General features: G+C 43.3%; 1 pseudogene; it reads right to left on the reverse strand.

The window, feature by feature from the left end:
- Positions 1–1,505: 1,505 nt before the first annotated feature.
- Positions 1,506–32,175, reverse strand: LOC139549632 (ankyrin repeat and protein kinase domain-containing protein 1-like; annotated as a pseudogene).
- Positions 32,176–55,953: the final 23,778 nt, after the last annotated feature.

Genomic DNA, 55,953 nt, shown 5'->3' on the forward strand with positions numbered 1-55,953 from the left:
GACGTCGACAACATACAGTAAGGTCGTCCTTGAGTACTAAAACAATAATTTAACCATTTAAATTAACATAACAAAATAACATTGAGCATTTAGAATAACATTCTTAAAACCTCTCTTGGGTAGGGGCAGTATTTTGAAGTTTGGATGACACACGTGCCCAAAGTAAACTGCCTGTTACTCAGGCCCAGAAGCTAGGATATGCATATGCATGGTAGTATTGGATAGAAAACACTCTGAAATTTCTAAAACTGATGAAATAATGTCTGTGAGTATAACAGAACTGATATGGCAGGCAAAAACCAGAGGAAAATCCATCCAGGAAGTGGGATTTTTTTGATGTGAGTTGTTTTCCATTGAATGCCTATTGACTATGTTATGGGATAGGACCCAGATTGCAGTTACTATGGCTTCCACTAGATGTCAACAGTCTTTAGACATGCTTTCAGGCTTGTATTTTGAAAAACGACGAGTAAAAATACCTTTTGGTCAGAGGACAGGGGACGAATGCAGAGCTGCTATGCGCGCGTGACCGATAGGGCACCGTTCGTTATTTATCCATTCTATTGAAAACGCTATTGTCCGGTTGAAATATTTTTTATTATTTAGACAATAGACAAACTGAGGATTAATTATAAACATTGTTTGACATGTTTCGACGAACTTTACCGGTACTATTAGGATGTATTCGTCTGCATGTTTTGCACCGCCCTGGAGCCAGTGGATTACTAAACAAAACGCGCCAACAAAACTGAGTTTTTGGGACATAAAGAGGAACTTTATCAAACAAAACAAACATTTATTGTGTAACGGGGAGTCTTGTTATTGCAACCATATGAAGATCATCAAAGGTAAATAATTTTATCGCTATATCTGACTTTTGTGACTCCTCTACTTGGCTGGAAAATGTTTGTATGCTTTTGTAAGCGGGGCGCTGTCCCTCAGATAATCGCATGGTATGCTTTCGCCATAAAGCCTTTTTGAAATCTGACACAGCGGCTGGATTAACATTAAGTTAATCTTTAAGCCGAAGTATAACACTTGTATATTTTACGAATGTTTATTATGAGTATTTCTGTGTTTTGAATTTGGCGCTCTGCAATTTCACCGGATGTTGGCCAGGTGGGACGCTACAGTCCCACCTGCCCATAAGCAGCTTAGACATCGTAGGGACATAAATCAGTAGAGAGAATCAATACACTCTTCCCAACAGTGATGTACTCTACTGTCACTACGCCTGACATCAGTGTTACCCTGTCCAGAGTTATATTTCAACATGCCGTTGTTCGCTTTCTAGTACCCTTTCTAGTACACTATCTTGCCAACCCAAACCAAATTGTACTGACTCGGATAGCTTCTTCTCACATTATTATTTTTAGCACAGTTCCAGCAACAATAGTGGATATGTAACCAGGCCAGCTCAGAAGCTCAGTTATGTTTGGCTCGGTTCAGCTCAGTAAAGCTTGGCATTGCTCAGCTCGGTTTGGCTCAGTAGTGTGAAAGGCTCACTAACTGTCCTCCAGTAGCTGCACTACCTCCTCTTTCTGACACTTCCTGGCCAGGTATAGGGCTGTGCAGCCTGTCGAATCCTTACTAATCCTCTCTGCCCCGTTCAATAGCAGGGCTTTGGTAATGAGAACGCTGCCATTCTGGGCAGCCAGGTGTAACGGGGTGGCCTGGCTGTTGTTCTGAGCGTTGACGTTGGCCCGATGCGTGATAAGCTGGAGCACACTGGGGAAAAGCCCACCGTTACACTCCAAGTGGAGTGCCGTCCAACCGCTATCCTCTGCCACGTTGGGATCGGCCTTAGCTGCCAGCAGCTTAGACACCACATTTTCCTGCCCTTGGTGGCAGGCCAAGTGGAGGAGCGTCCAGCCGCCCTTCCCTGGCGTGTCCACTGAGCTCTGGTGGGCTTCCCCTTCAGCGCAGCCAAGTGCATTGGTGTCCAACCCTGGAGGGTCCTGGGGTCGGGGATCGCCCCGTTGCCCAACAGCAACCTGCAGATGCCCGTGTGTCCATTGAGGGCAGCGAAGTGTAAAGGGGTGTAATGCCAGCTGTCCAGGGAGTTGACCGGCACCAGCTGTCACCAGCTGCCTGGCCACCCTGTTGTGGCCCTCCTCGGCTGACAGGTGTAGAGCGGTGGTCAGGGAGTGGTCCGTCCTGTTGTGGTCAACTCCCTTACTGAGCGGGAGCTTGGTGATGGTGAGGTGGCCGTACACACTTCCCACGTGAAGCACCATCCTCCCATGTAGCTCCTCGCGCTCGTCGGCGCTCCCCAGCCGCACCAGGAGGAGACGCACAACGTTCTCATGGCTGTTAGCCATGTGGTTTATTAAAACGTGCATGAATTTGCATACAAGTTGGCTTCATCTAAAGAGAGACAAGGCTTTCCTCCTATGCATTATTCATTTTGCACAGTTGTTGTTTTGTCCCAGGTCTAAGAGCCAGAGCTAAATAAACATTTTGTCACATGATCCAAAGGGACAGCTTTTTGTCAATTTTTCTAACTAGCAAAGCATTTCCCTCTCCAGTTCCAACCTGAAGAGTTGGCGAGTGAGCACGTGAATTTCTTAAAGGAGATATAATGAAAATGAAGCGTTAATAGTAGTCATCATAATAGCAGCACATCAACAAGTGAATGTTGTTATTAATGGAGTAGTTATTTATCACCTTGACATGTCACAGTTAGGTATTGATATTCTGCAGAACATTTTTTGTCCCATATATTGGAGATGCACCAGATGGACATGTGACCGGAGCTAAGGAGAACTGTTTATAAGATGCACACGTTATACAACCATACGGTTGGCATTATCAAGGGCTTCTTTTAAATACACATGGGAGAGCAAACCGAGAGAGAGAGAGAGAGAGAGAGAGAGAGAGAGAGAGAGAGAGAGAGAGAGAGAGAGAGAGAGAGAGAGAGAGAGAGAGAGAGAGAGAGAGAGAGAGAGAGAGAGAGAGAGAGAGAGAGAGAGAGAGAGATTGTTGTTCTGATTAACATTGTTGTTGTAGCTGTTATTAATGGTAATCCCATGTCCACTACTACTATTATTACTACTGTTAGTCCCACCATTTATTTATATATAAATATATATATATTTTGTGTATATATATACATATATATTTTATTTACATTTTTCGATATGTATACTTTGACAATGTAAGTAATAATAACTTGCCATGTCAATAAAGTCAATTGAATTGAATTGAATTGAATTGAATTGAGAGAGAGAGAGCTTTCTATCTGTTATCTCAACATTGATGGCGGATTCTGTATTTGTTATCTCAACACTGATGGAGGATGCAGCACTGAGCGCTCACTCGTCTGCAGCTGGACGACAGCATGGTACAATCAGGTGAGTGTGTCTTTTCCCCTTTGCTTCATCCACCTATTCCCAGGACGTCACTCAGAGCTTCTGTCTTTCGAACAGTACCTGGAAATAAAGAAACAGACAAAGAGGTTTGTATGTTGATGACAGAATCTCAAATTGCTGCATGCATCCGTCATACTCAAAATGTTAACAAGATGTGTACAAGTGTGAATATTGTAAGTTATTCATTTAAAATTCTGTTCAAACATGAGTGTTTTTGATCTTGGGAAAAACAGATGATAAAATCCATGAGGCACTATAGTTTTATGAAAACGTTTCCTAATGTACAACAACTGCTGTAGCCAAGACAATATTCATGGGCCCAAGAAAAATCACACTGAAACAAACGTACACTTTTGTTCATACAGATTTAAGGTGTCCATTTTATGATAGTAGCATGCAAATAACCTATTCTTATGCATAATAATGCTGTAATATGGAAAATATAGGCCTACTGGCTCAATAGAGGAGGGGATGATAATGCAGCTAATCAAATTGTGGTTGTAACAAAGTTTGATGCATAAATCAAATCCCACCGATATGCTTACAGGACCGGAAAATTGTTGCTAATTTCGATGCGGCAGTGTTTGCATACATATGGTGTTCGTTAGTATTCATTAACATGGCATTTTAATCCTCTGCCTTAATTGCTTCCTAACTAGTTGACCTGCAGCTCCTGTAAATTATCCAATCTTATCCGAGTTCATTTTAGAATATTACAATAAGGCATCTCACATCAATAAGCATTACAGTGAGCAGAGCATGTGCTCTCCGAGTCTCTTTGAGTCTCCTCAAAGTCTAGGATCAGAAAGCTTACAGTCTAGAAGCCCCAGACAGGATAATTATGATCTTTAACAGAAACAGAAGCAGAGTTACTGAGTGCTGTGTAATTCAGGTCGGAGTGATGGTAAAAAAAAAAAGTACTTGGTAAATAAACTACAGGTAATTTACCAAATTTACCATCATTTTCTGTAATTAACAGGTAATCTATGGCAATCTATGGTAACTTTAGTCATTTATACTTTAATAATAAAATGTATTCATATACACTACCGGTCAAAAGTTTTAGAACACATACTCATTCAAGAGCTTTTCTTTATTTTTACTATTTTCTACATTGTAGAATAATAGTGAAGACATCAAAATTATGAAATAACACATATGGAATCATGCAGTAACCAAAAAAGTGTTAAACAAATCCAAATACATTTTCTATTTCAGATTCTTCATTTAGCCACCCTTTGCCTTGATGACAGCTTCGCACACTCTTGTCATTCTCTTAACCAACTTCATGGGGTAGTCACCTGGAATGCATTTCAATTAACAAGTGTGCCTTCTTAAAAGTAATTTGTGGAATTTCTTTCCTTGTTAATGCGTTTGAGCTAATCAGTTGTGTTGGGTCAAGGTAGAGGGGTATACAGAAGATAGCCCTATTTCGTAAAAGACCAAGTCCATATTATGGCAAGAACAGCTCAAATGAGCAAAGGAAAGTGACAGTCCATCATTACTTTAAGACATGAAGGTCAGTCAATGCAGAAAATGTCAAAAACTTTGAACGTTTGTTCAAGTGCAGTCGCAAAAACCATCAAGTGCTATGACGAAACTGGCTCTCATGATGACCGTATCCGGAATGGAAGACCCAGAGTTACCTCTGCTGCAGAGAATACTGTAAGTTCATTAGAGCTTCCAGCCTCAGAAATTGCAGCCCAAATAAATGCTTCACAGAGTTCAAGTAACAGACACATCTCAACATCAACTGTTCAGAGGAGACTGTGTGAATCAGGCCTTCATGGTCAAATTGCTGCAAAGAAACCACTACTAAAGGACACCAGTAAGAAGAAGAGACTTGCTTGGGCCAAGAAACACGAGCAATGAACATTAGACCGATGGAAATGTGTCCTTTGGTCTGGAGTCCAAATAGGAGATCCAAACGGTGCAATCTTTGTGAGACACGGTGTGGGTGAAAAGATGATCTCCACATGTGTAGTTCCCACCGTAATGCATGGAGGAGGAGGTGTTATGGTGTGGGGGTGCTTTGCTGGTGCCTTTGATTTATTTTGAATTCAAGGCACACTTAACCAGCATGGCTACCATAGCATTCTGTAGCGATACGGCATCCCATCTGGTTTGTGCTTAGTGGAACTATCATTTGTTTTTCAACAGGACAATGACCCAAAACACACCTCCAGGCCGTGTAAGGGCTATTTTACCAAGAAGGAGAGTGATGGAGTGTTGCATCAGATGACCTAGCCTCCACAATCCCCCAACCTCAACCAAATTGAGATGGTTTGGGATGAGTCGGACCACAGAGTGAAGGAAAAGCAGCCAACAAGTGCTCAGCATATGTGGAAACTCCATCAAGACTGTTGGAAAAGCATTCCAGGTGAAGCTGGTTAAGAGAATGCCAAGAGTGTGCAAAGCTGTCATCAAGGCAAAGAGTGGCTATTTGAAGTATCTCACATATAAAATATATTTTGATTTGTTTAACCCTTTTTTGGTTACTACATGATTCCATATGTGTTATTTCATCGTTTTGATGTCTTCACTATTATTCTACAATGTAGAAAATAGTAGAAAAAGAAAAACCCTTTGAATGAGTATATGTTCTAAAACTTTTGACCGGTAGTGTACATTTTTTTATTTTTTAATATCTGTGTTTGTATTGTCCATGAGTTTCTAATAGGTTAGACCATATAGTTCAAGAGAAAATATCCTAATTAATGAAAAAAACATCTAATCAACAATGGCATAATTTTCAAATATCTCTGCAATTCTTCCAATATTTACTTTTTTTCACAACAAACAGTTCGGCGCCTAAACATTTACAACAAACATATGTGGACATAGTAAAATAAATACAAGTGTGTAAAAAATATGAAGGATTTTTAATACTGAAATACAGAAATGTTTTTCACTAAGTTGATGGGTTATATTTAGGATAATGTTTCACAGCTTTGTCATTCCATTTCTTTATCTTAAAATCATCTTATTTTACTATGTTGTATTTTTTACATTGTGATGAAAATCCATGTAGATACATGGGCAGAATCTACCGCACACACAAAACTGAATAGTGAAGGTGCTGGAAGCAAAATGCATAACTTGAGAAACAGGAAAAAGTATCCGCAAACTTCCAGTCAGATACAAATACATTTTAATTAATAGAGACTAAGCTTTCAGTCAGTTGACCTTCATCAGAGCATATCTCCACAAACAATAGTGGGACAGGTTAAGGCCACGCAGTGGGCCAGAGATAATTACAGACACCAGTGATAATCTGATGTACTTAAAAAAGGCCACTAGATGTCTTGTGATGAAAATTCCATAAAATCCTTGAAATGTACCAAAATTCTGGTAGTTTACTGGTACATTTCTAAATTTACCAGTAATATACCCTCCCTTTGCAACCCGTCTGAGGATCTGGCCTCAGCCAGTGTAAGATCAGCCAATCGTTTACTGAACAAAGACCACACAACATGTTCAGCCATATTGTGTCATTCTCCAACAGATGGGCTTGCCTTGTTTTGAAGAAACAACACGCTGGTACGCTCACATGGGTAATGTGTGGGCTTAAAAGGTTTATTTTTCTTTGAAAAGTTAAGCCTATGGCACTTGGAGACAACAAAGGCCTTTCATAATAATTTATTTTAGACTTTTAGTGATTACAAAGTGGTGGCCATTCTGTTTCTGTACTGTTTCTGATAATAACACGGTGTGGCTATTCTCCCCCTTTCGTTGTCTCCAAGATAGGCTTGTTTTGTTGTTGTTTGCGGTTTGGTATGGCGAGGGATACATAATGTCATCTAGCCTGATCCCAGATCGTTTTGTATGTCTGGCATTGATGACAATGACTATAGGAGTTGGTTGGCCGTAGGTAGCCCAGAAGCCTGGCAATGGAAAAATGTAGACTGAATTGGCCACTGGAGGGCTGCTGGTTTCAGATCATTACTATTGTGCCATTGAGTAAAACCCCAAAATATCTCTTCATCTTGCACTGCACCGTGGCTGACCCTGTGCTTCTCAACATGTGGGTATGTCTGGGGTTGGGAAAAAGGAAGAACACACATTTTCTTTCTAACCAAATTAACAATAACGTGTCTATTCTATTCTAAAGTATTTTACAGCACAAACAGGTCTGCAATCAGGTGAAATGTTACCTGAGAAGTCGGCCTATCTCTGGGATCCTGATCCCAGCACAGTTGCCTTATTGTGATCATCTGCTCACATTCGCGTGGCTTGTCATCAGGGATCTTTTCCACACCTGACCTTTTAGTTATAGTTAAAAGTTATATGGTCATTCAGATGAGAAATAATTTGAAAAAAATTACCTCTCAAAGTAAAATGTGATTACTAGCTCGTATAGTTTAACAACCTGAACTTTGTCAAACACTACTGTGTCTGTGATTCAATAAAAAAAAAAAATCTGATACATGAATCTGTCACGATCGTCGTAATGGGACAGACGGGCAGCTCTGACGGCTCGGGACAGACGGATAGTGCAGGCGGTTCTGGGCAGACGGACAGTGCAGGCGGCACTGGGCAGACGGCAGACTCTGGCCGGCTGAGGCGCACAGTAGGCCTGGTGCGTGGTACCGGAACAGGAGGTACCGGGCTAAGGACACGCACCTTAAGGCTAGTGCGGGGAGGAGGAACAGGGCATACTGGACCCTGAAGACGCACATTAGGCCTAGTGCGTGGTGCCGGAACTGGTGGTACCGGGCTGGGGACACGCACCTTAAGGCTAGTGCGGGGAGGAGGAACAGGACGTACTGGACTCTGGAGACGCACAGGAAGCTTGGTGCGTGGTGTTGGCACTGGTGGTACTGGGCCGAGGACACGCACCTCAAGGCTAGTGCGGGGAGCAGGAACAGGGCGCACAGGGCTCTGGAGACGCACAGGAGGCTTGGTGCGTGGTGCCGGAACTGGAGGACTGGTACGAGGGGCTGCCACAGGAGAGCTAGTACGTGGGGCTGCTACAGGAGGTGCAGGACTAGGGAGGCGTACAGGAGGCCTGGTTCGTGGGACTGTCATTCCCAGACGGTTAGCACGCACCTCAGGACGAGCATGGAGAGCTGACTCAGGTAACATCACTCTGTCGGGTGGATGTTGTGCCTCACGCACCAACACAGCAGCTCCCTCATTTCACTCTCCTCCAAACTCCCCAATAAATCCTTAACAGTCTCTGTATCATTCCCATTGCTCACCTCCAATATCAGCCCGACTGGCTCCGGTTCCTTCTTCGGGTCCTCACGGGTAGCACGGGAAGTTGACGCAGATCTCCTATCTGAACTCGCCACACTCCCCATGTGCCCCTCCCCAATACATTTTTGGCGTTTCCTCGAGGGCTTCCTACCGCGCCGTCATGCTCCTTTCTCCAACTCCATAATCCTGTAACCCTCCTCGCACTGCTCCAGCGAATCCCAGGCAGGCTCCGGCACTTTCTCTGGATCGCACGCCCACCTGTCTATCTCTTCCCAGGTTGTTCTCCACTCATCCTTTTCCCGGGTCCATTCCTCCACAAAGCGCTGTTCCCTCCTTTCACGCTGCTTGGTCCTGGTTTGGTGGGTAATTCTGTCACGATCGTCGTAATGAGGCAGAAGTGGACCAAGGCGCAGCGTGAGAGAAATACATATTTTATTTTCAGAAGACGAAACACGAAAACAAACACTTTTACAAAACAAAACAACAAACGACCGTGAAGCCACAAACGTTAGTGCATACACCAGCTACAAACGTTAAACATAGACAATTACCCACAACAACCCAATGCCTATGGCTGCCTTAAATATGGCTCCCAATCAGAGACAAATGAATGACAGCTGTCTCTGATTGAGAACCATTCAGGCAACCATAGACATACCTAGAAACCTACACTCAACACAAACCCATACACTCTAACAAAACCCCCTAGACACTACAACCACCCAAGATAAGACAAAAACACAAACATCCCCCTGTCACACCCTGACCTAACCAAAATATTACAGAAAATAAAGATAACTAAGGCCAGGGCGTGACAGAATCAGAATACATTACCACTACTCACATTTCCCACCTTGATAAGGTTCTTCTGGGTCAGGATTTCCCACATAACAACAGAGAAGCTAAATTAAAACAAGGAACACGTAATACCGGATAACGTGTATGTGGTCCTTTCCCCATGTGTCTAATTACACTGAAGAAAAATATAAATGCAACATGCAACAATTTCAAAGATTTTACTCAGTTACGGTTCATATAAGGAAATCCGTCAATTGAAATATATTCATTATGCCCTAATCTATTGATTTCACATGACTGGGAATACAGATATGCATCTGTTGGTCACAGATACGTTTTTTTTTAAAGGTAAGGGCGTGGATCTGAAAACCAGTCAGTATCTGGTGTGACCACCATTTGGCTCAAGCAGCACAACACACATCTCCTTTGCATAGAGTTGATCAGGATGTTGATTGTAGCCTGTGGAATGTTGTCCCTCTCCTCTTCGATGGCTGTGCGAAGTTGCTGGATATTGATGAGAACTGGAACACGCTGACGTACACGTCAATCCAGAGCATCCCAAACATGGTCAATGGGTGACATGTCTTGTGAGTATGCAGGCCATGGAAAAACTGGGACATTTTCAGCTTCCAGGAATTGTGTACAGGTCTTTGCGACATGGGTGATGGCGGCGGATGAATAGCATGACAATGGGCCTCAGGATCTAGTCACGGTATCTCTGTGCATTCAAATTGCCATCGATAAAATACAATTGTGTTTGTTGTCCGTAGCTTATGCCTGCCCATACCATAACCTCACCACCACCATGGGGCACTCTGTTCACAACGTTGACATCAGCAAACCACTCGCCCATACAACTCTATACATGCTTTCTGCCATCGGCCTGGTACAGTTGAAACCAGGATTCATCCATGAAGAGCCCACTTCTCCAGCGCACCAGTGGGACATCTGTGGCATTGTGTTGTTGACAAAACTGCACATTTTAGAGTGGCCTTTTATTGTCCCCAGCACAAGGTGCACATGTGTAATAATCATGCTGTTTAATCAGCTTCTTTATATGCCATACCTGTAGGTGGATGGATTATCTTGGCAAAGGAGAAATGCTCAGTAACAGGGATGCAAACAAATTTGAGAGAAATACGATTTTTGTGCGTATGGACATTTTCTGGGATAATTTATTTCAGCACATGAAACATGGGACCAACACTTTACATGTTGTGTTTATATTTTTGTTAAGTGTCTATTAAATCTAAATTACATGATCAAAGATAATACTTTATTAGAAACAATATTGAAAAAAATATATGACATAGTTAGTGTTAATAAATCATAGTTAGTGTTAATTATAGTTCGAGTTTGTTTGTATTACTTCATACACTAGGGAATTTGTCTGCAGAGAGAGAGGAAACTAGCCTATTGACACAGTTCTATAGTGGGCCTATGTGTGAGTTTGTAGGAATTCGCCCTTGGCAACAACCTTACCTGTAAACATCGAACTTGGTTCCTGGATGCTCAGGGCACAGGGTAAAAGTCTCTGGAGATATGTAGCAAATGTTTCCTCTTGCCGTCAAATTCTCAATGAATTCCTTCTTGCTCCCAATCTCCCACTTAATTAAGCCAAAATCTGAAATCTTTGGAGGGAAATTTTCTTCATACTGATAATCATTAGCATGTACCACTGAACTCTTATTGAAATATAACCCTACACTTTTTAATGTTTGCATGCCTAATTAACAAAGAGTCAAGAGATCATTAATGACCCTCGTCTCGCTCATTACACTTTAAAAAAAAGTAATAGCTGCTTTAAACGACATATCGGCGTCTCTAAAGAGCTATCCTCACCTTGGTGTGGAGGTGATCGTCTAGAAGGATGTTTGAAGGCTTGGGGTTCAGGTGGAGAAGTGGAGGGTTCATGCTGTGAAGGAAGTTCATGCCCATGGTGGCCTCGTGAACCATTTGGAACTTCTTGGGCCACATCAACATGTGGCTGGTGAGGAGATGATCCAGGGAGCCATTACTCATGTACTCCATCACCACGGCGGGAGGGTCATTACACACCCCGTAGATGTACTTGAATGTCACTTTCTCCATATTGGATGCCTTGGATGCCATCTTGGATGCCTCCTCTATCATTCTCCTACAAACAGAAAAGAAAGAAAAGACAACTGTAAGGGGGAGTTGACAGATTTGATCACACCTGAGCAGCCTCAGCAAAAATGTTTGTGTTGTCAGTTTCAATCTTTCAAATCGAACACATTTATTTTCCCGGTATTTAGACCACTACTGCAAACGGCTACTTATCCAAACACCCAAATGTGCTCTCTTTTAGTGATTGTTATTCTATTAAAAACGGGCAATTAAATTATGTGATTTATTGGTTGCTCTGTTCTAGAGTATATCCTGTAATAAAGCCACATAACAATACATGTAGAAACTGGTGCCAGTGAGGATGGTATCGAAGCTTTTCAGGGCACACTTATCCCTCCAAAGCTTGAGTTTCACTCTGTAGACCTGGCCAAAGCTTCATCCAGTCAGCCTCAAAGTCATCCTTCTTGAAGATCCTGAACTTCTCGATCCATGGGGCAGAGCTCCTCCTTTGTGTCACAACACCGTCTCTAATCTCACATAAACCCAGATTAATTTCTCCGTGGGGTCTCCTTTGTCCATGAAATGTGTAGACATGTACCGAGGAGGCGATGCAGCAAACAAGTGTGTCTAAGACTCAAATGTGGTTAAATGTGGGAGGAGCCATGTCACTGCTTGTTTGCATAGCAATGTAATGACCGGTTTCCACTGCCTGACAAGAAAATTGCTTAGGCTCCCATCAGACAGCAGGAAGGAAACCTGATAAATCAGGTAGCTCTGATACCTGGAATGCTGTAGTGTATATACTCACTCAAGTGCTATAATGAGCTTTAATGCATGAGTGTTTGACAGTATTTGACATCAGAGTATCAATCAATCACAATAGAGACATCCATAATGATATGTATCCATATATGGATAATCATAGCCATTTTCTTGTCAGTTCTTGGAGGGTATCCAAAGCAATCCATCCAAACAGATAATACTGTGTGATAAATCTATTATACAGTACTGTTGGTTTGGGGTCTGCAATCAGGCCAGATGAATAAAAAAGACAGTCTGAATTAAAACCCTTAAGAGTCTAAGCTCTGTCTAAGCCGGGGAGGTGGGGAATACTGCTGAGCTACAGTGCATTTGGAAAGTATTCAAACCCCTTTACTTTTTATAAATTTTGTTACGTAACAGCCTTACTCTAAAATGTATTAAAACTTCTTCGGGATAGGGGGCAGTATTTTCACGTCCGGATGAAAAGTGTGCCCAAAGTAAACTGCCTGTTACTCAGGCCCAGAAGCTAGGGTATGCATATACGTGGTAGTATTGGATAGAAAACACTCTAAAGTTTCTTAAACTGTTAAAATAATGTCTGTGAGTATAACAGAACTGATTTGGCAGGCGAAACCCCGAGCACAATCCATCCAGGGAATTTTGTTTTCCAATGCTTTTCTATGGGAAACCTGATTTATTATGGCCCAGATTGCAGTTCCTATGGCTTCCACTAGATGTCAACAGTCTTTAGAAATTGTTCGATGTTTTTCTTTTGAAAAATGAAGAAGTAGTGCTATTCATTCCATGTGTCACTCAGAAGGTCTCTAGTATTTTGGTGCGTGTGAACAAGATCGCGCTCCGTGTTGTTTTTCTTCGGTATTGGAAACTGTTTATCCCGTCTGAAATTGTATCGATTATTTACATTTTTCAACCAGAGGTTGGATTAAAAACGTTGTTTGAAATGTTTGGACCAAGTTTACAGGTAACTTATTAGATAATTTGTAGTCATGTTGGGCGAGTTGGAACCGATGTATTTCTGAATCAAACGCGCCAAATAAATGGACATTTTGGGGATATAAAGAAGGAATTTATCGAACAAAATGACCATTCATTGTGTCACTGAGACATTTGGGATTGCAAAAAGATGAAGATTGTCAAAGGTAAGGCATATATTATATCGTTATTTCTGACTTTTGTGTCGCACCTGCCTGGTTGAAAAATTATTTTCATGTTTTTGTATGCGGAGCTCTGTCTCAGATAATCGCATGGTGTGCTTTCGCCGTAAAGCCTTTTTGAAATCTGACACAGCGGCTGGATTAACAAGAAGTTAAGCTTTATTTTGATGTATTACACTTACATTTTCGTGAATGTTGAATATTTATATCTCTGTAGTTTGAATTTGGCGCTCTGCAATTTCCCCGGATGTTGTCAAGTCTATCCAGCTAACGGGATTGGTGCTTTAGGGGATCCCTAAGAGGTTTTAAATCGTTTTTTTCCCTTGTCAATGTACACACAAAACCCAATAATGACAAAGCAAAAACTGTTTTTTGGAATTGTTTGCAAAGATATATAGAAATATATTTATCAATTACATAAGCATTCAGACCCTTTACTCAGTACTTTGTTGAAGCACCTTTAGCAGCGATTACAGCCTCTAGTCTTCTTTGTATGGCGTTACAAGCTTGGAACACCTGTATTTGGGGAGTTTCTCCCATTATGTTCTGCAAATCCTCTCAAGCTCTGTCAGGTTGGATGAGGAGCTTTGTTACACAGCTATTTTAAGTCTCTCCAGAGATGTTCGATGGGGTTCAAGTCCAGACTCTGGCTGGGCCACTCAAAGTCTTTCAGAGACATGTCCCGAAGCCACTCCTGTGTTGTCTTGGCTCTGTGCTTAGGGTTGTTGTCCTGTTGAAAGGTGAACCTTTGACCCAGTCTGAGGTCCTGAGCGTTCTGGAGCAGGTTTTCATCAAGGATCTTTCTGTACTTTGCTCCATTCATTTTTCCCTCGATCCTGACTAGTCTTCCAGTCCCTGCCGCTGGAAAACATCCCAACAGCATGATGCTGTCACCACCATGCTTCACCGTGGGGATGGTGCCAGGTTTCCTCCAGATGTGACGCTTGGCATTTAGGCCAAAGAATTCAATCTTGGTTTCATCAGACAAGAGAATCTTGTTTCTCATGGTCTGAGAGTCCTTTTGGCAAACTCCAAGCGGGCTGTCATGTGCCTTTTACTGAGGACTGGCTTCCGTCTGGCCACTCTACCACAAAGGCCTGATTGTTGGTGTGCTGCAGAGATGGTTGTCCTTCTGGAAGGTTCTCCCACCTCCACAGAGGAACTCTGGAGCTCTGTCAGAGTGATCATTGGGTTCTTGGTCACCTCCCAGACCAAGGCCCCTGACCAAGGCCCTTCTTCCCCGATTAGTTTGGCCGGGCGGCCAGCTCTAGGTAGTTCCAAACTTCTTCCATTTAAGAATGATGGAGGCCACTTTGTTCTTGTGGACCTTCAATGCTTCAGAAATGTGTTGGTACCCCTCCCCAGATCTGTGCCTAGATACAATCCTGTCTCGGAGCTCTACGGACAATTCCTTCGAACTTTTTGCTCTGACATGCACTGTCAACTGTGTGACCTTATAAAGACAGGTGTGTTTCTAAAAAAAATCTAAAAACCTGTTTTACTTTGTCATTATGGGATATTGTGTGTAGATTGATGAGGGAATAACATGATTCAATAAATTTTAGAATAAGGCTGTAACGTAACAGAATGTGGAACAAGGGAAGGGGTCTGAATACTTTCCATATGCACTGTATTTAACCCCTTATTTTTGTCACTAAGCAGTCTCCATATAGACTTCCAATTTTTTGGGACTGGTACCAGGGACCTTCAGACGAGTCTTTAGAGGCCTGTGGGCGTCCTAGAGCCAAACCCACATGTACGAGTCTAACCTTTCCATAGATGTGTCATAATAGTTTGTAGGCCAAACCATTCGGAGTGTTACTACATAGGTGGATGTGGTGTACTGAGACACATCCAGTGCAAAAAACCCAGATACAGTATCTCTATCTTAAATTGACAGATTTTTATGGGGATTCTTTTATTGTGCTAATTCGATTTCGCGGGGGCGCTGACATTGACCATAGGGAGATCATTATGTGAAATTGTGTGCGCAGATGAAAAAATTTACCTCACTTGACACTTGATTGCCAGCAGTACTCTACTTTATGATTATGGAAATGTCTTCATCCTTAATGTTCTTTATTATCATTAAAGGAACATTACACTCCAAAATCACCTGTTTTCACCTGAAAAGTGGTACAATGTTAAGATGAATTCACATCCTACTCCATCGGTCGTGTAGATACAGCTATGGAAAAGATCATCAATCCAAACTAATTTTGGATTGTGTCATATAGCTGGATATACAAAATAGATGGCCTCGGACGTTACAGTATGTCATCAGAAGAAGTCTGAAAACATTTGATCAAACTTAGATTTTTTACTGTAATGTCAAATTAAAACTACTTGCTGAAGAGTCAGCTTCTTTTACCAACTGAAAACGACTTTCAAAAGCCTGTTAAAGAGCACATACAGTCATGGCCAAAAGTTTGAGAATGACACAAATATTAATTTTCACAGTCTGCTGCCTCAGTTTGTATGATGGCAATTTGCATATACTCCAGAATGTTATGAAGAGTGATCAGATGAATTGCAATTAATTGCAAAGTCCCTCTTTGCCATGCAAATGAACTGAATCCCCAAAAAACATTTCCACTGCTTTTCAGCCCTGCCACAAAAGGACCAGCTGACATCATGTCAGTGATTCTCTCGTTAACTTCTCTGCGCTACGGATCCCTTTTACGGGATCATTTTCTTAAACAACCGCTGAATTGCAGGGCGCAAAATATTACTAAAAATATTTACAATCATGCAATCACAAGTGAAATATACCAAAACACAGCTTAGCTTGTTGTTAATCCACCTATCGTGTCAGATTTTGAAAATATGCTTTGCAGCGAAAGAAATCTAAGCTTTTGTGAGTGTATCAATCAATGCTAGAACAGTTAGCCTTATATTTGCTTGGTTAGCTTGGTCACGAAAGTCAGAAAAGCAATAAAATTAATCGCTTACCTTTGATAATCTTCGGATGTTTGCACTCACGAGACTCCCAGTTACACAACAAATGTTCTTTTTGTTCGATAAATATTACTTTTATAACAAAAAAACGCCATTTGGGTTGCGCGTTATGTTCAGAAAACCAAAGCCTCGTTACGTTCGACGGAAATTCCAAAAAGTATCCGTAATGGTCGTAGAAACATGTAAAATGTTTTTTATAATCAATCCTCAGGTTGTTTTTAACAAACATAATCAATAATATTTCAAACGGACCGTAACCTATTCAATAAGAGAGAAAAGGAAAATGGAGAGCTACCCTCTCGCGCGCAGGAACTAATCAGAGGACACCTGACTACTTTTGAAAATTCTCACTCATTTTTCAAAGTAAAAGCCTGAAACTATGTCTAAAGCCTGGTCACAACCTGAGGAAGCCATTGGAAAAGGAATCTGGTTGATACCGCTTTAAATGGAAGAAAGACGGGCCAGGAAACACAGATTTAAAAATACAAATAAATCACTTCTGTGTTAGATTTTCTCAGGTTTTCGCCTGCAGAATCGGTTTTGTTATACTCACAGACAATATTTTGACAGTTTTGGAAACTTTGGAGTGTTTTCTATCCTAATCCGTAAATTATATGCATATTCTACGATCTGGACCTGAGAAATAGTCCGTTTACCTTGGGAACGTTATTGAAAAAATAAAAAAATAATCTGACCCCTAGCGTCAATTAACACAGGTGTGAGTGTTGACGAGACAAGGCTGGAAACCACTGTCATGCTGATTGAGTTCAAATAACAGACTGGAAGCTTCAAAAGGAGGGTGGTGCATGGAATCATTGTTCTTCCTCTGTCAACCATGGTTACCTGCAAGGAAACACGTGCTGTCATCATTGCTTTGCACAAAAAGGGCTTCACAGGCAAGGATATTGCTGCCAGTAAGATTGCACCTAAATCAACCATTTATCGGATCATCAAGAACTTCAAGGAGAGCGGTTCAATTGTTGTGAAGAAGGCTTCAGGGCGCCCAAGAAAGTCCAGCAAGCGCCAGGACGTCTCCTAAAGTTGATTCAGCTGCGGGATCGGGGCACCACCAGTACAGAGCTTGCTCAGGAATGGCAGCAGGCAGGTGTGAGTGCATCTGCACGCACAGTGAGGCGAAGACTTTTGGAGGATGGCCTGGTGTCAAGAAGGGCAGCAAAGAAGCCACTTCTCTCCAGGAAAAACATCAGGGACAGACTGATATTCTGCAAAAGGTACAGGGATTGGACTGCTGAGGACTGGGGTAAAGTCATTTTCTCTGATGAATCCCCTTTCCGATTGTTTGGGGCATCCGGAAAAAAGCTTGTCCGGAGGTGAGCTCTACCATCAGTCCTGTGTCATTCCAACAGTAAAGCATCCTGATACCATTCATGTGTGGGGTTGCTTCTCAGCCAAGGGAGTGGGCTCACTCACAATTTTGCCTAAGAACACAGCCATGAATAAAGAATGGTACCAACACATTATCCGAGAGCAACTTCTCCCAACCATCCAGGAACAGTTTGGTGATGAACAATGCCTTTTCCAGCATGATGGAGCACCTTGCCATAAGGCAAAAGTGATAACTAAGTGGCTCGGGGAACAAAACATCGATATTTTGGGTCCATGGCCAGGAAACTCCCCAGACCTTAATCCCATTGAGAACCTGTGGTCAATCCTCAAGAGGCGGGTGGACAAACAAAAACCCACAAATTCTGACAAACTCCAAGCATTGATTATGCAAGAATGGGCTGCCATCAGTCAGGATGTGGCCCAGAAGTTAATTGACAGCATGCCAGGGGGGATTGCAGAGGTCTTGAAAAAGAAGGGTCAACACTACAAATATTGACTCTTTACATCAACTTCATGTAATTGTCAATAAAAGGCTTTGACACTTATGAAATGCTTGTAATTATTCTTCAGTATTCCATAGTAACATCTGACAAAAATATCTAAAGACACTGAAGCAGAAAATTTTGTGGAAATTAATATTTGTGTCATTCTCAAAACTTTCGGCCACGACTGTATAGTATATGCTCATTAGAATTTTTTTAGACCCTGCAAAGCATTATCTCATATTATCTTCTAAGTTCTCTTCAGACTTAACATGCATAGTCGTCCTTGCATAGTCGAACTGCTCTCAGAGTCAAAAGAAAAGTCCCCAAGCCGTATGCACACGCCTTGTAACTAATTAGACGACATCAGATACAGTGCTGGGCAAATCAATTAGCATTGTGCTTTGCAGAATCACACTCTCGGGTGATGCAGCAGTGGCTGTCGCAGGAGGATTGCATCGGCGCCAGTCTCCTATCATAACAATGCCTCCTTGGCTGATACTTATTCTAAATATCTGTGTGCGTCACAAATGGCACCCTATTCCCTAGATTAGAGCACAACTTTCGACCAGGGGTTAATAGGGGATGCCCATAGGGCTTTGTTTAAAAGTATTGTACTAAATAGGGAATAGAGTGACATTTGGCACGAACATCCTGTCCTCACTTTTCCGCTCCATTAGTGTAGCGGAAGCCTATCATTCAGGAAAGGTGTAAAGTTATGTCATTTATGAGCAGCCCGGGTGCATGTGAAGTCAATTCAGGAAGATTAGAAAATAAAGATATCCTCCTAGAGTTATCCTGTTGTTCTGCTTATGGCTTGCAGATTTATGCCATACTTACACTCTAGTAAACCTTTTACAAGGTATGTTTGTCTGAGACAGAGTGGGCCTTCGTGAACAATTTAGAAACGTAACATTGAATCTTTCATGGACACACCTACTCATTCAAGGGTTTTCCTTTATTTTGACTATTTTCTACATCAAAACTATTAAATAACACATATGGAATCATGTAGTAACCAAAAAAGTGTTAAACAAATGAAAATATATTTTACATTTGAGATTCTTCGAAGTAGCCACCCTTTGCCTTGATGACAGCTTTGCACACTCTTGGCATTCTCTCAACCAGCTTCATGAGGAATGCTTATACAACAGTCTTGAAGGTGTTCCCACATATGCTGGGCACTTGTTGGCTGCTTTTCCTTGACTCTGCAGTCCAACTCATCCCAAAACATCTCAATTGGGTTGAGGTCGGGTGATTGTGGAGGCCAGATCATCTGATGCAGCACTCCATCACTCTCCTTCTTGGTCAAATAGCCCTTATAGAGCCTAATGTTGTTTTTTGGGTCAGTGTCCTGTTGAAAAGGAAGTAATTGTCCCACTTAGCGCGAACCAGATGGGATGGTGTATCACTGCAGAATAATGTGGTAGCCATGCTGGTTAAGTGTGCCTTGAAATTGAAATAAATCCCAGACAGTGTCACCAGCAATGCATCCCCACACCATCACACCTCCTCCTCCATGCTTCACAGTGGGAACCACACATGCAGAAATCATCTGTTCACCTACTCTGCACCTTACAATACACAGCGGTTGGAACCAAAAATCTAAAATTTGGACTCATCAGACCAAAGGACAGATATCAACCGGTCTAATGCCCATTGCTCATGTTTCTTGGCCCAAGCAAGTCTCTTCTTCTTATTGGTGTCATTTAGTAGTGGTTTCTTTGCAGAAATCGACCATGACGGCCTGATTCATGCAGTCTCCTCTGAACAGTTGATGTTGAGATGTGTCTGTTACTTGAACTCTGTGAAGCATTTATTTGGGCTGCAATCTGAGGTGCAGTTAACTCTAATGAAAGTATCCTCTGCAGCAGAGGTAACTCTGGGTCTTCCTTTCTTGTGGCGGTCCTCATGAGAGCCAGTTTCATCATAGCACTTGATAGTTCTGCGACTGCACTTGAAGAAACTTTCAAAGTTCTTGACATTTTCTGGATTGACTGACCTTCATGTCTTAAAATAATGATGGACTGTCATTTCTCTTTGCTTATTTGAGCTGTTCTTGCCATAATATGGACTGGGTCTTTTACCAAATAAGGCTATCTTCTGTGTACTGACTGTCTCAAACACACTAAGAAGGAAAGAAATTCCAAAATATATTTTTATTTCTTAAACTCCTTTTTGGTTACTACATGATTCCATATGTGTTATTTCATAGTTTTGATATCTTCACTATTATTCTACAATGTAGAATAAAGAAAAACCCTGGAATGAGTAGGTGTGTCCAAACGTTTGACTGGTACTGTATGTGGGAGAGGTGTGCTTAGAGGCCTATACTGTATATTGTGGGCCTGTACAGCATGACCCCCTGTGCTTTTTATTCGCACGTTGTTAACAAAACAAAATTATAATTAGTTCAGCTTCAGGATATTTCAGAACTACTGAAAGAGCATTCCAAATCTCTGCCACTCAAATTCTTCTCAGCTTCCCTTACATCTCTTTTTTTGCATCTGTCTCCTTCCCTGCAGTGCAGTTTTGAGGAGATTTCGTATTAACGGCTCATTGATTCATTTGGACTTGGGCCCATGTGTCTCATAATGCCTGGAGGTTGGGATTCTGAGACTATTCTCATTTTATGCTTCCAGCTGCGCACGGTTTGTTCACCCTTTCAACTACAAGGATTTTTTTTATTAAACACAATTTCCCCTTGCCTCCTAAATCTGCTCAGCCTCTTCTCCCTCCGGGCTGTCTGCGCTGATCTCCCTGCGTGTGTGCATGTGTGTGCATGTGCTGTGTGTGTGATCTGTAATTTACATATGGAGTTATCTTAAAGGCGATGTTTGCCTGCTGTCCAGGGAGGGAGTAAACACATCATAGTGATGCTTTACGTAATTCTGTCTCAATACTCTGTCTCAACAATGGGACGATATAGATCATGGCAGACGGGCTGAGCTGTTAATTTGAAAGGGGTGTATGCATGAGAGACCGATACAATGTGATCTATCTTTATTAATAGACAAAACAATGAAGAGTGATAGGCCTATCATTAAACAACTCAATGAGAAAACAAATAGCTTTTCTGTGGGATATGAATTGCTACTTCTGGGCCTTTCTTGTCTATTGGTAGGTAATAAAAGTCCAAACTCAAAACTCATATATGTCTTTTAGTACATTTTGCCAATATGCCACAAACTATCAAGCCTTATATCCATTCCCCAGGTTACTCGAGACACACATGTAGCTCAAATACAATACACGCAATTTCCTTTCATAGGATAGCCGGAGACAAAGTCGTTATTATCCTTTGGGTGATCGGGTGAACCCTCTTGGGTGTACCCTCTTGGGTGTGTGACATCACTCCGAGCCCTTACCAAACAAAGGTGGACAATTTCTCTCCCCTCGGATGTAGAATCAGTAGTAACCACCAAGTTCAATGACAGTTATCTTACATTTAAAATACATATCTAGTATTCCAGCAACCCAATAACGTTGTCGCAGAGGAGGGCTTATTAGCTAGCTAAAGGGTTTGAGTCGTCTCAGCCGTTTTCTTACAAAATAGCTCCGTTAACAACGCTAGCTAGTTATTGTTAGCTACAGTTGAAGTCGGAAGTTTACATACACCTCAGCCAAATACATTTAAACTCAGTTTTTCACAATTCCTGACATTTAATCCAAGTAAAAATTCCCTGTTTTAGGTCAGTTAGGATCACCACTTTATTTTAAGAATGTGAAATGTCAGAATAATAGTAGAGAGAATGCTTTATTTCAGCTTTTATTTCTTTCATCACATTCGCAGTGGGTCAGAAGTTTACACCCAATTAGTATTTGGTAGCATTGCCTTTAAATTGTTTAATTTGGGTCAACATTTTCGGGTAGCCATCCACAAGCTTTGGTTCTCCTCTCTTCCACCTAACGACGAGCGTTACACATATGCAGTTGCAAACCGTAGTCAGGCTTTTTTATGGCGGTTTTGGAGCAGTGGCTTCTTCCTTGCTGAGCAGCCTTTCAGGTTATGTCGATATAGGACTTGTTTTACTGTGGATATTGCTACTTTTGTACCTGTTTCCTCCAGCATCTTCACAAGGTCCTTTGCTGTTGTTCTGGGATTGTTTCGCACTTTTCGCACCAAAGTACGCTCATCTCTAGGAGACAGAATGCGTCTCCTTCCCAAGCGGTATGACTGCTCTGTGGTCCCATGGTGTTTATACTTGCATACTATTGTTTGTACAGATGAATGTGTACCTGCAGGCGTTTGGAAATTGCTCCCAAGGATGAACCAGACTTGTGGAGGTCTACCATTTTTTCTGAGGTCTTGGCTGATATTTTTTGATTTTCCCATGATGTCAAACAAAGAGGCACTGAGTTTGAAGGCAAGCCTTGAAATACAACCACAGGTACACCTCCAATTGACTCAAATGTTGTCAATTAGCCTATCAGAAACTTCTAAAGCCATGACATAATTTTCTTGAATTTTCCAAGCTGTTTAAAGGCACAGTCAACTTAGTGTATGTAAACTTCTGACCCACTGGAATTGTGATACAGTGAATTATAAGTGAAATAATCTGTCTGTAAACAATTGTTTGAAAAATGACTTGTGTCATGCACAAAGTAGATGTCCTAACCAACTTTCCAAAACTATAGTTTGTTAACAAGAAATGTGTGGAGTGGTTGAAAAATGAGTTTTAATGACTCCAACCTAAGTGTATGTAAACGTCCGACTTGAACTGTAGACTACACCTCGACTCCGGAGCTCATGTGCACATACCAATGTCACATAACCTTCAGTACCCAGCTGTTGAGATGTAGTAGTTTGTTTTCACCAAAATATGTCAATTCTCAGGGACAACTCTTAGATTCCCAAACACAATTAAGGAATGAATTATGTACCAAAACGTATATTCTGTTCTGTTGGCAATGCTACAGTAAACACTGTATATGAGCTTTGCGTACAAGGATATTAATTAGCATTCATTAATTCATGTGTATGAAATGACCAGTCATCCTGCATTGTGGAAGTTGTTTAATCTGTTGAGCTTGTGGCAAATCAGGAACAAATTGTTGTAGCATTTTAGGTAAAATGATGCATGATGAAGTAGTGCAGACAGAGATGTTAATGAATCATCGGTGTCATTTGTGTCTTAGTTAGAGTAGCCAGTGATCTGTACAGTTGTTATAAGAAATTGGTCAGAATTAATATGATGATATGGGTCATGCTTGAGATGATGATTGAGAATCATTGAGAGGATAATAAACTTTTTACCAAACAATTATTTCCAGATTTGCTATTATACAAACGTGTACAGTCGCAGGTTTAGAGGACTTAGTCAAAGAGACTAGCAACAATAATAGGATGTTTACAATATGCACAGTATGTTTAAATTCAAATGATCATAAAACGTTCTTTATCATCAAATCATCTTGAATCATTGTGCACAGTGGTTTGGTGAATTAACAATTGTTGCCATGCAACAACAACAAAAAAGATAATCAACCGTCAGGTAATCTATTCTGTGCACGTGTTTCTGTGTCATATTACCACAGTGTAAAGTTAAGACATTCACTGCATCGGTGAAGGGAGTGATAAATCGGACTCCAGAAGCTGTCACGTATAAGAGGAGTGAATTGGATTGATTCTGGTCAGGGTCTGGCCTGCAGGCTGATGTGATTGACCATTGTCTCCTACTTCGTCATGGTAGGATCAGGTCTCCTCTATGCAGCCAGCTGTAGCACGCTCTGGACTCTGGGGAAACCCTCCAATCGGCCCACCGCCGTCTATAGGCCATCCAGAGAAGCAGCAGTGTCCCCGTCTCCAGCGAACACCCCACCACCACCCCCAGTATGACAAGCCTTATCTCCATCTCAGCTGTTGTATCTCAAATTCAAACAGCAACACAATACCTCCCAAATGGCACTCTGTTCCCTATATAGTGCACAACTTCTGCCCATAGGGAATAGGGTGCCATTTGGGATGCATACACAGTCTACATACATCAGGCACTAATTTCCTCTCTGATAAGGATCTTTTGAGCGTATTATCAAAGATTGATCATAATTTGTTATTTAGTCACGCTAATAATTACCCATCTCCCCTGGGAGAGAAGAAATCTCTTCTCCTTTCAACATGGGACCAAAAGATATGCGGTTCCTCAGATTGGTGGAGATAGCCTTTGGACCGCTCTCGGAGTAGAGATCTCTGTGCTGAAGACTCTGCTGCAGTTAGAAAAGAGAAATACGTGGCTTGTGTGTATGGAAAATTATGAGTTGGAGGAGATAACCGGTAATCAGGATGCTTCTGGGTCTCTTTCCAGGTACATAGTGTATTGTAAATCATTCTTCTGTTATTAATATGCCTCCAAATATGTTGCCTCAGTCGTTGTTGTTTGATATCAAAGTCACTGGAGGGAAATCATTTTATACAACACATTTAATCTGTAACTAGTGAGGTTTCAGCTTTAAGGCTACATGTAAGGCTAAATACCCCAAACAACACATAGGCCTATTCTCAAATTGAAGGCATCTGGAAGAGGCTGATGGTGAAGCTGGCACATTTTGAAAGGATGCTGGGTAACAGCCTGATTCCTTGCGGGTCCAGCGGTAACCTGGAAGTTACCACAACAAATCAAATATAATACAATTGTATTTGTCACATGTGCTGACCGTGAAATGCTTACTTACAAGCCCTTAACCAACAAAGCAGTTCAAGAAATAGAGTTAAGAAAATATTGACAAAATAAACTGAAGTAAATTTTTTTATAGAAAGTAAGGGGGGGTGGGGGGGTCAATATAAATAGTCCAGGTGGCCATTTGATTAATTGTTCAGCACTCTTATAGCTTGAAGGTAGAAGCTGTTAAGGATCCTTTTGGACCTAGACTTTGCGCTCCGGTAACACTTGCTGTGCGGTAGCAGAGAGAACAGACTTGGGTGACTGGAGTCTGACAATTTCTGGGGCTTTTCTCTGACACCCTCTAGCAGAGGTGTGGACTTGAGTCACATGACTTGGACTCGAGTCAGATTCGAGTCACAAATATGATGACTTGCAACTCGACTTTGACTTTAACACCAATGACTCGTGACTTGACTTGGACTTGAGCCTTTTGACTCGACCTGACTTGATACCCTCCCCAAGCCCAAATATAAAAATTATGCTATTAAAAAAAGTGTGCAGCGCATCAACTCTTCATTTAACGGATTACAGTTTGAATCGGACAGCAGCCAATCAAATTGTGCCAGCTGAGAAAAAGTTGTGCGTGGCAGTGCAGAGGAATGTCGACAAGTGAATTCAGATGGAGCCCTTGGAAAGATGATACCCCAAATTATTATTTTCGGATATAAAGACGACGCTGTATCAACAACAAATGGATTGCAACTTGCATAACATGCGGGAAGAAAATTACAGATGGAGGCGCAACAAGCATGTAGGCTAACGTAAAGTTAAATCAAAGAGCCTCCTCACAGTCAGTCAGTGCAGGAAGGTGATCATTGCGCCCAAGATTGAGCTACAACTGGCTAGGCAGTTGGTAGCCTAAATCCTGCCTAATGTTACTGCTGTTCCTAAAACCATTGACATACGTTAGCCTACTGTAACCACAGAGAGAGAGAGAGAGAGAGAGAGAGAGAGAGAGAGAGAGAGAGAGAGAGAGAGAGAGAGAGAGAGAGAGAGAGAGAGAGAGAGAGAGAGAGAGAGAGAGAGAGAGAGAGAGGGAGAGAGAGAGAGAGAGAGAGAGAGAGAGAGAGAGAGAGAGAGAGAGAGAGAGAGAGAGAGAGAGAGAGAGAGAGAGAGAGAGAGAGTTAAGGTTGGGCGATTGTGTACAAGCCTACATCGCCCGATTGCGCCCCATAGCAGTCCTTCATATTCGATCACTATTAGGGGAGGCGGGCTGAGGGTGTTCTTTCTCATGGCCACCCATGTATTTCCATGGAAATATAACGTTTATTTGTAAAGTAATAAATATATACAGTGGGGAGAACAAGTATTTGATACACTGCTGATTTTGCAGGTTCTCCTACTTACAAAGCATGTAGATGTCTGTAATTTTTATCATAGGTACACTTCAACTGTGAGAGACGGAATCTAAAACAAAAATCCAGAAAATCACATTGAATGATTTTTAAGTAATTAATTTGCATTTTATTGCATGACATAAGTATTTGATCACCTACCAACCAGTAAGAATTCCGTCTCTCACAGACCTGTTCGTTTTTCTTTAAGAAGCCCTCCTGTTCTCCACTCATTACCTGTATTAACTGCACCTGTTTGAACTCGTTACCTGTATAAAAGACACCTGTCCACACATTCAATCAAACAGACTCCAACCTCTCCACAATAGCCAAGACCAGAGAGCTGTGTAAGGACATCAGGGATACAATTGTAGACCTGCACAAGGCTGGGATGGGCTACAGGACAATAGGCAAGCAGCTTGGTGAGAAGGCAACAACTGTTGGCGCAATTATTAGAAAATGGAAGAAGTTCAAGATGACGGTCAATCACCCTCGGTCTGGGGCTCCATGCAAGATCTCACCTCGTGGGGCATCAATGATCATGAGGAAGGTGAGGGATCAGCCCAGAACTACACGGCAGGACCTGGTCAATGACCTGAAGAGAGCTGGGACCACAGTCTCAAAGAAAACCATTAGTAACACACTACGCCGTCATAGATTAAAATCCTGCAGCGCACGCAAGGTCCCCCTGCTCAAGCCAGCGCATGTCCAGGCCCGTCTGAAGTTTGCCAATGACCATCTGGATGATCCAGAGGAGGAATGGGAGAAGGTCATGTGGTCTGATGAGACAAAAATAGAGCTTTTTGGTCTAAACTCCACTCGCCGTGTTTGGAGGAAGAAGAAGGATGAGTACAACCCCAAGAACACCATCCCAACCGTGAAGCATGGAGGTGGAAACATCATTCTTTGGGGATGCTTTTCTGCAAAGGGGACAGGACGACTGCACCGTATTGAGGGGAGGATGGATGGGGCCATGTATCGCGAGATCTTGGCCAACAACCTCCTTCCCTCAGTAAGAGCATTGAAGATGGGTCGTGGCTGGGTCTTCCAGCATGACAATGACCCGAAACACACAGCCAGGGCAACTAAGGAGTGGCTCCGTAAGAAGCATCTAAAGGTCCTGGAGTGGCCTAGCCAGTCTCCAGACCTGAACCCAATAGAACATCTTTGGAGGGAGCTGAAAGTCCGTATTGCACAGCGACAACCTGAAGGATCTGGAGAAGGTCTGTATGGAGGAGTGGGCCAAAATCCCTGCTGCAGTGTGTGCAAATCTGGTCAAGAACTACAGGAAACGTATGATCTCTGTTAATTGCAAACAAATGTTTCTGTACCAAATATTAAGTTCTGCTTTTCTGATGTATCAAATACTTATGTCATGCCATAAAATGCAAATTAATTAGAGAATACAGGGGGTGCTGTTTTCGCATTAGCATAATTTGCTCTACAGATTAAACTGCCTCTTATTCAATTATTGCTCTTACTATATGCATATAATTAATACCATTGGATAGAAAACAATCTCTAGTTTCTAAAACCGTTTCAATTTTGTCTCTGAGTGAAACAGAAGTCATTTGACAGCACTTTCCCTGACCAAGAAGAAGAATGCAAGATGTGTATGCTCGCTTCAACGCTCTGCCTATATATGGTCACGCCACCTATGACCCGAAACACACTTCATTCGTCTTCCTCTGGGTGTCAAGAGGACGTCAGAGGAGAAATTTTTTGTTTATCTTGTACTGACGTGAAATAAGACCTATTTCTTTGGCGTGACCGACAACTTCCGGTTCTCTCAATCGCGCGATTTGGAGGCGCGATTGTCTACTGTTTTGCTGCCGTTACGGATGAAAACTATCTCCGTCTCGAAGTTTGTTTGATACATGTGACCATATCATCGTAATGTATGTTTTTTCAATATAGTTTAATCAGATTATTTGAATTTTTTCGGGAGTTTTGCCGTGTTCCGTTCTGTGACTTTTTTTACTTTGGACAGATCCGTGCCAGTCGACCAGTACCTATGCTAAATGAAGAGGGAAAGTTGCCATTATGAATGGATTGAACGACTCATCAGGACTAAGGACACCTTGATCAACATTCTGATGAAAGATCAGCAATAGTAAGACCCAATTTACGATGTTATTTCATATATCTGTCGTGCATGTGAACTGGTCGTGGGCGCCCAGCTGGTTCTGGCTGGCGTGGCTATGCTAATTTAGCGCTACATTTTGTTTTCGCTATAAAACATTTAATAAATCTGAAATATTGTTTGGATTCACCAGATGTTGGGCTTTCAATATCTGTACGCTGTGTATTTTTCTGAAATGTTTTAAGATGAGTAATTAGTTATATGACGTTGGTCTCTGTAATTGTTCTGGCTGCGTCGGCACTATTTCAGATTGCAGCTGCCATGTAGAACTGTGATTTATACCTGAAAAATGCACATTTTTCAAAAAAAAAACTATGCTATACCATAAATATGTTATCAGACTGTCATCTTATGAAGTTGTTTCTTGGTTAGTGGCTATATATATTTTTATTTAGTCGAATTAGTGATAGCTACTGACGCAGGAAAAAACTGTTGGAGTAAAAAAATTGTGTCTTTTGCTAACGTGGTTAGCTAATAGATTTACATATTGTGTCTTCCCTGTAAAACATTTTAAAAATCTGAAATGGTGGCTTTATTCACAAGATCTGTATCTTTCATCTGGTGTCTTGGACTTGTGATTTAATGATATTTAGATGCTACAATTTACTTGTGACGCTATGCTAGCTATGCTACTCAGTGGGGGGGGGAGTGGGGGGTGCTCCCGGATCAGGGTTGGTGACTCGTTAAAGGTTAAAAATCATTCAATGTGATTTTCAGGATTTTTGTTTTAGATTCCGTCTCTCACAGTTGAAGTGTACCTATGATAAAAATTACAGACCTCTACATGCTTTGTAAGTAGGAAAACCTGCAAAATTGGCAGTGTATCAAATACTTGTTCTCCCCACTGTATATTAAAAGCATTCATGATTTGCGTAAATGTAATATACTAACCATTACTCTGGTTAAAAATATGAAATGGTATTACATTTGGTGAAGAGCACATTATGACTTGTTTAGGACTTGAGACTTGACTTGATACTTGACGGTCATGACTTGAGACTTGACTCGGACTTGCCTGTCTTGACTTGGGACTTGACTTGGGACTGGAGTGCTAAGACTTGAGACTTACTTGTGACTTGTAAAACAATTACTTGGTCCCACCTCTGCCGCCTAGTATATAGGTCCTGGATGGCAGGAAGCTTGGCCCCAGTGATGTATTGGGCAGTATGCACTACCCTCTATAACGGAGGCCTGTTCGGCTCTGCTTTTCCTGTAGTTCACGATCATCTCCTTTATCTTGCTCACATTGAGGGAGAGGTCAGAGACCACACTGCCAGATCTCTGACCTCCTCCCTATAGGCTGGTGATCAAGCCTACCACTGTTGTGTCATCAGCAAACTTAATGATGATGTTGGAGTCGTACTTGGCCATGCTGTCATCGGTGAACAAGGAGTACAGAAGGGGACTAAGCACACACCCCTGAGGGGCCCCAGTGTTGAGGATCAGTGTGGCAGATGTGTTGTTTCCTACCCATACCACCTGGGGGCGGCCCGTCAGGAAGTCCAGGATCCAGTTGCAGATGGAAGTGTTTAGTCCCAAGGTCCTTAGCTTAGTGATGAGCTTTGTGGACACTATGGTGTTGAATGCTGAGCTGTAGCATTCTCACATAGGTGCTCCTTTTGTCTAGGTGGGAAAGGGCAGTGTTGAGTGCGATTGAGATTGCATCATCTGTGGATCTGTTAGGACGGTTTACGAATTGGAACGGGTCTAAGGTTTCCGGGATGATGCTGTTGATGCTATGACCAGCCTTTCAAAGCACGTCATGGCTACGAACGTGAGTGCTAAGGGCGGTAGTCATTTAGGAAGGTTACCTTCACATTCTTGGGCACAGGGACAATGGTGGTCTGCTCGAAACACGTAGATATTACAGACTCGGTCAGGGAGAAGTTGAAAATGTCAGTGAATACACCTGCCAGTTGGTTCGCTCATGCCCTGGGTATATGCTCTGGTAATTCTTCTGGCACCCGCGGCCTTGTGATTTTTGACTAGTTTAAAGGTCTTACTCACATTGGCTACGGAGTGTGATCACACAGTCGTCCGGAACAGATGGTGCTCCCATGCATGCTATGCGTGGGGCGGCAGGTAGTCTAGTGGTTAGAGCATTGGGCCAGTAACTGAAAGGTTGCTGGATCGAATCCCCGACCTGACAAAGTAAAAATCTGTTATTCTACCCCTGAACAAAGCAGTTCAGTTCACTGTAGGCCGTCATTGTAAATAATAATTTGTTCTTAACTGACTTGCCTCGTTGAAGCTTTAAAAATTCATCATTGCTTGCCTCAAAGCGATCATAAAAGGCACTTAGCTCGCAGCTCTCAGCTGTGGTTCCCTTTGTAGTGTGTAATGGTTTGCAAGCCCTGCCACATCCGACAAACGTCAGAGCCGGTGTAGTACGATTTGATCTTTGTCCTGTATTGATGCTTTGCCTGTTTGATGGTTCGTCTGAGGGCACAGCAGGATCTCTTATAAGCGTCCAGGTTAGTGTCCCGCTCCTTGAAAGAGGCAGCTCTAGCCTTTAGCTCGGTGCAGATGTTGCCTTTAATCCATGGCTTCTGGTTGGGATATGTACGTACGGTCGCTGTGGGGATGACGTTGTCGATGCACTTATTGATGAAGCCAGTGACTGAGCTGGTATACTCCTCAATGTCATTGGATGAATCACGGAACATATTCCAGTCTGTGCTAGCAAAACAGTCCTGTAGCGTAGCATCAGTGTCATCTGACCACTTCCGTATTGAGAAAGTCACTGGTACTTCCTGCTTTAGGAATCAGGAGGGTAGAATTATGGTCAGATTTGCCAAATGGAGGGCGAGGGAGAGCTTTGTATGCGTCTCTGTGTGCGGATTAAAGGTGGTCTAGAGTTTTTTCCCCTCTGATTGCACATGTGACATGCTGGTAGAATTTAGGTAAAACAGATTTAAGTTTGCCTGCATTAAACAACTGTGGGACTGAGAGAGGAGTTGAGTATCGGTTGGCAGCAGCAGCAGCAAAAACATTCACAGGACAAGTGATGGGAACAACACTGAACTTTGTTTTGAACTAATTCAAATAGCAGGGGTCACAAATGTTTCCGACAACAGCAAGTCAACACAAAGTAAAGAAGAGAGGAACAATGGATTTGGTGGTTATCATTGACTTTCTGTTCATATTGATCGTGGAGTCTACAATGAATGCCCCCTCTCCTAAGACTGTTATGAGGATGTGTTTATGCGATATAATCTTAAAGCATTTTCAGCACGAGTTCACTCTTCCTTGTCAACACTTTTCCCTTTAAATAGATATTCCCTGTTCAGATATAGGCAGCAGTGGTAGTCGACAGCTAAAGAGCTTATCCACTGTTGGCAGATACTGTATTAGGGGATGTGCTTTTTTCTTTTTTTTCTATATGCTGTCTAAGTGTTTCATTTGTCATCCGTCCCAGAAACGATGCCTCATTGTGGTAAGACCATCAGCAAGCAAGCCCAGGGAGGTGAAAAAAATATTCCAACTTTCAACACATGCCTGGCAACCTGGATCAAGCGGGATTGATTTGATTCCAGGACAGAGGAAGCACATAACAGTATTTACTTGATTGGCTCATTTGCCAACATTGATGGTTTAGTCCCATTCTGGAGCTGTGGTTAGTAGAGCTGCTGGAGATATTCCATGTATGAAACAAAACCAATTTGAACACCTACCTGGAAAACACACAACAGGTTGTGTTGAATTCATCAAGCTGAACAGTCGGCGAGAGACAGCAGGACTTTAGCTCTAGGTTCACCTGACTGTTGTTGGCTTTCAGGTTGATGACCACATGGAGGATCCCCAGAGCTGGGACAAAGTCTCCGGGCAGAACACCGTGCTCCGGGTTCAAGTTCATCTCGGCTGTGTAGTTGCCAGTGCCACAAATATCATCGAAAATGACCCCTAATCTGAAAAATGATTGAACAAACATGAAACCTATAATTACAAAGCAGCTGTAATGAAACTACATGTTACTAAAACATTGTTACTACAGCTATTACTGTGTAGTTACATAGGTACAGTGGTTCCTCCTTTAAAAGTTGTGTCATACTGCAGCACACCTCGCGGGCTTCTGCAGAATTCTATGGCAGGTTATTTAATTGTCAGCCATTTTTTACGTTAATGAAAGTGCTATGTTCTTATTTTTCAGAGTAAATAACTCACGGACACCAGAGAAGCTTAACCAAGTTTAATTCTTCCCAAAGGGTCGACACAGCTTTATTCAGACAGCAAAACATTTCTCACCATCACAGTTATATACATCCCACTTAAGACACTCCTCCTTCTCTCCAATCCTTACATCTTATGGTTCTACAGGAAGAGGGTAACAAGATACTAAACCCTTATTACTCCCTTAAGGGGATCTGACCTCACCTCCTAACCTCAACCCCTCCTTCTTCTCGTACACAGATGTCCATCTGCCTCCCCTATAGCAATCCTTTGAGCTCCCCCCGTCCACCAAGCACATTCCACAGCCACTCCGTCTTTCTACAGATCTCACTCCTTTATATACTCTGCGTCTGATCTATCATGTCTTTAATATCTCAATGTTCAAAATGTCGAATCCAACACAAGTAGGTGCTAGTTTGACCACCAGGGGGTAGCGTTGAGAAACATTTGATAGTCTCCCATATTGGCATTACTAGAGAATTTAAAACTTTTTTCGTAATAACATTGTACATGGGATTAATTTGATTAATATTATGGTGTTTCTATTCCGAGAAAAACGAAAAACTAAACCCTCAGGGTTTCCGTTAGGATGGAATGGGAAATATTGCGCATTCGGGAGTAGGCTACAGCATAAGAGGATAGGAGGATTCTAAATTAATATCTATGGCATAACATTTCCACACCTTGTATTGTAGTGTAACTAATTTTCATTTCGCCTATGGTAGGCCTCCAGTATATCCCAACAATTTTTTTTCAATGACATGACTCTCCGCCAATAATTATATTTAGAAGATTGGAAGAGACGTCCGCAGTGGGAAGGCTATACAGTATATAACAATATTTTGGAGATTATTATATATTTTTTTTAAACGACAGTGAGCGATTGTAATCTGAACAAAGGCCCAAATAATATTTATAAAGGCCAAAATATAGCTCTGCTAATAGCCATAATGACGCTGTACAACGTGACCATGTGTGATTGAATGAGTATTTTCCAGTAAGCAACAATTTGTTTGCCTTCGTTATGGATTCATGACTAAATCAAAATCTGCATTTCGAAAGAGTATTCTATCATTATTTTATTAACGAAAGCATAAAGATGCTGATGAAGAAATACAGTACTGGATAATAAAACATTTAAATAATGTTGAAGATATAAGGCAATTGCATTTGTTTATTAGGCTACCGTGCAGTCTGACAAGTAAATATAGCCTACAATACATACTGTAGTAAACATGGGAAAGTGCCTGATTCCTTACATAAGGGAGAGCAGGCCATGTCCAGACTCTCTCGGCGACCTCAAGTACCTTCAATAATAGCCGTGCTAAAGAATGTGGGCACGCGGGAGAGCTGGGTTCAATTCCCTGACAGGGAGGAAGGAGTAAAAATAAAGAAAAATCCTGGAATGAGTAGGTGTGTCCAAACTTTTCATTGGTACTTGCTTAATTAATTTTAATAATATTATGGTGTTTCTATTCCAAGAAAAATGAAAAACCCTCTGGGTTTCCATTAGGATAGATCGGAAAATATGGCGCTGTACAACGTGATGGTCGGCAGTACAGTACTGGGCTATTTAGCTAAAGAATCCCCATGTCGTGCGGGCAGGGCACGCGGGAGACCTGGTTCAATTATTAGTTACATTGTTTTAGTTTGAACGTGCAGACTGGCAACTAAGAACAGAACAGTGGGAACATTTCCCCAGTCAGCGCCATTATTAGTGCAATGCCTCTTAAATATTTTGGAGATGACTTCATTTTCAAATGACGTAAAATGAGCGCAAAAAAAATGCCATTCTTGAACATGGGGTGAGACATTGTTACTAATTTGTAAATAAAGCCAGTTTGTTATTTAGAATTATTTATTTCTGTTTTTAGAGGAAGAAAAAACAAAATCCTAGTCATTTCATGGGTCTCCCAGTCCAGGCATTGAACCAGCATCTATAGCAACACTCAACAGCTTGCACTGCTATGCAGTGTTTTAGACCATTGCACCACTCAGGCCCTGCACATCGTGACTGGTCAGGAGAGGCCTACAGTACTACAGTAAGAGCAAAATAATCCTAACAAAATAAAATACTAAATACCTTAGTGTAACAACAGTTTTAGTAAGTAATACTAAGTTGTGCACAATTATCAGTTTCTATTTAGGTTTATGTCGCCCATTCATTGTCAGTTAGAGACACAGTAGCTCCTTGTCACGCCCTGGCCTTAGTATTCTTTGTTTTCTTTATTATTTTAGTTAGGTCAGGGTGTGACATGGGCAATGTTTGTGTTTTGTCTAGTTTGGGTGGTTATATGGTAAAGGGGGTGTTGGGTGTAGTGTATGGGTTTGTGTTGAGTGAATGTGTCTAGGTATGTCTATGGTTGAGTGAATGTGTCTAGGTATGTCTATGGTTGCCTGAGTGGTTCTCAATCAGAGACAGATGTTTTTCATTTGTCTCTGATTGGGAGCCATATTTAAGGCAGCCATAGGCATCATGTATTTGTGGGTAATTGTCTATGTCTAAACGTTAGTAGCTTGTGTGTGCACTTTCGTTTTGTAGCTTCACGGTCGTTTGTTGTTTTGTTAGTTTGTAAAGTGTTTTGTTTCGTTTTTCCTTCTTAAAATAAAAAGAAGATGTCTTATTTTTCACATGCTGCGTTTTGGTCCTCTCTCTCTTCACAAGACGATCGTGACAGAATTACCCACCAAACAGGGATCAAGCAGCGTGATCAGCGGCAACAGGAGCAACGCAAGGAGGAATGGCAATGGGAGCGTAATCTGGACTACACTACGTGGGAGGAGATCGACAGGTGGGCGATCGACCCAGGGCGAATGCCGGAGCCCGCCTGGGATTCTCTGGCGCAGTGCGAGGAGGGATACCGGCGAATGGAGGCAGCAAAACGACGCGGTAGGAAGCCTGTGAGTCAGCCCAAAAAAATTATTGGGGGGAGGCTTAAAGGGAGTGTGGCGAAGTCAGGTAGGAGACCTGCGCATACTCCCTGTACTTACCGTGGAGAGAGAGAGTACGGGCAGACACCGTGTTACGCAGTAGAGCGCATGGTGTCTCCTGTACGTGTTCATAGCCCGGTGCGGGTTATTCCACCTCCCCGCACTGGTAGGGCTAGATTGGGCATTGAGCCAGGTGCCATGAAGCCGGCTCAACGCGTCTGGTCTCCAGTGTGTCTCCTCGGGCCGGCATACATGGCACCAGCCTTACGCATGGTGTCCCCGGTTCGCCTACATAGCCCGGTGCGGGTTATTCCATCTCCCCGCACTGGTCGGGCGACGGGGAGCATTCAACCAGGTAAGGTTGGGCAGGCTCGGTGCTCAAGGGAGCCAGTACGCCTGCACGGTCCGGTATTTCCGGCGCCACCTCCCCGCCCCAGCCCAGTACCACCAGTGCCTACACCACGCACCAGGCTTCCTGTGCGTCTCCAGAGCCCTGTTCCTCTTCCCCGCACTAGCCTTGAGATGCGTGTCCCCAGTCCGGTACCACCAGTTCCGGTACCACGCACCAAGCCTCTTGTGCGTATCCAGAGCCCTGTACGCACTGTTGCTTCTCCCCGCACTCGCCCTGAGGTGCGTGCCCTCAGCCCGGTACCACCTGTGCCGGTACCACGCACCAGGACTATAGTGCGCTTTGAGAGCCCAGTGTGTCCTGTTGCTGCTCCCCGCACTAGCCCTGAGATGCGTGTCCCCAGCCCGGTACCACCAGTTCCGGCACCACGCACCAGGCCTACAGTGCGCCTCAGCCGGCCAGAGCTGCCCGTCAGCCAAGCGCCATCTGAGCCATCCGTCTACCAAGCGCCATCTGAGCCATCCGTCTACCCAGCGCCATCTGAGCCATCCGTCTACCCAGCGCCATCTGAGCCATCTGTCTACCCAGCGCCATCTGAGCCATCCGTCTGCACAGAGCCATTAGAGCCGCCCGTCTGTCCCGAGCCGTCAGAGCCGTTAGTCAGTCAGGAGCCGCTAGAGCCATTCGTCAGTCAGGATCTGCCAGAGCCGCCAACCAGACAGGATCTGCCAGAGCCGCCAACCAGACAGGATCTGCCAGAGCCGCCAACCAGACAGGATCTGCCAGAGCCGCCAACCAGACAGGATCTGCCAGAGCCGCCAACCAGACAGGATCTGCCAGAGCCGCCAACCAGACAGGATCTGCCAGAGCCGTCAGCGAGCCATGAGCAGCCAGAGCCGTCAGCGAGCCATGAGCAGCCAGAGCCGTCAGCGAGCCATGAGCAGCCAGAGCCGCCAGCCAGCCATGAGCAGCCAGAGCCGCCAGCCAGCCATGAGCAGCCAGAGACACCGAAGCGGATATTGACAATGGTGGAGTGGTGGCCACGTCCCGCACCCGAGCCGCCGCCATATTAAGGCCCACCCCGGACCCTCCCTTTCTGTGTCAGGTTTTGCGGCCGGAGTCCGCACCTTTTGGGGGGGGTACTGTCACGCCCTGGCCTTAGTATTCTTTGTTTTCTTTATTATTTTAGTTAGGTCAGGGTGTGACATGGGGAATGTTTGTGTTTTGTCTAGTTTGGGTGGTTATATGGTAAAGGGGGTGTTGGGTGTAGTGTATGGGTTTGTGTTGAGTGAATGTGTCTAGGTATGTCTATGGTTGAGTGAATGTGTCTAGGTATGTCTATGGTTGCCTGAGTGGTTCTCAATCAGAGACAGATGTTTTTCATTTGTCTCTGATTGGGAGCCATATTTAAGGCAGCCATAGGCATCATGTATTTGTGGGTAATTGTCTATGTCTAAACGTTAGTAGCTTGTGTGTGCACTTTCGTTTTGTAGCTTCACGGTCGTTTGTTGTTTTGTTAGTTTGTAAAGTGTTTTGTTTCGTTTTTCCTTCTTAAAATAAAAAGAAGATGTCTTATTTTTCACATGCTGCGTTTTGGTCCTCTCTCTCTTCACAAGACGATCGTGACACTCCTTGGGACCCAAAAGCATAATCAGTGCTCTAACTCCCCCTTGCGCTGGTCTGGAGCAATGAAGTGGTGACACAGGGTACCGTACTAAACCACAAATTACATATATCTTGTAAAGGAGGAACCACTGTATAGGGCATTGTTAGGTGAAGTGTTACCACCTTTCCAATTCAGTTCAAATAACTTGATTAACTAATGTTGAATGTTAATATTAGAATGCACTTTTTAATTTCCCTATGATAACACTAATTTTTTAGTTAATTAGATCAAATATCCTGTGATAATTACCCAGTGAGTAGATCAGGGGACGACCCCATTCCGACCCCATTCCCGACCCCCGGTCTGTTGTAGTATTGCATTTGGCAGGGGGGATTCCCTGGTCCTCCATCCCATGGTCTCATCAGGCCGTGATTGAGTTAAGTTAATTTGGCAGGTGCCCACTGAGCTATCGGCTGCGAATGGCGCCGGCCGTGTGCTAAGCCCAGATTGCTCACTTTCACTTCACACACTATTGGAGCCTCTGAAGGGTTTATTTGCTCGTTATTGGCAGAAGCATGTGAGGCATTTGAATGCCATTCCCCTTTCTGCTCCGAGTCTGTAAACGAGTCCCATTTGCCTCGAGGCAGAGCGTCGAAAGGCATTATCTCAGAAGAAGATTGCCCTTAGCGATGATGTGAAGCCAGGTTGGTGGTAAGTGGCCCTGTGGGCAAGTAATCATCGGTGGGTTGGCTAATCGATGTGTCTATATACCTGCGCTGCTGTAGAAGGGGAATGAGGTGGCTCCCCTTCAATGCCTCAGTGATGTCAGAGGTCATGTGATGTCCTCTCAAAGAGAGGTGGTCATACCCGCTGCACGTTTTCCAACAGTTATGGACTGAGAGAATGAGTTTCATGATGTTGTTGATGCCGAAGTGCTTATGTGATGCTTTTTTATCTGAAACATGTTGAATTAGTGATGTGTGGGAAGTAGATGTCTTTATTGCGAAATGAGGCTGAACAGTTGACTGCCCGACTGTGATTACTGATTTTGCAGTGGTAACTGAATACAGATTTCCAACACTGTTAAGTGTAGAAAATGTCGATTTCAAACTCTCTGCAGAGAATTGAAATGTTACATTCACATTTGTGATTTGATTTGGATGGCCTTGGATTATGCTCTGCGAGGAAGTTGTCATAAATACGTGTTTTTTAAACTTTTGTTGGGTTCTCTTTGCTGATTTCTTTGCTTTTGTATTGTTGATGCATTGGCATATTTTGTATGCATGACCCTATGGGTAGAGAATTGTTGTGGTTTAGACACTATATGTGGTTTCTTGTTAAAATATACAATGCATGATAGTGTCGGGCTTGGAGTTAACAAAGTCTGCACTGGCATTTTAGGACTTAGCGCTTGGCTGGAGAATGACCTACTTTCTTCTTCCAGAGATTCAGAGAGATGTTCAGCCTGACGGAGGTCTGTGTGTTGTTGCTCCCGACTGTTTAATTAGAAGATCAGAGGAAGACAGGTTTGCAGAAGTGCATTTTTCCTCTCTGGCCAGTCTTTCTGTGGTTTTCATTATTCCATGGTGAACAGTACTGCCCTTTTACACTGTCATTATCGTTCACCTCCTCAAGAGAACCGTGAGGCTGAGAGAAGTCAGACTCCTGTCCTTTGTTGTTTTTCAGCTTTAGAATGTTCACATTTTCCGATTCCTTCGAGTCATTCACGTTCTGATTGATGTGAGGTGGAGATGTACAGTACCAGTCAAACGTTTGGACACACCTACTCATTCAAGGGTTTTTCTTTCTTTTTTATTATTTTCTACATTGTATAATTATAGTGAAGACATCAAAACTATGAAATAACACATATGGAATCATGTAGTAACCCAAAAAAGTGTTAAACAAATCGAAATACATTTTACATTTGAGATTCCTCAAAGTAGCCACCCGTTGCCTTGATGGATTTGAGTATCATACCAATTTTGACTGGTTTCTGAGATTCCCAGTATTCCCAGATATCTTTTCTCCTTTATCTCTCAATGATAATAATAAAGTGTGAAAGATCTCTGAAGTTGAAGGATAAGGCATGCTGGTTGTTGATAACAACCTGTTATCAAAAGATTTGCTAATATCACTAAATCTGGAAAATGCCTTATGTTACACCTTTGTAGTGAGAAGCACTGTTCTGGTTGTGTTCGCCATGACTTCAATTGTTCCTGAGTTTGAGAAAGATGTACTAGCAAATGAAAAATTCAACATGATTTTACTGATTCATTTCAGAGTCTAATGAGGAAAGGGGGGGGTGGCATAAAGTCATAATCTAGCCCATCCAAAACAGTTAGAGAAATCGAATATGCTATTTTTTTTATGTTTTGGCACTATCAAATACTACTGCTTTGTCCTCTTGTTTCTTTGTTGTCACTTCAAATGAGCTCGGCATTCAGGCCTTGTGGTGACTGGAGTTCACAGTAAACATATTTCCCTGTCCTTTTCTTCCAAGACTGAGTGAGCTGCCTCGTTCTGTCAGCGTTGTTCGACCATCTATTTTTTCTGTTGATTATGGCCTTTTTTCTTGCAAGCAGGTCAAACACATGTTTGTCATCACGCGATCCGTAGTCGCAGCAACTTCCTTTTTGTCACCCAAGATGGATTCTGACCCAGTCAATGGATACTTTTTTCTTTCCAATTCCAAAATCCCATTTTCATCTGCGTCTTGGCTTTGTTTTTCCTCATTGTCATTTGACTCGGCCCAGGTATATCTTATGTGAGGACAAGGGGCAGTCACCATAGGTACACCCAGCCTCCGACATGTGGACATAAGAGTGATAGAGTCAGCAATTCTTTGATTCCTGTTAACGGGTAGAGAGTGAAGCTGCAAATCTGAGGTGAGGCTTTCTCTTTCTCCACGCCTTCGGACTAATGAGCCACAGGAATCACGGTGACATTCTTCATTGGTTCAAATCCAGCTTCAGTAAAAGAGGAAATGGCCGAGTCATACAGTAATTCGAGATCTATGTGAGATTTGGCTCAGCGGGAGACTTCATGCTGGATGTATTGTCCTCAGCCGGCATGGGTAAATCGGATCCAGCTCTCCAAACAAAGCCTCCAGTTGACGAAGCAGCAATTACACCTTCAGCAGTTGTGGAGTTCGTGAAATTGTGCCTTTCATGTGGCGTATGGAACAAATTTGTCCCTGGGGATGCACTTACAGCCAAATCTGTAGATGGCTATTCTCTGTGGGCATTGTTACTGCTCCACCATGACCTTTGTTGTTTTGCTCTTTAGACACTGACTCTATTGAGACTGGAACTTCTGCTGCTGCTGGCGGTGACGGATAGGGATGACCTTGCAGGTCTCCACTTTCAGCTTGCACTACAACGAGATAAATCGGAGTCAGTCGTCTTTCTTCGCTCACACGACTCGGAAATCATTTACTATGAAAATGGTTCATATCAATTAACATAATATCATGCGTAGCAAAAAATATAGTTTGGGTTCGTTAAGTCGACCCAAACAGATTGATATTGATTACTATGTCGCTTTTTTAAATAAGGAACTAATTTGGGATGCACTCTAATTCAGAATGTATTGTATACTGTAGCTAAAACATAGCAATTTATCAAGCCCTAACAAAGACAATATCATGATTATTTTAGTAATCTCAGAACGGCTGCAGTGAAAACAAAGTGCCAATTACTATTTTGCCATTACCATGAACTATTACCAATACTTTTTTGCGTAAAATCATTGCCTTGCAAGGCAAAACCACAAGCAGCGAGCAGCAAGGGGCCCACCAACATATATACACAGTACTAGTCAAAAGTTTGCACACACCTACTCATTCAAGTTTGTTGTTTTTTTTCTACTATTTTCTACATTGTAGAAAAATGGTGAAGTCATCAATAAGCAGTAAGCTTAAAGCAGTAAGCAAAAAAGTGTTAAACAAATCAAAATATATTTTATATTTTTTAAAGTAGCCACTCTTTGCCTTGATGACAGCTTTGCACACACTTGGCATTCTCTAAACCAGCTAAACCTGGAATGTTTTCTAACAGTCTTGAAGGAGTTCCCACATATGCTGAGCACTTGTTGGCTGCTTTTCCTTCACTCTGCCGTCCAACTCATCCCAAACCATCTCAATTGGGTTGATTTCAGGGTGATTGTGGAGGCCAGGTCATCTGATGCAGCACTCCATCACTCTCCTTCTTGGTCAAATAGCCCTTACACAGCCTGGAGGTGTGTTGGACCATTGTCCTGTTGAAAAACAAATGATAGTCCCACTAGCGCAAACCAGATGTAATGGCGTATCGCTGCAGAATGCTGTGGTAGCCATGCTGGTTAAGTATGTCTTGAACTCTGAATAAATCACTGACAGTGTCACTAGCAAAGTACCTCCACACCATCACACCTCCTCCTCCATGCTTCATAGTGGGAACCACACATGCGGAGATCATCCGTTCACCTACTCTGTGTCTCACAAAGACATGGAGGTTGGAACAAAAAAGCTCAAATTTGGACTCATCTGACCAAAGGACAGATTTCCACCGGTCTAATGTCCATTGCTCGAGTTTCTTGGCCCAAGCAAGTCTCTTCTTCTTATTGATGTCCTTTAGTAGTGGTTTCTTTGCAGCAATTCAAACATGAAGGCCTGATTCACGCAAACTCCTTTGAACAGTTGATGTTGAGATGTGTCTGTTATTTGAATCTGAGGTGCAGTTAATAACTCTAATGAGCAGAGTTAACTCCGGGTCTTCCACTCCTGTGGCAGTCCTCATTAGAGCCAGTTTCATCATTGCACTTGATGGTTTTTCCGACTGCACTTGAAGAAACTTTCAATGTTCTGACTGACCTTCATGTCTTAATAAAGTAATGATGGACTGTCGTTTCTCTATTTGAAGAATGTCAAATATAAAATATGTTTTGGTTACTACATGATTCCATATGTGTTATTTAATTGTTTTGATGTCTTCACTATTTTTCAACAATGTAGAAAATAGTAAAAATAAATAAAAACCCTTGAATGAGTAGGTGTTCTAAAACTTTTGACTGGCAGTGTATATACAGTGGGGAGAACAAGTATTTGATACACTGCCGATTTTGCAGGTTTTCCTACTTACAAAGCATGTAGAGGTCTGTAATTTTTATCATAGGTACACTTCAACTGTGAGAGACGGAATCTAAAACAAAAATCCAGAAAATCACATTGTATGATTTTTAAGTAATTAATTAGCATTTTATTGCATGACATAAGTATTTGATCACCTACCAACCAGTAAGAATTCCGGCTCTCACAGACCTGTTAGTTTTTCTTTAAGAAGCCCTCCTGCTCTCCACTCATTACCTGTATTAACTGCACCTGTTTGAACTCGTTACCTGTATAAAAGACACCTGTCCACACACTCAATCAAACATACTCCAACCTCTCCATGGCCAAGACCAGAGAGCTGTGTAAGGACATCAGGGATAAAATTGTAGACCTGCACAAGGCTGGGATGGGCTACAGGACAATAGGCAAGCAGCTTGGTAAGAAGGCAACAACTGTTGGCGTAATTATTAGAAAATGGAAGAAGTTCAAGATGACGGTCAATCACCCTTGGTCTGGGGCTCCATGCAAGATCTCACCTCGTGGGGCATCAATGATCATGAGGAATGTGAGGGATCAGCCCAGAAGTACACGGCAGGACCTGGTCAATGACCTGAAGAGAGCTGGGACCACAGTCTCAAAGAAAACCATTAGTAACACACCACGCCATCATGGATTAAAATCCTGCAGCGCACGCAAGGTCCCCCTGCTCAAGCCAGCGCATGTCCAGGCCCGTCTGAAGTTTGCCAATGACCATCTGGATGATCCAGAGGAGGAATGGGAGAAGGTCATGTGGTCTGATGAGACAAAAATAGAGCTTTTTGGTCTAAACTCCACTCGCCGTGTTTGGAGGAAGAAGAAGGATGAGTACAACCCCAAGAACACCATCCCAACTGTGAAGCATGGAGGTGGAAACATCATTCTTTGGGGATGCCTTTCTGCAATGGGGACAGGACGACTGCACCGTATTGAGGGGAGGATGGATGGGGCCATGTATTGAGAGATCTTGGCCAACAACCTCCTTCCCTCAGTAAGAGCATTGAAGATGGGTCGTGGCTGGGTCTTCCAGCATGACAACGACCCAAAACACACAGCCAGGGCAACTAAGTAGTGGCTCCGTAAGAAGCATCTCAAGGTCCTGGAGTGGCCTAGCCAGTCTCCAGACCTGAACCCAATAGAAAATCTTTGGAGGGAGCTGAAAGTCCGTATTGCCCAGCGACAGCCCCGAAACCTGAAGGATCTGGAGAAGTTCTCTATGGAGGAGTGGGCCAAAATCCCTGCTGCAGTGTGTGCAAACCTGGTCAAGAACTACAGGAAACGTATGATCTGTGTAATTGCAAACAAAGGTTTCTGTACCAAATATTAAGTTCTGCTTTTCTGATGTATCAAATACTTATGTCATGCAATAAAATGCAAATTAATTACTTAAAAATCATACAATGTGATTTTCTGGATTTTTGTTTTAGATTCCGTCTCTCACAGTTGAAGTGTACCTATGATAAAAATTACAAACCTCTACATGCTTTGTAAGTAGGAAAACCTGCATAATCGGCAGTGTATCAAATACTTGTTCTCCCCACTGTATATACTGTATATATCATGTAAAGGCACACAAAAAGTAAATACATACTTGTGAGATTGAAAACAAATAGCATTAAATATAAATGACTGCTCATCCTACTGAGAGCTTTGGCCTCAGCTCATTTCATGTTTATACATGGATTAGATTTCGGAGACTGTACTGTAAACAAGTAACAAGCTCCAGGTCTCCTCTCTATTCAGTCAGTGTGGGAATGATATATTAATACTGTAGGTATCCCTTTCCCAAGTGCTGCCCCATTTCTAAGATGGCATTATTAAAGAGAGAGAGTGAGACACACACACACAACCAGACACACACGCACATGCACGCACGCATACACACAAACTCATTGCCTTTCTAACTAAACTCATGCTTGTAATCTTCACATGATTAGCAGTGATGCAGCGCTGTTAACAAGCATGCAGTGTAATGATCCATTTAGAACAGGGGGTCTTCCATACCATAGATAGAATATATATCCTCAAGCTGTGTACCCAGTGCCAGGGCTTATACTCACATGAACAGCCCTAAACCACAGGAATATACACTATCATCCTAATACATTTCCCCCAAATACATCCAGTATGTTACTGTTCTTTCAAATCAATGTTAAGCTTGAGCATTTCAACCATTTCCCCACATACACTATTTATACAAAGTATGTGGACAACCCTATTTCAGCCACACCCGTTGCTGACAGGTGTATATAATCGAGCGCACAGCCATGCAATCTCCATAGGAAACATTGGCAGTAGAATGGCCTTCCTCAAGAGCTCAGGGACTTTAGACGTGGCACCTGAGCAGGAACTCTGGAGCAGTGGAAATGTGTTCTCTGGAGTGATGAATCAAGCTTCACCATCTGGCAGTCCGACAGACGAAGCTGGGTTTGGCGGATGCCAGGAGAACACTACCTTCCCCAGTGCATGGTGCCAACTGTGCATTGGTGGAGGAGGAATAATGGTCTGGGGCTGTTTTTCATGGTTCAGGCTAGTCCCCTTAGTTCCAGTGAAGGGAAATATTAACGCTACAGCATACAATAACATTCTAGACGATTCTGTGCTTACAACTTTGTGGCAACAGTTTGGGGAAGGCCCTTTCCTGTTTCAGCATGACAATGCCCCCGTGCACAAAGTGAGGTCCATACAGAAATGTTGTGTCGAGATCGATGTGGAAGAACTTGATTGGCCTGCACAGAGGCCTGACCTTAACCCCATCTAACAACTTTGGGATGAATTCCCAGGCCTAAGCGCCCAATATCAGTGGCCGACCTCGCTAATGCTCTTGTGGCTGAATGGAAGCAAGTCCCCACAGCAATGTTCCAACATCGAGTGGAAAGCCTTCCCAGGATAAGAGCGTCTGCTAAATGACTTAAATGTAAATGTAAATGTAAGAGTGGAGGCTGTTATAGCCGGAAAGGGGGGACCAATTCCATGTTAATGCCCATGATTTTGTAATGAGATGTCCACAAGGGTGTCCACATAATTGTAGTGTACATGATTTATATACAGTCACCTTTCAAATGATTGGCACCCTTGATAAAAGTTTATCAAAAATACAAATACTGAGCTATATTATATGCAAAAAAATCGGAAAATTTTATTATTTTACAATTGCTCAGAAAAAGAGATTTGTTTAACAAGTAGGATTTTTTTTATGAAAAGGACAGTGGTCAAAATAATTGACAACCCTGTTGTCAAAGTAGTCGAGAGTTTAGTATTTGGTACAATATTTGTAGCACGCAATAACTACATCAAGCTTGAGACTCTATAAACTTTTTGCAGTTTGTTTTGGTTGTGTTTCAGATTCTTTTGTGCACAATAGAAAATGAATGGTAAATTATGTATTGTGTCATTGCTGAGTGAGAAAGTTACAGATGCACAAAGATGATGTGCAGGACATAAAGTCTTCTTTTGAACTGTTCATCCCAGACACCATCCAAATCATTCTGGACTGTACTAATTTGGAGGGAAGGCGTGTTTGTGGAGAGAGATGGAAGGAGATGGACCAAACTCATTTAGATGCATACTTTGGGGTTCTTATCCTTGTTGGCATTTTCAGATCCAATGGGGAATCCACAGAATCCCTGTGGGATGCAGAAACTGGCAGATAACTTTTCCATGCAAGATTGTCTCTGGAAAACTTCCACATTATTTCCAGGATTATCAGCTTCGATAACCGAGACACCAGACCAGCTCGTCGGCAGCGAGATAAGCTAGCTGCAATCAGGTCAGTGTGGGACAAGTGAGTGGACCGCTTTCCCCTGTTTTACAACCCTGGGCCCAACATTACTGTTGATGAGCAGCTCATGCCATTTATGGGCCGCTGCCCCTTCAGACAGAAGAAACTGACTAAACCCGCAAAATATGGAATCAAGATCTGGGCTGCCTGTGATGTTGCTTCATCATATGTGTGGAACTTGCAAGTGTATACGGGGAAGCCAGATGGAGGAGCCCCTGAGAAGAACCAAGGGATGCGGGTTGTCCTGGATGTGGCACAGGGACTCTGTGGCCACAACATCACATGCGATAACTTTTTGACTTCGCACAAGCTGGGACATGGTAGGAACAGTACGAAAAAAACTATCCAGAGCTCCCACCTCAGCTCTGGATAGTTATATTTGAGGTTCTTCAAAGTAGCCACCCTTTGCCTTGATGACAGCTTTGCACAGTCTGTCCTTTGGTCCAGGACCCAGTTGCACAGGGCGGGGTTCTATCCCAGGGCCTCGAGCTTAATGATGAGCTTGCAGGGTACTATGGTGTTGAATTCTGAGCTATAATCAATGAACAGCATTCTTACATACGTATTCCTCTTGTCTAGATGGGATCGGGCAGTGTGCAGTGTGATGGCGATTGCATCATCTGTGGATCTATTTGGGGCGGTAAGCATATTGAAGTGGGTCTAGGGTGACAGGTAAGGTAGAGGTGATCTGATCCTTGACTAGACTCTCAAAGCAATTCATGATGACAGAAGTGAGTGCTACGGGGCGATAGTCATTTAGTTCAGTAACCTTTGCTTTCTTGGGTACAGGAACAATGGTGGCCATCTTGAAGCTTGTGGGGACAGCAGACTGGGATAGGGAGAGATTGAATATGTCCGTAAACACACCAGCCAGCTGGTCTACGCATGCTCTGAGGACTTGGCTAGGGATGTCCTCTGGGCCGGCAGCCTTACGAGGGTTAACACGCTTTAATGTCTTACTCACATCGGCCAAGGAGAAGGAGAGCCCACAGTCCTTGGTAGCGGGCTGTGTCGGTGGCACTGTGCTATCCTCGAAGTGGGCAAAGAAAGTGTTTAGCTTGTCTGGAAGCAAGACGTCGGTGTCCGCAACGTGGCTGGTTTCCTTTTGTAGTCCGTGATTGTCTGTAGACCCTGCCACATAAGTCTTGTGTCTGAGCCGTTGAATTGCGACTCCACTGTGTAACTATTCTGACGTTTTGCCTGTTTGATTGCCTTGCAGAGGGAATAACTACACTGTTTCTATTCTGCCATATTCCCAGTCACCTTGTCATGGTTCTACGCTTGCAGTTTTGTGCGAATGCTGCCATCTATCAACGGTTTCTGGTTAGGGTAGGTTTTCAGGACATAAAGTTAATTTCTTTGCCAATTTTCTTGCAGTTTTAATTTAGTGCCTTATTGCAAACAGAATGCATGTTTTGTAATATTTGTATTCTGTACAGGCTTCCTTCTTATCACTCTGTCATTTAGGTTAATATTGTAGAGTAACTACAATGTTGTTGATCCATCCTCAGTTTTCTCCTATCACAGTTATTGACCTCTCTAACTGTTTTAAAGGCACCATTGGCCTCAGTGAAATTCCTGAGCGGTTTCCTTCCTCTCTGGCAACTGAGTTAGGAAGGACGCCTGTATCTTTGTAGTGATTGGGTGTATTGACACACCATCCAACGTGTTATTGATAACTTCACCATGCTCAAAGAGATATTCAATGTCTGTTTTTTTACCCATCTAAAAACAGGTGCCCTTCTTTGGAGACATTGGAAAATCTTTGTGGTTGAATCTGTGTTTGAAATTCATCGCTCGAAGGGACCTTACAGATAATTGTATGTGTGGGGTACAGAGATGAGGTAGTGATTAAAAAGTAATGTTAAATACTATTATTGCATACTGTGTGAGTCCATGCAACTTATTATTTGACTTGTTAAACACATTTTTGTTCCTGAACTTATTTAGGCTTGCCATAACAAATATTTAATGATTCAAGACATTCCAGCTTTGCATTTGTTATGAATTTTGTAAAAATGTCTAAAAACATGATTAAACTTTGACAATATGAAGTATTATGTGTAGGCCAGTGACACAAAATCTCAATTTAATCCATTTAAAATTCAGGCTGTAACACAACAAACATTTTTTAAAGTCTAGGGGTGTGAATTTCTGATGGCACTGTAGTTATTCAGCCCTTTGACAAGAGAATGTATTTATCTGTATAAAGTTATGTTGTTTAAAACTTCTTGCGACTACAGGGGGTGCTGTTCCGAATTAGCATTTTGTCGTCTCCAAATTAAACTGCCTAGTACTCAATTCTTGCTCGTACAATATGCATATTATTAATTATATTGGATAGAAAACACCTTCTAGTTTCATACAACGTTGAAATTATGTCTGTGGGTGACCCAGAACTCTTTCTACAGCGAAATCCATGACAGACAGTAAAAGGTCTGAGAGCGAAGCTCTGGTTTCAGATCAGTTTTTAAGGTCTCTGTCTATCCTATGGAACGACACGAACTGCACCCGCCTTCCCCTGGATGTCAGTAACCAATGAGAAGTGGAATGGGCCTTCTAGGTAGCTCTCAGAGGTTATAAAAGACCAAGGAGTGAGAGTAGCCCCCCTTTCGACGCTCGCCCTTACGCAGGAAGGGACCTCCGGACGCCATTTTCACAGGCTCGGTTATCAACTTGAAATGTATCCGTCTGTAATTTAATTCGATATAGGACTTAGAAACATCATAAGGTAGTTAATTTAAACCGTTTTATAGCAATTTATATCCGTTTAGTGCGATTTTGATGCATTTCTATGTGAAGCACCGGGCACATTTCGGGGTCCTGGTTGAACGTTAGCGGGCATTTAGACGGACAAAGGACATCTTTCGACCAAAAGAAGATTATACCCAAGAAAGAATACATTGCCCAAGAATCCGATGGAAAATCACCTCATAGTAAGTAATATTTAATATGATAAATCGTTGTTCTGTCGAAATATTTTAAACGCATATTTCGCCATTTTGTTTTCTATCCCTTCGCTTGGCGAACCCTGTATTGCACAGTAAGGATAATTTTAGAAATGTAAATCAGCGATTGCATTAAGAACTAATTTGTCTTTCGATTCCTGTCAACCCTGTATTTTTTAGTCAAGTATATGATTAGCTTTCAATTAAACTAGATCACTCTGATAGATGACGTCAGACATATTGAGGCTTGATTTCCTAGTATTTTTATTGTGTAACCACGGTTTTGTATGGCTAAATATGCACCTTTTCGAACAAACTGTATATGTATGTTGTAAAATGATGTTACAGGAGTGTCATCGGAAGAATTCTGAGAAGGTTAGTGAAAAAATTTATATCTTTTGGCGGTGATTACGTTATAGCGCTCTTTGGCTGGAATCGATGCTCTGGTAACGTTTGCACATGTAGTATGCTAACTTATCGATTTATTGTGTTTTCGCTGAAAAACGCTTAGAAAATCTGAAATATGGTCTGAAATCACAAGAACTGGGTCTTTCCATTGCTATGCTTTGTCTATTTTTATGAAATGTTTTATGATGAGTAAATTGGTCATACACGTTGCTCTATCTAGTAATTCTAGTCGATTTGTGATGGTCGGTGCAATTGTAAACTGTGATTTCTACCTGAAATATGCACTTTTTTCTAACAAAAACTATCCTATACCATGAATATGTTATCAGACTGTCATCTGATGGTTTTTTTTATAGGTTATTGGCTATCAATATCTTAGTTGAGCCGAATTGGTGATAGCACCTGAAGGAGTAAGAAACTGATGGAGTTAGAATAGTGGTGTATTTTGCTAACGTGTTTAGCTAATAGATTTACATATTTTGTCTTCCCTGTAAAACATTTTAAAAATCTGAAATGGTGGCTTTATTCACAAGATCTGTATCTTTCATCTGGTGTCTTGGACTTGTGATTTAATGATATTTAGATGCTACTATCTACTTGTGAAGCTATGCTAGCTATGCTAATCAGTGTGTGGGGGGTGGGGGGTGCTCCCGGATCCGGGATTGATACTCGTGAAAGGTTAATTGTGTTTTAAACAGTATAGAGTTTTGTTTAAAATGTTATCCTGAATAACTTGTATTTATTTCCAAATCACTTTCAAGGGATACTTACTCACTTATTTCCACTCACAGTATCTGCTATGGCAAACGAGAACAGAACAGCAAAAAATAATGAACCAGAGGTGGACATTACTTGTACGGAAGAGTATTAGGGCAAAGTGAAGAAAAAAAGTACTTGGATAATTTGTTGGGGCAGGGATAGTACTTTAAAAACTTGAAATACATTGAGAATAAAGTCAAAACGATCAGCTCCTTTGTCTTGCTCACATTGAGGGGGAGGTTGTTGTCCTGGCACCACACTGCCAGGTCTCTGACCTCCTCCCTATAGGATGTCTCATTGTTGTCGGTAATCAGGCCGACCACTATTGTGTTGTCAGCAAACTTAATGATGGTGCTGGAGTCGTGTTTGGCCACGCAGTCGTGGTGTGAACAGGGAGTACAGGAGGGGATTAAGCACGCACCCCTGAGGGGCCCCCGTGTTGAGGATCAGCATGGCAGACGTGTTTTTGCCTACCCTTACCACCTGGGGAAGGCCCGTCAGGAAGTCCAGGATTCAGTTGCAGAGGGAGGTGTTTAGTTCCAGTGTCCTTAGCTTAGTGGTGAGCTTTGTGGGCACTATGGTGTTGAACGCTGTGCTGTAGTCAATGAACAGCATTCTCACATAAGTGTTCCTTTTGTCCAGGTGGGAAAGGGCAGTGTGGAGTGTGATTGAGATTGCGTCATCTTTGGATCTGTTGGGCGGTATGCGAATTGGAGTTGGTCTAGGGTATCCGGGATGATGCTGTTGATGTGAGCCATGACCAGCCTTTCAAAGCACTTCATGGCTACCAGCGTGAGTGCTACAGGGCGGTAGTCATTTAGGCAGGTTACCTTTGCTTCCTTGGGCACAAGGACTAGGGTGGTCTGCTTGAAACATGTAGGTATTACAGACTCTGTTTGGGAGAGTTTGAAAATGTCAGTGAAGACACTTGCCAGTTGGTCCGTGCATGCTTTGAGTACACGTCCTGGTAATCCATCTCACCCCGCTGCTTTGTGAATGTTGACCTCGGCTACCGAGAGCATTATCACACAGTCGTCCGGAATAGCTGGTGTTCTCATGCATGCTTCAGTGTTGCTTGCCTTGAAGCGAGCATAAAAGGCATTTAGCTCGTCTGGTAGGCTCGTATCACTGGGAAGCTCACGGCTGGGTTTCCCTTTGTAGTCCTTAATAGTTTTCAAGCCCTGCCACATCCAACGACCGTCAGAGCCGGTGTAGTAGGATTCAATCTTAATCCTGTATTGACGCTTTGCCTGTTTGATGGTTCGTCTGAGGGGGTAGCGGGATTTCTTATAAGCGTCTGGATTAGTGTCCCTCTCCTTGAAAGAGGCAGCTCTAGCCTTTAGCTCAGTGCGGATGTTGCCTTTTAATCCATGGCTTCTGCTTGGAGTAGGTTCTTACAGTCACTGTGGGGACGACGTCATCGATGCACTTATTGGTGAAGCTGGGGACTGATGTGGTGTACTCCTCAATGCCATCGGAAGAATTCTGGAATGTATTCCAGTCTGTGCTAGCAAAACAGTCCTGTAGCGTAGCATCCGCGTCATCTGACCACTTCCATATTGAGCAAGTCACTGGTACTTCCTGCTTTAGTTTTTGCTTATAAGCAGGAATCAGGAAGATAGAATTATGGTCAGATTTGCCAAATGGAGGGCAAGGGGGAGCTTTGTATGCGTCTGTGTGTGGAGTAAAAGTGGTCGAGAGTTTTTTTCCCCTCTGGTTGCACATGTGACATGCTGGTAGAAATGAGGTAAAACGGATTTAAGTTCACCTGCATTAAAGTCCCCGGCCACTAGGAGCGCTGCTTCTGGATGAGCATTTTCTTGTTTGTGCATAATGGCATGGTGTTTTATGTACACTTCCAATGAAGTAGCCTCATAGGTCTAGGCTTCTCCCAGCAGAAGTGACAGTTACTGGGATGGTAAAAACAGCTTGATTGCCATAGCAACATCAGGGAAACTGGGCAGAAGGGAGTGGTGCTTCAAATACAGCAGTTCTGTAACATCTTTAATTGAGCCTCTCATAATTGCCAGACTCAACACATTACGTCAAGAGATTAACTGTATAGGAAGCTCTGGGGACAAGTCATCTGGATACTTGACAGGCAATAAATTGGCCGAAGCAAACCCATTATCATCTTGAGCTGACAACTCTTCTTGAGGGCTTGAACAAAAAAAGCAGTTTGCGATTTCGTTCATACTGTGAACTGGCATTTGAGTTGTGTGGTTGCAGTATCAACAGTCCATTATCTCTGGTGTATCTTGGCATGCATCATTCAAGACTAAGTTTAAAATGTGTGCAGCGCATAGACCTATAATGTGCAAAGTCTCAGTAAAGACTGACTTGGTTGGCAATACTCAGTATAGAAAACAGTCGGCCCCGCAGCCTAGCCACAAAAATGCAAGGCGATGCAATCTCATTCAGTAGCTACTATAGGCCTCTACATAGAAAAAAAGAGAGAGACCAGCACAGACACAGAAAGACACAGAAGGGGGAAAAGAGACACAGATACAGAGAAAATAAGCAAGGAGGACTTCAGGAGACCAAGGGAGTCTCTCAAGTTGGATTTCATTTGATTTAATTTACCTTGAATATTGCAGACCATTTGTGTAAGCCATTAGCCAGACTAAACCTGTTGAGTTCAACAATAAATAGTGGCTGAATTTATCCTCAAGCCGACTACTTCTTTTGTCATTGTAGGCAAAAAAAGTAAATAGGCTATTTGATGTGTATTTTTATAAAGGTTTATAAATACCAGCTAATTAGGAGCTATATACAGTATATAGCCTAGCTGTAGATAGTAGGCTACACTGAATAATGAAACAATATGTCACGATCGTGTGGAGGATTGACAGACCAAAACGCAGCAGTAGGAAAATAAGCCATCTTCTTTTTATTAAGAAGAAGGAGAACCGAAAACAAAACACTCTTACAAAACTAACAAAACAAACAAACGACCGTGAAGCTATGAACGTCGTGCACATACAGGCTACAAATGTATAACATAGACACAGCTAGACACATACACTCAACACAAACCCATACACTACACCCAACACCCCCTTTACCATATAACCACCCAAAACCGATAAAACACAAACATTCCCCATGTCACACCCTGACCTAACTAAAATAATAAAGAAAACAAAGAATACTAAGGCCAGGGCGTGACATAACCCCCCCCTTAAGGTGCGAACTCCGGGCGCACCAGCACACAGTCTAGGGGAGGGTCTGGGTGGGCTTCCTTCCACGGTGGCGGCTCCGGCACTGGTCGTGGTCCCCACCCCACCACAGTCACTAACCGCCTCCTTAGCTTCCTCCAAATGACCCCCCTCCACATTAACCCCACTGAATTAAGGGGCAGCTCCGGACTAAGGGGCAGCTCCGGACTAAGGGGCAGCTCCGGACTAAGGGGCAGCTCCGGACTAAGGGGCAGCTCCGGACTAAGGGGCAGCTCCGGACTAAGGGGCAGCTCCGGACTAAGGGGCAGTACCAGGATAAGGGAGAGCACCAGGATAAGGGAAAGCACCAGGATAAGGGGCAGCTCCGGACTGAGGAACGGCAGCTCCGGACTGAGGGACTGCAGCTCCGGACTGAGGGACTGCAGCTCCGGACTGAGGGACGGCAGCTCCGGACTGAGGGACGGCCCATGGCTGGCTGACGGATCTGGCTGCTCATGGCTGGCTGACGGATCTGGCTGCTCATGGCTGGCTGACGGATCTGGCTGCTCATGGCTGGCTGACGGATCTGGCTGCTCATGGCTGGCTGACGGATCTGGCTGCTCATGGCTGGCTGACGGATCTGGCTGCTCATGGCTGGCTGAAGGATCTGGCTGCTCATGGCTGGCTGACGGATCTGGGTGCTCATGGCTGGCTGACGGATCTGGCTGCTCATGGCTGGCCGACGGATCTGGCTGTACATGGTTTGCCGGCGGATCTGGCAGATCCTGTCTGGTTGGCGGCTCTGGCAGATCCTGTCTGGTTGGCGGCTCTGGCAGATCCTGTCTGACGGAATTGGCTCTCAGCGGCTCCTGACTGACGAACGGCTCTGACGGCTCGGGACAGACGGGCGGCTCTAATGGCTCGGGGCAGACGGATGGCTCAGATGGCGCTGGGTAGACGGATGGCTCAGATGGCGCTGGGTAGACGGATGGCTCAGATGGCGCTGGGTAGACGGGCAGTTCAGGCATCGCTGTGCAGACGGCAGACTCTTGCCGGCTGAGGCGCACTGTAGGCCTGGTGCGTGGTGCCGGAACTGGTGGTACCGGGCTGGGGACACGCATCTCAGGGCTAGTGCGGGGAGAAGGAACAGGGCATACTGGACCCTGGGAGCGCACATTAGGCCTAGTGCGTGGTGCCGGAACTGGTGGTACCGGACTGGGAACACGCATCTTAGGGCTAGTGCGGGGAGCAGCAACAGGACGCACAGGACTCTGGGGACACACAGGAGGCTTGTTGCGTGGTTTAGGCACTGGTGGTAAAGGGCTGGAGACACGCACCATAGGGCTAGTGCGTGGAGGAGGCACTGGTGGTACTGGGTAGGGGCGGGGAGGTGGCGCCGGAAATACCGGACCGTGCATGCGTACTGGCTCCCTTGAACGCCGAGCCTGCCCAACCTTACCTGGTTGTATGCTCCCCGTCGCCTGACCAGTGCGGGGAGGTGGAATAACCCGCACCGGCCTATGTAGGCGAACCGGGGACACCATGCGTAAGGCTGGTGCCATGTACGCCGGCCCGAGGAGACGCACTGGTGACCAGATGCGTTGGGCCGGCTTCATGACATACGGCTCAACGCTCAGTTTAGCCCGGCCGATACGTGGAGCTGGAATGTACCGAACCGGGCTATGCACGCGTACAGGAGACACCGTGCGCTCTACTGCGTAACACGGTGTCTGCCCGTACTCTCGCTCTCCACGGTAAGTACAGGGAGTAGGCGCAGGTTTCCTACCTGACTTCGCCACACTCCCTTTAAGGCCCCCCCCAAGAAATTTTTGGGTTGTACTCACGGGCTTCCAGCCTTGTCTCCGTGCTGCCTCCTCATATCGCCTCCTCTCGGCTTTAGCTGCCTCCAGCTCTTCACGAGGAAGGCGATATTCTCCCGGTTGTGCCCACGGCCCCTTACCATCCAGTATCTCCTCCCATGTCCAAGAATCCTGTGTAGGTGGGTCCTGTTGCCGCTTTACATGCCGCTTGGTCCTGTATTGGTGGGTAATTCTGTCACGATCGTGTGGAGGATTGACAGACCAAAACGCAGCAGTAGGAAAATAAGCCATCTTCTTTTTATTAAGAAGAAGGAGAACCGAAAACAAAACACTCTTACAAAACTAACAAAACAAACAAACGACCGTGAAGCTATGAACGTCGTGCACATACAGGCTACAAATGTATAACATAGACACAGCTAGACACATACACTCAACACAAACCCATACACTACACCCAACACCCCCTTTACCATATAACCACCCAAAACCGATAAAACACAAACATTCCCCATGTCACACCCTGACCTAACTAAAATAATAAAGAAAACAAAGAATACTAAGGCCAGGGCGTGACAC

The sequence above is a fragment of the Salvelinus alpinus genome, chromosome 22 (assembly GCF_045679555.1).
Source record: "Salvelinus alpinus chromosome 22, SLU_Salpinus.1, whole genome shotgun sequence".
NCBI lineage: Eukaryota > Metazoa > Chordata > Actinopteri > Salmoniformes > Salmonidae > Salvelinus > Salvelinus alpinus.